General features: G+C 32.3%; 2 protein-coding genes and 1 long non-coding RNA gene across 5 annotated transcripts; 2 read left to right on the top strand and 1 right to left on the bottom strand.

The window, feature by feature from the left end:
* The first annotated feature begins 31,170 nt into the window (after positions 1 to 31,170).
* On the top strand, positions 31,171 to 34,398 carry LOC123192804 (protein SOSEKI 2-like). The gene is made up of 5 exons (XM_044605470.1): positions 31,171 to 31,659; positions 31,729 to 31,798; positions 31,869 to 31,981; positions 32,074 to 32,746; positions 34,111 to 34,398. Exons 1-5 carry the CDS (start codon positions 31,458 to 31,460, stop codon positions 34,256 to 34,258), a joined length of 1,206 nt encoding a protein of 401 aa, XP_044461405.1. The 5' UTR covers positions 31,171 to 31,457; the 3' UTR covers positions 34,259 to 34,398.
* Positions 34,399 to 47,082: 12,684 nt separating this feature from the next.
* Positions 47,083 to 51,344, top strand: LOC123192285 (protein ALTERED PHOSPHATE STARVATION RESPONSE 1-like). Its single transcript, XM_044604776.1, has 6 exons — positions 47,083 to 48,326; positions 48,480 to 48,760; positions 48,898 to 48,975; positions 49,543 to 49,757; positions 50,142 to 50,365; positions 50,503 to 51,344. The coding sequence occupies exons 1-6, from the start codon at positions 47,686 to 47,688 to the stop codon at positions 51,158 to 51,160; spliced, it is 2,097 nt and encodes a 698-aa protein (XP_044460711.1). The 5' UTR covers positions 47,083 to 47,685; the 3' UTR covers positions 51,161 to 51,344.
* Positions 51,345 to 56,036: 4,692 nt separating this feature from the next.
* LOC123194021 lies at positions 56,037 to 60,874 on the bottom strand. 3 transcript variants are annotated; one of them, XR_006497194.1, is made up of 4 exons: positions 60,813 to 60,874; positions 59,736 to 59,968; positions 59,471 to 59,663; positions 56,037 to 56,423 (listed from the first exon to the last, which is right to left on the bottom strand). It is a non-coding gene; the product is annotated as an uncharacterized LOC123194021 (long non-coding RNA). The 3 variants fall into 3 exon arrangements; XR_006497191.1 differs by having other exon boundaries at positions 56,041 to 56,423; positions 59,471 to 59,968; XR_006497195.1 differs by lacking the exon at positions 56,037 to 56,423 and having other exon boundaries at positions 59,414 to 59,968.
* Positions 60,875 to 72,089: the final 11,215 nt, after the last annotated feature.

Genomic DNA, 72,089 nt, shown 5'->3' with positions numbered 1-72,089 from the left:
CATCAATCATGAAATTACAACAACAATTGTATAACAACCAATTACAATTTAAGAAAAAACATTTGATACCAACAACTAAAAATATGCAATCGAATTAAATAAATTCATAGGCGTAATTTTGTAAATTAATTCATCAAAGTTGGCTCTGATACCACTATAGGAAATTTGTAGCCTTTAGACAACAAAATAGTGTTTAAAACATTTAATTAATAAACAAATATACCGCAAAAATCTCTTTTGGATCACCCTTATAGAATAATTAATTTATAAATATGTTATTAACACTCATAAAGTGTTTGTAGAATATATATGTGTAAAGATAATTTTTTTTATCTTTATTGATTAAAATAGATTATGAAGTTGTACCCAAAACCCAAAATAGGTTTGAACCTCAATATTCATACATAATATAAATTGAATTAAAGATTAAAATCATGCTTGAAGGCTGCTAGGGTTTGTGCATGATTTATTTAATTTTGATGAAAGTCAGGAAAATGCACTTTCATCTTAGGTGGTGGCTAGGAATTTTAATGCACATAATATGCGCCTAATTGTTTCTACAGTGATAAGGAAAAACATGGAAAGTGCACCAGCCCTTTTTCAACCATGGCGGGTAAGGCTTTTCTTAATGTATATTATTGTTCCCGTGAGAAAATCAGAATACACTGCATGGGCACATTTATTGAGGCCCTGCAGAATATATATAATATAATATATATTTTATTATTATTATTATTTTATATATATATATATATATATATATATATATATATATATATAAAATAGGCCCCACACAATATATATTATATAATAATATTTTTTTTATTATTATTATTAAAGTTTTATTTATTTCATTTAAATTTTTATTTAACCTTAACCTATATGAAATTATGTATTAGACTTAGATTTATTCAATTAGATAAATCGAATCTAACATTATACTTTCTCACAAACAACCATAATAACTTAGGATTATTTCATTTTCATCCTTGAGTATCATAAAATATAATTTAGGGTCTAAAAACGTTTTCAAGACACAAAACCCTTAATCCACAATCCATAATCCGGACAAGATCTGACTTAGATTCAACTAAAAAAATCTTACACCTCTAGAGTTCAATCAACTCCTTTTTGTGTGTGACCTATATGCTTTCCACTAAGTTAATAGTGATTAGATTCGTATTGGACTCCCAACTCAATATACATCTGGACAAAGACCAAGAGCGGCCTCTAGCAAGACATCAGGATCACCCGATTAGTGGGGTGTCAACATATGACTTCTTAACCTATTAATGATACTATTACTCGTACAATTCGATCCTTTCATTATATGATATATGTTCGAGGTTAAGGTATAAATTAGGGATGGCAATAGGGAGGGGCGGGAAGGGATATCAATCCCCGTCCCCGTCCCCGTAGGGGATATAAATCCCCATCCATGCCTTGTCCCCGTTACGGGGATAACAAAGAATCCCCGTCCCCTTCCCGCGAAGGAAAATCCCCTCCTCATCCCCTCTCGGTCCCCATGGGGAAAAATCCTCTCCCCATATCCGCAAATATAAATTTTAATTCCTTTATGTATTTCAATAAATAAAATAAATCATATTCTCCCAAAATATCACTTGCTACAAGAGCTACAAAATATTCATTATTATTTTAGTTCAAATACAAAGTTTTCATAAAATCTAACAATATGCAATAATCAATCTCTTCATTAGTAGCTCTTTATGTATGTGATTTAGGGTAATTTTATAATAACATTAAATTTAACACTTTTCATTCACTTCAATTGATTTTATCAAGTTTATAATTTATTTTTTTGTGTAAAACCTGGTGGATTGACTGACTAAGTTTTGAAGTTGAAATAAAATTAATTTGGTGCATTTACATTTTATGATAATGAGATTCTGAGGTTTTTTTAATATATTAGATTAATAGTTCAGAAATTAGTAAAAGCTGATAATTGATAATTCAAAAATTAGTAAAATTAAAGTTATAATTTTAATAAATTATAATGTAAAAATTTCTAGAATTTAATATTTAGAAATTATTATATTAATATATTAGATTTAGAGGGTGGGGTGGGGTGGGGAGGGGAGGGGCGGGGGCGGGAACATATGTATCCACATCCCTGACCCGTCCTCGATTACGGGGATTTTTTTCGTCCCTATCTCTGTCCCTTTCTTCGTTTTTATCGGAGAATCCTCTCCCCTTTAGGGTCAGGGAGGGTCGAAATCCTTAAAGTCGGATCCAAATTATCATCCCTAGTACAGATGAAGTGTCTCCTTCAAGGATCTTTGAGTTACATATACTAACTTCTGTCAACAATCCAAAAAAATATCGAATTAAGCATCAACTTAATCTCATTATAGTCATAGATTTAGTTAGTCATTACCATTCATAAAAAGGGCTCTAACTAAGATATCAACTCCTATGCTCGGTAGTGACAAATCTTCTGTTGATTCATCATATTGTTTGTATAGATCTTGATATGGTTAATCACAACCTTTCTGACAATCTTTTGATCAGACTACGTTGGGCTAGTGTCAACTCATATCAATATTTACATAAGACAGTTTGGTGATCTTAAGTCTAAGGATCACATGTACCTTTATTCACTAAGAGGATATATTTTATAAACACTAAAGCAACCATCCATATGAAATCCTCTTGATGGGTCAATCCGGTGAACATGTTAATAACATGCACCTATATGTTGCATCAAGTGTTAGTAAACAACTTTGACATGTGAGAACTGCCATCATTTTTCTATGAGGTTGTTCAACACTATAATAACTCTATCACTATTATCCTTGCCCTTGGTCATGATAATATCAGAGTTACAAACGTTTTAAAAATAGCCACCTAATTTGCATATAAAGTTCTCATAATCAAGTGTTAATGATCCCTTTGTCATGGTTCAACCATTCTTATAACATTTGTCTGAGCATATATTAATATGTTTTATAGACAAAGAATGTCATAGTAAATTACAAGTATGACCTTTATCAAGGAACTTGTAACATCATTATAACCTACAAAGATGAGTGGATTGAATATGAAATTCGACAAGTTTGAAGTAATGGCAATTTCAATTAATGATAGATATAAGTTTCAGAGATGTAACACAAAACAAAGCAAAACGTTAAAAGGAGTAAAGCCAACAAACATTGATAATAATGAATGGTAGAACATGAAAGTTATCACCTTTAGTATGATCCATATGTATTTAGTTAATCTTGATCTATGTACAGATGATTGATAGATTGTATATTCATTATGAATTCATTCACTATTAACATGACAAAGAGTTTATGCGTCACACACACAAGAGAGGTAGGTCACAATATATAGAGGTCTTGAGTTGTATGAAGTGAATCATGCTTGAAATCTAGGATGATAGTTTTGAGCTCTATAGAATAGTTGGACTTACGTATGACTTTATCTACTTAAAAGGCTAAAATGAAATAATCTAGAAATAAATGTGTTGGAATGGAATAATGAAGAGTTGACTTTATCAAATTTGGATAAAGTTTAAATATTAGATAAGTGTCAAGTCATATGAACCATTGTGCATGGCAAGTAAATAGGTGTTCATTATCTTGAGTTGACCTTATTCGATAATCTTATTGTAAATCTTGAAATTCAGAATATCATGTATATGAGGCGATATTACAATATGATATGATTTGTATAAATGGTCATACATGGCTAATTAACGTTGGTTTATTGCTTTCCATATGAAAGAATTAAATTTCAACCTTCTAAGTTTTTTGCTACTTTTTCTCATACGCTCTCTCATTTACTCCATCCTAAAGGGTACTAGTAGTCCTTGTGAGTTCTTCATTACTTCTTGTGGTTTGTGTATCTTGTATGGATACCTTGAAGTTGTTTTATATTGGATCAAAAAATGATATGCATACAGTTAAGTCAATTAAATGGGAATGAGGTATCAACAAGTGAGTTTTTCTAAACCATCTTCTGGTTGGTTTTACTATATATGATGCATAATATGCACTATAAGAGGATCTTGTAGCATTTTGGTTAAATAATCATGTATGCCAAATTTTAATATATTATTTTGCTGCATTTTTTATTGGACCTAAGACGCACAAGAATAAACATAAGGGTTCATGTATAAGAATTTTAACTCAAATATGGTGGCATAAACATGTGATTTAGCACAAAGAAGCCATACACTTAGAGCATGAAAAGGGAGACTGTTAGAATACTACCTAACTATAAAAAGATAGCAAAAATAGAGGCAGGGGAAGAAAATTTTCTAGCAATGACTGGGGCAACTTTGGCTAAATTAGAAAAGTGCCTAGCTTCTTGAAAGCTAGGCCATTTTGGAGATGTTTTTGACCTCTCAAAAATTGGAATGAATGGTGCTACAATAATTTTTTGGTTTTTGTATAAGAGTTTTCTGGATTTTTATGTTATTTTTTTGGTTTCTTATATTCGCAGTGTAGTGAATAGAGAGCTTGTTGTAAAAACTTTTTCAATTAATATTTTAGAATTATAATCAATTTAATCTCCTTCGCTATTTCATTTGAGTCATTGAATACATAAAGAGTACATAGAAATTGCAATGTTTTACAAATTTTTAACCATAATACAATTCTCTAGTAAACATTCCAGCCAGTGAGCCCTTAAGCAGTAACAAAAAGTTAAGTTACTGTGACTTCCAAAATTTTAGAAGATCAAATCTAGTTCTATCTCAAGGTTCTTATCATATGGTATCAAAACATTTTTTCTGGGATAAAAAGAGGAAGCATGAGGTATGAAAACAAAGACATTAACAAAAGTTAGATAAAGATGTTTTAAGACGCTTTTTGGATTGCCTAAAAATTGGGTCTCTCTTCTGTAAAATGAACTACATAAGCATTTTAGAAAGATTAGGTCACCCATGACAATCCAAAATGAGGAATCGGTATGCAAACAAAGAGGAAAAAAGATGATTCGATTGCGATTGAAGATTCTATTAGAGGAATATCAATATCTGACGACAACGAAGCAATTCCAATGAAGTTAAGATCAATTTGATGGAAACGGTACATTTCAACACATATTCGACTGGTTTTGATGTAATTTGGCCACTTGAATGAACTCGCCTACTCAACCATTATGTTTTTCGATTGAAAGAGATGACAAACAATGAAGTTGAAGAAAGAGGCATAAAAGAAGGGAAGGAATGAGACAAAAAATATTATAACCCTACCTGACACAGTAAACCATTTACCTAACCCAACAATCTATTTGTCTAACCAAAACCTATCTCATTAAACCCAAACTCATTGCAGCCCACTTCTCAAATATCCAATCCAGTCCAAATTTAATTAAACCCAATAATACCCATATTCAATCTCATTGGCCCATAAAATAGTAATGCAAGCCTAATGCTTGAACCAAAACACAATTGACTCATATTAACCTATATAACCTCATCCAAACTCATTTTAAACCATCCTTGTTATCATTAATCAGACCCAGCTCAGATTCACCAACCTAATCTCGTACAAATCAACTTAACCCAAAAATATAATTAACCCTAATCCACAAAACCGAAGTAACCCAATCCATATTCAATTAAACAAGACCTACTTGACCTAACTCACACATAAATTTACCCAAGTCCACTTCATAAGCAAATCTAACCTACTACATAACCTAACCTATGAACAAAGAAATCAAGCCTAACCCAACTTCAACACCCAAACCACCCCAAACGCCCTTTATTCCAATGTAAATCCAATCTATGTTTACAACCATAACTCATTCAAATGACAACTCTAAGCAGATAATAGAGAGACTAATTGATGTTGACATGATGGAATGATGATTTCCCTTTCAACGAATCTTTAACATGGCACTTTTAGCCAAAATCACTAAAGGCTTATGTTTCAGAGGTAATGAGAAGTCTTGGCCTAGCCATTAAAACAAAATGCAGTGGCTACAAGTTTTATTTTTTGGAACAAAAAAAAAAAGAAAAAGATGAGACAACCATATGGGCATCGGAAGTTAATACAACTAGAGGTTTTTTTGTTGACATTCTTCAAACTTCTGTATTACAAAGGCTTATTTAGTGGCTATTAAATGGGATAGTGTTTTGACGTGTCTTGCAACTACCAAAAATTTTATTTTTCTTGATGTGGATGATCAAAAATAGAGTTAACAATAACTCAGTTTTCGTCAGGTGGAATAGGAAATTATGAAACTGCTATTATAGGCTTTGAGACTTAACTTTTATGGGATTGATATAGATACAAGTGGGGCACCAATTAAGCCACTTTCAAATCTAAACTGGAAGATGCAGCTAAGGTCAAAGATCACATAGACATGAAAAATATTGATTTTTCCATGTTAAAGCTTATGGCTCTTGATAAGGTTGATGAAATGCCTGAGAAAATTGTTGTAGTGTGGGCAACATTAATCAATGACCTTGTAAGACATGGTTGTGGGAGAAAGTCATTGAGAGGAGTTGATGGAATCAAGGAATTAGGTTTGTAACTTGATGATATTACTTTTTGTGATGTTTTGGTGGCTTTTTCTCATGTTTGTTTAATTTTGGTTTGGATGATAAGTCATAGAGAGTCAACTATGCACCAAGCTAGAGAAACCGAGGTAATTAAGAAGTTGTTCCATCAGAGACTAGAAAGAATTACCTATGATAGGTCATATGCTTAGTTATTGATAGTGTATTTTCAATGAATCAGATTGATGTTACTCTAAAATGTTTAGGTAAGCTGATTGCACCATTTTCCATTATTAACAAGTGCAAGACAATGGATCAAAATAAGCCAACAAATGTTTTTTCTGGTCAAGTAAATGGTTAGGTAGAGTTATTGGCTTTATCAAGAGCCAAGGTTACATGTATAAATATAGTAGACAAAAAGGTGCAGTGTGATATAGAATTAGTGGAGATGGAACAACCAATTCTCAAGAATTTAGAGTATACACCACTGTTGATGAATTGCAAGAAGTTTTCATCGAATTACATAACCTACCTTATTTTGAAAACACTTGGAAAAGGTTTAAGGCATTTAATATGCGGTTTCCTCATCCTACCTTTGAGGACAAGGTGGTTCTCATTGGGTGGGGTATTGATAGGACTTAAGGTGCATAAGAACAAACATAAGGGTTCATGTAAAAGAATTCTAACTCAAATGAGGTGGCATAATTAGGTGATTCAGCGAAAATGAGCCATACACTTAGAGCATGAAAAGGAGACTGCTAGAATACTACCTAACTATAAAAAGAGAGTAAAGATAGAAGCACGGGAAGAAAATTTTCTAGCAAAGATTGGGCAACTTTGACTAAATTAGGAGAATCCCTAGCCTCTTGAAAGCTAGGCCATTTAGGAGAGATTTTTGACGTCTTAAAAGCCGGAAGGAGTGTTACTACAATAATTTATGGGTTCTTGTATAAGAGTTTTTTGGATTTTTATGTTATTTTTTTGTTTTCTTATATTAGTAGTGTAGTGAAAGAAAGCTTGCTGTAAAAACTCTTTCAATTAATATTTTAGAATTATAATCAATGCAATTTCTTCACTATTTCACTTGAGTTGTTGAATACATAAAAAGTACATACAAATTGTAGTGATTTACAAATTTCCAATCACAATACAATTTTCTAGTAAACATTTCGGCCAGTGAGCCTTTAAGCAATAGCGGGAAGTTAAGTTGTTGTGATTTCTAGAATATTAGAAGATCAAATCTAGCTCTATCTCCAGGTTCCTATCAGTTTTTTATTATTTTGTTGCCATAATGTGCTAACATGATATACCTAGAGAAATTGCCCATTTGATGCTTGGAATAAACTCGATTTCTATCATTTTTTCTTCTTTTAATCTGAAATATCTTGCAAGATTTTGGTGATATTGAAACTGCTACAAGTTTGTTTCCTTTGCCTTCATTTTCCAATTCAACACACAACTTATTTAACACTTTCAAGTTGAATAGTGTCCCATTGATTCTCCACAACTGCACAGTGCATTTAATAAGTAAAAGAATATTAACAATTAAGGAATTTATTAGAAGACGAATAAGAACTTTAGCTCATAGAAGTTTTTTCCATCTCCATTTTTTGTAGAGAGATGTTTGTTTTACTTGATGGACATGAACTCCACTTGTGTTCCATCCTTATAATAAACATCAAATCAAGAAGTCATATTCACAAGATTCACATATATCTTCATAATACAATTTTTGAAATGTTGAAATATCAATTTGCTACCTAAAGATTAAAATCAAAAAGTTAAGTTGGATTACCTCCTGAATCTTCCTTGTAGAAGAAATGATACACAAAAATGATGAACTTTTACTTGGTTCGATTATCTATATACTTAAATTTTAATGAAAAATTAATCAGAACTTTCTTTTGCAAATGATATAGGTGTTGAATAAGAGTGATACTTATGTAAAAATAATTTTATTAATTATAAATTTATAGAAATGCTATGACTATCAATAGAAGGCATGATGAATGGTAGAACTATCAATAAAAGGTATGATTGACACACCAGATTCTTGTCCCTTAGCCTTGGTTTAGGTCCTTTTTTGACTAAGGACATTTGGGGCATCCCTGATCAATCTCCTAGAACTTCTCATCTTGAAATCATAACAACCTTTAGACATATATTACTTTTAATCTGAAAACAGGTATATTACACTTATAACGGTAGGCATGCGAGGGTGGTCAACACTGCGCGAGGGGTTACTTTCTTACGTAACTCTATATGCATTTTTTAAACATATAAAACTTTTCACCTTTTTGGGTACCAATATCATACTCTGATACCATAAATGTAATACCCCTCTCTAGGCATATACCCTCGATAAAAATATACTAAAAAAGACATGCACAACTGGAATATTTAAAAATATTAATGTATAATCATAATTATAAAACATGCAAAAAGGTAATGTAATAAAAATAATTGTTTTATTAATCAAATTTATAAAATAAAAGCATTTGAAATCTTTGTCATAAAATGACATCCAAAGGACTATTTTCCACCCAAAGTATGCTGATTTCTCAAAATTTTCCCTGTTAACTTTGAAATTCCATTTACTCACCCACTAACAATTAAACTTAACAGTTTCAAAGACAAAATTGTCACTTTATTTGTAATATTAAAAGTAGAGTTAAATTTGATTTTATTTCCTGCTTAAACTTTAAAAACTAACAATTTGTTCTAACTCAAATTTTCAGAAATAACATTTCCCCCTTAGTGTTTCCAAACTTTAAGATTGAATTTTTCAACAACAACCGACGATTTCCAAGCAATATCTCTTCTTTTTCGACATATTTTCCTTCTGGTCCTGCTACGCCTTTTTCCCTTTGGCATCATCATCAATGAAGATGACTCATCTTCATCGAGATGAAGACTCTTTATCGTCGATGAAAAAGTCATTTTTGTCCCTAGATGAAGACGATTCATCTTTGTTAGAGATGAAGATAGTTCATCTTTGTCTCAACGAAGACGAGTTATCTTCATCAATAATAATATCGAGAAAGAGGAGACACCGCATGGTTGGAAGGATGAGACACCAGAGAGGAAGAGACATCTCCTAAAGATCATCAGTCGTTGCAAAAAAATTCAATCTGAAAGTTTGAAAACCCTAAGGGGAAAATGCTATTTATGAAAACTTGGGTTGGGGCCAAATTATTAGTTTTTAGGGTTTTGAGGGAAAAATGATATAACTAACAGACTTAGTTAATTTTAACCACTCATAAGTGGATAAATGAGATTTTCAAAGTTAACGGAGGAAAACTTGGCAAATCAACATACTTTAAGAGGAGAATAAGTCATTTGGCCTAAAATGACTATACAAATCGTGAGTAAACCAATGTGTCTGAAAGTAATAATGATAATAACAAAAATGCTAAATGTATGTCTGGTAAAACTGGAATGACATAAACACCCTGCTACTTACAGAGTTGCTTGTTGGACTATTGGATCCTTACATACCCCACTACTCACCTCTACCTATAAAACAAGTAAAAGAAAATATGTGAGTAAAACTCTATAAGTGATGACCTTTTGGCATCCCTGGATATTAAATTATCTAGTAGTAAACTCGCATTCCGTTTATAAGCTAAATATTCTCACACTACGACACCTCAGTGCCCTATCATAAATCATCTATGAAAACTATAGAGACCTAAATTGGAATCAATATATTTGATGCCCTAGTAAAAACTACGAAAGTGCCTCACACATATGCCAAATGACCTATTGGGCTATTTAACTAGGATACCTTGATCATATGGGAAAATCTTTGATAGTAACTTTTTCCCTTACTAGATAAGCTTATTAGAACTACTAACTAACCATCTGAAAGTAGCCCTATCTTAGTTACATATATGCTGCATCCTGCTAATCACTTGAGAAATACTTGAAAACCATATTCTTACCATGCACACCTAAACTAAATTGGGTGGCTATGCACCTTGGCATCGAGTGTATGATGCATCTTATCGATACCATCACTTGTGCACATAGTTGGTGACTATCTAGTTGTGTTACACTGGCTTTAATGTTACAGACTTTTCAACTTATATTTGACTTGATTTGAGTTTGTGCCATTGTCCACATAGTCAAACGCCTTCATCTATGTCTTTCTTAAATTCTTTATCCTCTATTAACTCATTATTCTTCTTATATGACTTTCTCTCTTATGCACATAGCTTAGGGGTATAATTATCTTTGACTTTATCTAGGGGTACATGGTCATATATTTCTCAACCCACGCTTGTGTGACTCTTGAACCATATACACAGGTGTGTGACATTTAACATACGACCATGTATAGAGCAGATGGACATAGGTAGTTAACATGGACACCCTCCTATGTACTTAGGTCTACATGTACGTGTCACGTGTCTTCTGACTCATATCATTTAATTTTGGAAAACCATACATGGATGTGTGTCCTATGCCACATGACTATGCATTTCTCCCTCTAGAATGAGTACAAGATCTTTTGAAGTTCAAATTTTTTGGAACGACACACGGGTGTGTATGGAACAACACATGACCATGTATCACTAGTTGGAAATTGCACCTTAGGATTTCTACACTGTTCTAATCGCGTATAAAGCCATTCAAACACATATTCAGGCTAATACAAAGTGTCTCTAAATCCTCTAAACAGTTTATTCATTGGAAAACATGTTTTATAATAAGTACATACATTATATCAACAACATTATTGAATTATCATCTCCAAAACACATAATATTCAAACTCAAGAAGCTAGGCATACTTATGGTTCATCATAATTGCATACAAAAACAAGTACATCATATGCCATTTCATGCTTAATTAACTTTGGATCATATATATAACAAACAAACTTTGAGGAATCCATAATCAAATAAGGGGTTTCATTTTACTTACTTGGATTTTGATGATAAAGCCTCCTTCACATAGTAATGGTGATTCCAATGATAGTTGGTGGTTTCACAGGTGATGAAAATATCTCTCCTCTCTCTCACACTCTCTTCTTTTTGTGGTTATGAAAGATAATCCAAGAGAATTAGGGTTATCATATTTTTTATTTTAATTTTTGGAAGTGATAAACGAGCTTGTATAGACCATACACAACCGTGTGTCTAGTTGCATAACTAAGGCAACTTCCTATTTTGCTGCAATCACAATCTGATCAACTTATTGACTTTCTGCTGACCATACACGAGCATATATATCTCCATACACAAGTGTGTACTACTAAAATCTAAAAAAATCATCAAATTTAAAATTAGAAAAAAAGACTTAAATACCCTTGAACTTACCTGAGGGTATTACAAAATATTTCATTTGGTAATGATACATTCTTTAGTTTTAATACATGTAATTTCTTACCCAAATAGGATTATTGTGTGTATTAAGAGTAATGGTAGTATAAGGTTAATTATATGAAATACATTGTTCATGATCATAAATAGATCCAATACACCCAAAGATGGTTGTATTTATTTAATCGACATGTGTTTTTTTTCAGAGAAGATGAACTTTTTTTTAAGAAATTTTCTCTGCCCAATGGGGATATTTATTTCAAAAATCAATTATTCATAAGATCCTCATATAGTTTTATAATTTTATGCTTTGAGATTCTAATTGCATGTCATTTTCTTTACCCAAATAATTTATAATATCACCACTCACTTGCATTGTTTACTTGTGAATTTAGTTGTTATTACAATAAATAATAAAAATGTTGCTATTGAACTCTTGATTGGTAGTAATTTTTAGAAATGGAGGTTTAATATTGAATTTGCACTAGGTATTGCTGATATTTATTTGACCTTGTGAGTTGTTGAACCTCCAAAACCCACTTATGAGAGTTCCATAGTTGAGAAGAAATATTATGTCAAATGAGAAAGATCTAAAAGGCTTAATATTATTGCTATGAAAAAGGGGACTTAACCCTTTCTTTTATTTAAAACTAAAGGGGTCAATTAGGCTTTTCCATCAAAACCCCAACAACCTTCATTTGCCCACACTTATAATCCAAATTAATAATTATAATATGAAGTGTATCGCCCATTCTCAAATGATCACATCAGACTTATAAAATAAATTCTTTTTAGACTATATATTCACTCAGTTTTATTAAACAATAAAAAAAATTAATTAATATATACCCACATTATTTTAACATTTTCTACTTACACTCTTAACTCACAGCACACACTATTTTCTTATTGCTCACTCACTGGTTGTTTCTATCTTGCACACTTAAATGGTTAGGCAGCATGTCTATTTATAGGAGTTAAAGTCGGTTAGATTAGACACCTTACATTCTTCTTCATTCTTCTTAGAAGTCGGTAGCAACTTGTAATGCAAACTATGGATACTCTAAAAAGTGGCAGCAACTTGCAACATGGGAGGCGGTTTGCATAAGTATTCTAGATTCTTGAGAGAGGTCGTGGATTATTTAACAATAAGATGTGACAAGCATGTGAAAAAAATGCTCTAATTTTAACAAGATTACACACAATGGACAGGATTTACTAACCAAAATATCCTTGTTGGGAATTCCATCAGAGAGAGAAAGTTTCATCCATCCCTTAATTAGTAACCAGTTCCCAATACTTGTAACTTTTAATGCCAATTCTTAGCAACACACACAAGAAAAAGAGATAACCCAAGAGAGGTATATTGAAAAGAGAACTATCTTGTAGTGAGCCATTTTCTTTTTGCAACGAGCATGACTAACTATATATATATTTCAACAATTAAATTGCCCAAGAATAGGCAAACAAATTAGTGAGTAGGTTCTTCCCCTCATATAAAATTTGAAAGATTTTCTGTCATATGATTATTAATAAATAATTTTGTTAAAATTTATTTAGTTTTTAATTTTGTTAGTAGGGTTCTTGAGTTTTGAGATATTTAAGGACAAAACTACTATTTTCTACCTTTTTTTTTCTGTCTAAATTTTATGTTCCCATCCTTAGACTCTAAAAATGAATTTTTTCTATCTTTCATCAAAATGGGTATAAAGGTAATTTTGATGTTTTTGTTTCTTGATTATCTCTATTTTCATTATTTTCCTTTCTTTTCTTTTCTTTTCTTCTTTTTTCCTAGGAGATAGTTACCTACCACATTGCATATGGTCTTGGAGTTTAGGGAGAAAGACTGGTGATATCCATTTGAAGTGAATACTCTATCATCTCTCCATTATCACTACCACCTTTACCATTATTGAATGACGTTGTGTCTCTAGTCAACGTGTTTCATTGGACAACCTTACATTACTTATACTTGATTCTTTTTACCTCTTCGCTCATCATTCCTCTTCTGGCAAAGACTGTGGTATTAATTTTTTTTTTTTAATTTTGAAACTCCTTCCTCTTTGTTGCAATGTGCTTAATGCTTTATGCATTGACACGTGGCTTCAGTCTGACAAAACTTGTCATCTATGTTAGTCGTTGGTCAACGACTTTGAATATGATTTTTTGAAAGTAACATAAACTTCTTCTACAACTTTTGAAAGATCGAATGACCTAAGAGGGGGCTGAATGAGGTAGTTTAAAATAATTTTTACCAAATTAAAGAATTAAACCAATTTGTGCAATTTAATTAATGTTGACTATATTTAATGCAATTTATAAGAATGTCAAGAGATATTTCAAATAATCAATACAATTAAAATATAAATTTGAGGGATGAGAAAATCAAACACGTAATGAATAGTGGTTCGATGCAACCTAGCCTATTTTCACTCCTCCTATTTTCACTCTTCTAAGCTATCTCTCTTGGAGTATTCCATTTATTCTTGATTGAAAAAACCCTAACCAAGCTTTTCCTCACAATACAAACAACTTTCAAAGTGGTATTAACCTTTACAAGAATTAGAGCTCAATTTCTCTGTTTAAAAAAATTGTCCAGCCTTAACAAGATTGAAACTCACTCTTTTACAGCACAAATTTCTAAGAATTCACAATATAATCTCCTCAACCAATGTATATGAAAGTTTTAGTTTAACACAACCCAATACAAATGAAATCAAGAGAGTATATAAGGGTTTTGATCAAAGAAAAAGATTTACAAGTGAATAGCTTAAGAATGTTTTGCTTACAAATGTATGAAAATTCTTAGTTGCAAAATTCATTCCCAAGTAGATTTGATTTGGTTTATATAGAGAAAAATGAGAGTTATATCGTTATGCACAAAACTAGCCATTTTAATTTTTCAAAAAATGCATAATTCAATCAACTTGATTTTTGAAAGCCAAAATATATAGTTTATGGATAATCCGACAACCACAATAAAAAATTTCAGTTGGTCAAATTTGGTCGATCAAATTTTATCATTGTTGCCCCTTAAAGTTTTGAAAATTATAATTTCCCCCTAAAACTTTAAAAAATGATAATTTAACCCATTTTAAAAAACTCTTTCAAAACCAACTTTAAGATATGAAAGTTTAGTCTACAAAACTTCATAATTTTAAATGAGTTAATGAAATTTGATAAAAATTTGCTTAACTCATGAAGTTTAGAAAATGAAATTTTAACCTAAAAATTGAAAGATATGAAAACAAATTTTTGAGTGAGCTTTCACATGCAATTGTGTGGGAGAAGAAATCAATGAACTATTTTTTTGGTTCTCAGGGTTATGAATGTAAATATGTGAAAGTTACATCCAATCTTCATATCACTTATATTATCACTTTAATCTCTTTATCATTAACCCTAAGACACTTTCTTCTTTTTTTCTTTCTTTATTTTTTTCAAATACCAACTTCTCAAATCTCTCCATCTTCTTCCAAAAATTAAAACCCTTATAATTGAACTCATTACCTTGATAATTGCTTTAAATTCTTTTGTTTTTCCCTTTCAAGTTCACGAAAATGTGGTGACCAGAGGCCACCCTTATGATGGTTGTGATTATTTCAATTAAATTTTTGAGGTTTTGAGCTTAGGTTACCATGTCACATCCTTCTTATCTCTATAGTCGATTTTTTTAAATCTCTTTCCATCATGCCTGGAGTGCTTGATCCGAGGCCATAAGTTTTGGATTAAGATAATATTGGTTTACATAATCGAGTCAGAAAGTGGCTTCAATGATACCATCAACATTGATTTAATTTTCTCGAGTTACAATGGAAACTTTCAATTTCACAATGGAAAATTATTGGGAGATTGAACGAAAGAGGAAGAAAATTATGCGACCAAGTGAATAAAAGCATTTTTCATTATTTTAGTGTTATCATATAAGGGTACAAAGATAATTTAACTTATCACATTAATATTAAAACTCCAAGTCAACTATTAAGGGTATTTTCATTTTTTTTTTCAGTTTTGATATCATAAAATTTGATGGATTTCACTTGCAGAACCTGATGAAAAGTAAAAAGTCTTGTCTTGAAATTTCAAAGGTGGTAAAAGTGTCTTTAAGACAAAAACAATGTGGGAAATAATTGCTTTAGCTTATTTAAGCAATGATTTTCATTTAATGTAAGAAATATAGTAAAATTAGGAAAATATATAGCCCAACAAATATCAAAAAACCAAGATATAAATATCGAACACGAAGTTGTATTGATTTTAGGTTGATATAAATAGTCTTTGAAATGGAGAGTGTACAAACACATAACACATAACATGAAGTTTTTCGATTGTTCAAAAATTATGTAAAATTAGAATAACATGTTTATTTTAATTTGTTTTCTAACATGTGTAAAAGTATTCTAGTATAGAAAAAAATTAATTTCATTACAAATTTTCTATTTTTAGGATGCGTTTGGTTTGGATAATTTGTTATTATAAAAAAAAAATTCCATAAAGATAGATAATCTAGAAGATTTTTTGGTATAAATTATTAATTTTTTTTTTGTATAATACCCTCAGGTAAGCCCAAAGGTATTTTAATCTTTTTTTGTTTTAAATTGAGTTAATTAATATTTTCCAAAGTGATGCATGCTCGTGTATAGGGGTATACATGGTCATGTATCGTTAGCAAATTTGAATTTATTAGATAAGAGTATAATCACAACAAAATCTATTGGGTAATTAATTAGGTAATGGGCTTGGGAAGTTTAGAAGTCTATTGGGTCATGGGTAGTTTAGGGTTAAGTTGGAATTGTATTATATAAACTCACATTTTTATGATAAATGGATCTTTGGCCGACTTTGCATAATTTTGCTTACTATTGAAACTATCAAACCTTTGAACTTATCAAGATTTGTCTTGTGACGTTCACCATAACAATTCCAAGGTTTATTCGATTCCATATCGGTTCGGGTCAAGGGTCATTCAGTGACAAAACCGATTCAGTCCTGGGGTAAATATTTTCTTGGGTGTTAGGTGTGTCAAATCGTCAAGGTTCGCATCAGCCTTAGTAACCTTGGTGGATGGCTAATATCAAGGAACGAAGGTGTCAAGTTATGACCACATATAGATTCACAAATAGAACAACTGGTTTACCAATTTATATGTATATTTAGGGTGTTAAGAGATCACTGACTTACTAAATGTTTTCAATTATGCATTCCTTTTTGTTGTTTCACAGGTAAAGGTGAGTAACGGAGCCAGCGATCTAGCACGCGAGGGGCAAAATTTTATTTTTATAAATTTTATTCCATTTATATATTTTACTATTTCAGTACATTTTATGAGTTATTATGCACATTGATTTCAAATAGTTTTTTTTATGCAATTCAATAATTAGGTAATTCAGTATCTATTCTTATTGAACTTATTTGAGTGCTTGAGTATTTATGATCATGTATTAAATGATATGGTTTTGAATTAAATAGCTCAGACATGCACATCTCTTCAAGTCATATTCTAAGTAGGGGTATGTACTTGAAGAGTACATTTATGGTATCATAACATGATCTTGGTACTAAAAAAGGCATTAAGTTAGTAAGTGTTGAAAAGTATATCATAGAGTTAAGTAAGGAATGTAGCCCCTTATGTAGTGTTGACTACCCTGCATGCGTACTATTGTAAGTATAATAAACCTGCCTTCAATTAAAGTATTATGTGTGCCTAAATCATGGTCTTTTTTTAAAATGAAGAGATCCAAAAGGTTAATTAGGGATGCCTTATAAGTCTCTAATCAAGAGAGGAGCTAAGTTGAGGCTTAGGTACAAGCATTTGATGTGTCAGTTGACCTATTAATAGATAGTGAAGCTATCCAATAAATAGTAAAAGATATTCTCAAGTAGAATAGAGAGGCATCTAAGAGTGTTAGACACTCAGTTCATGCCCCTCTAATACTTGAGTAGCCTCCAATTACTAAGGTTTTACCCCAATAGAATAAAATAGAGATAATGGGTGGTAGTAAAGGTTAGACTCACCTTATTTATAGTTTGATAAGCAGATACCAACCTTTTGATTTTAGAGACAATATAACTCTAAATGAATTACCAACCGAGGAGTGGTTAGAAGTAATAGAGGATACCATGAGCATTTACATAACGACAGATAAAATAAAATTTAGTATGTTAGTCTTCATCTGAAAGACAATGCCAAGGTATGGTGTTAAACACTATGTAAGACCTGTTGGGTATCAGAGATAACATAGGCTAACTTCAAATGGGCTTTTGAGAAAGGGTACTTGTTTGCTGATATTATGTGTGTGAAGGCCCAAAAGTTTCTTCGTTTGAGATATGATAGTTTGACAGTCAAGGAGTTCTCCACTAAGTTGAACTCCTTGGCCAAATTTGCTCCAAAAATAACCAGTTTCAACAAACACAAGTTAGAGGTTTTCTTTGGGGGACTCATATAAGATATCGCAAAAGATGTCACGATATGAGATAATCCTACCAAATCATTATTAGAGGCCATGAGGTAAAGGATAGCATGAGAGATAGGGATAATAAATTAGGTAGTGTTAGTAGTCCTATACTTAAGACAAGGCTAGATAGTGACAAGTGGCAATCAAAAGAGTGATAGCCAAGATGGGGGTAGCAAGGACCCTAGAGACAAGAGGTCCTTCTAGTCGAGAAATAATAAGAACTAAAGGGGTAAGAAATAGAGGAAAAATGATCAACCAAGGCGCGATGATTGCCTTATTTGCCATAAATGAGAATGGAAACATGTTGAAGAATGCCTTATTGATTAGAGATTATGTTACAAGTACAAGCAACCTAGCAATTTTTCTAGATAATGCACAACCCTAACAGTGAATTGTTATTAAAGAATCATCATACATGCCCTATTAGCACTGCACTATTCCCTGAAGTGAATGCAACTACTAGTAGTAATTATCATGGCACAGACGAGGTTCTAGATGAAATAAGTTTCGATCCAAAGGTGGTCATAATAGAAAATCTTTCACCTATAAATGGACTAGAGATGAAGCAAAATAGGACAAAGGAAAAATGATGCAAAGTAAACAACAAAATCAGGAAAGTAAATGCTATAGATACAGTTCTAAAGGCCATTGATCATGTACCTGTTGTATACTTAGACATCTAATAGATTTATACCAAACACCTATAAAAAATATAGACAAAAAGATCAAATCAAATTATATTGATAATCCAAATCCTGTCAATTTGGAAAACTTTGATATTTTAGAATTTCTCCAAGATTAAGAAATTATGTACATTATGGTGTATAATTAGTACTGTGTATTTCTTCCTTTCAAATTTTGTAATAACTAATGTAAATTTTAAAATAAAAGAAAATAAACTCTAAAATTGAAGCGTTAACTTCAAAGGCTAGTGATGAAAACACGTGTCTGGTGGATAGAGCAACAACACATACAATATCAAAAGAAAATAAATTTTTCTTAACCTTATCACCAATTAAGGCCAAGGTAAATATTATATCAGGATCAATAAATTTGATTGAAGGCTTTGGAAAAACCATAATTTTATTAAAAATAGGATCAAATTAAGCATAAATGATGTATTATATACAAATAGATTCAGAAAAAATCTACTTAGTTTTAAAGATATAGAAAATAATAGTTATCACATTGAAACCATGAGTGAAAATGGTACAAAATTTATCTGTATAACTGGTAATGCCTCCGAAAAAAGGCTTATACTAGAAAAATTATCTACTTTATCATCGAGATTGTATTATACAATCATAAACGAAATTGAAAGCTATGCAGTATCGACTAAGAAGTTCTTTAATTTAAAAGTCTTTATGCTTTGACATAACCATCTAAGTCATCCAGAATCTATAATGATGCGTAGAATTATTGAAAATTCATATGGACATGCATTAAAGAATCATAAAATTTTATTGTCCTGTGAAAAATTTTGTACTGCCTATTTTCAAGACAAATTAATAATAAGACTATCTCTTTCCAAAATTGGAGTTGAATCTCTATCATTTCAATAAAGGATTCAAAGGGATATATGTAGACCCATTCATCTATCAAGTGGGTCATTTTGTTATTTTATGATCTTAATTAATGCATCTACATGATGGTTTCATGTTTATTTATTGCCAACTCAAAATATTGCCTTCGCTAAATTATTAACACAAATTATCAAATTAAAGACACGTTTCGTAGATTATTTGATAAAGTAAATACAACTAGATAATGTTGATAAATTTACATCCAAGACATTTGATGATTATTGTATGTCTATAAGGATTGATGTTGAACATCTAGTCCTCCATATTTATACTCAAAATAGATTAGTTGAGTCACTTATCAAATGACTCTAAGTAATTGTACTTGTTTTATTACAAAGAATTCAATTACCAACTTCTATGTGGGGATATGTCATATTGTATGTTGTAGCATTAATTCGTTTGCAACTTTTTTCTTATCATCAGTATTCTCGCTTATAATTAGTTCTTGGTCACTAACCTGATATATCTCATTTCAGAATATTTGATTTTGTTGTATATATCCCTATTGCATCTTCTCAACGCACAAAAATAGGACCCCAACATCGTTTGGGAATTTATATTAGATATAATTCATCATCCATTATTAGGCATCTAGAACCATTAACAATTGATCTTTTTACTGTACGATTTACAGATTGTCATTTTAATGAGACAACATTCCTATCTTTAGGGGAAAAAAAAATGCCTCATGAAGTTAGACATGAACTTACTTGATATGTATCTACCATGTCTCATTTAGATCCTCGCACATCCCAAAGTGAAACTGAAGTGCAAAGGATAGTACGTTTACAAACTATTATCAACCAAATGTCTGATGTATTTATAGAAACAGCAAAAGTGATAAGATCACATGTTTCAAATGCCAACACATCGTATGAATTAATATGAATGTTGAATAGTCTATTCAAGCCGTAATTGATTAATTTACTGCATGCTAGAAGTGCGATCGACCTGTTAGATCTAAGGACATTGTTTCTTGAAAAAGAAAGGCAAATAATGAAACAAATATCGATCATGATGATTCTAAAATGAATGAAAAATTCATACTCTCTAATGTTCCTCTAGAAGAGGTTATAGTCTTTAAAGAGACTTAAGCCCCTGAAGTGGCAAAACCCCTAAACTGGTGTAAAATCCTGAAGAACAGAAAAATGAGAATATTGAAATATCTTTAAATTATGCTTATACACAAGAGATGTGAAACTGTGAAACGATCAACATTGATAATATATTCTCATTTGCAATAACTACTGAAATTATGAATGATGATGATTTTGAACCACATACTTTGATTAGGTGTAGACGAAGACATGATTGGTCTAAATGGGAAAAAGTCAATCAAGCAAAATTAGTTTTTCTAGCAAAATATCAAGTGTTTAGGCTTGTAGTTTAAACACCTAAGGATGTACAACCTATTGGATATAAATGGATATTTGTGAGAAAAAGCAATGAGACTACTAGATATAAAGCTAGGCTTGTAACCCAAGGCTTGGTATAAACTTAGATAAAACATATACACCCGTGATGGATATAATCATATTCAAATATCTAATTAGTTTAACAGTCTCTAAAGGACTATATATGCATCTAATGGATGTAGTTACTATTTATTTATATGAAAATTTGAATATTGAAATTTATATGAAACTCCCTAAATGATATAAATTGCCTGAAGCAAAAAGAGTTTATCCAAGAGGCATATACTCAATTAAATTACAAAAATCATTATATAGATTAAAACAATCTAGAAGAATGTGATACAATCACCTCAATGAATATTTGAAAAAAGAGGATTATGTGAATGACCTTATATGGCAATATGTCTTTATCAAAAGGTTAGAATGGGGATTTACTATTATAACAATTTATGTTGATAACATAAATTTAATTGGAACTCTTGAAGAGCTCTCAAAACTACTGAATATTTGAAAAAAAGAATTTCAGATGAAAGATTTGGGAAAAACAAAATATTATCTTAGCTTGCAAATCGAGCACAATTCAAATGAAATACTTATCTATTAATCAACGTATATTGAAAATTTATTAAAATGCTTTAATATGAATAAGGTTTATTCTTTGAGCACCCTAATGGTTGTTTGGTCTCTCAATTCAAAAAAAGACCCATTTCATCTTGAAGAAGAAGATGAAAAGATACTCAGTCTTGAAATATCATACCTTAATATCATTGGAGCCTTATTATATTTGGTTTAATGTACTAGACTAGACATATCCTTCGCAGTCAATTTATTGGGTCGATTTAGCTCTGCACCAACATGCCACCACTAGAATGAAATCAAATATATACTCCATTATCTATGTCGAACTAAAGATTTGAAATTATTCTATTCTATCAAATCCTCTAAAAATCCTAGTTTGGTTGGATATACAGATGTCAGTTATCTTTTTGACCCTTATAAGACCTGCTTGCAGACGATATGTTTTTACTTATAATGATACAATGATATCCTACTGCTCCACCAAACAGACTTTGGTTACAATGTCTTCAAATCACTCAAAGATTCAAGCTCTCTATGAAGCTAGTTGGGAATGCATATAGTTACGGTCTGTTATCCATCATATTTGAAATAGATGCAGTCTTTCTTCTACAATAGACATTCCTTTCATATTATATAAAAACAATGCAATATGTGTTGCCCAAATTAGAGATGGATACATTAAAGAAGACAAAACCAAACATATTTCATTGAAGTTCTTTCACACTTATGAGTTTCAACAGAGTTAAAAGATTGATGTCAAGCAAATAAGATATAATGAGAATTTTGCAGATTTGAAAAGTTAATGTATAACATTATTATATAGCGACTCAACAGACAACCAAATTAATCACACTACAAAGAGGGGGAGCATCTATCAGGGAGAGCATTTATCAAAGAAAGCAAATTTTTTAAATTTATCACATATGGATAAAAAATGCACTATACTCTTTTTTCCTTCGTCAGGTTTTCTCCTACTGAGTTTTTCTAATAAGGTTTTTAATGAGACAATTTAAGTATGTCTAATACCACTATATAGAACATTAAAAATCGCATTTATCTGTTTTGGTTTTTTATTCCATTGAGTTTTTCTTAGCAAAGTTAATACAATTATTGATAAGTGATGAAAATCCGAAGAGAAGTGTTACATATAAGATGGTTTTCCATCAAACGTGAAAGCAATAAAAGATAGGGAGCTTGTGATTAAATATGTTGATTTCTTATGCAAATTTATTTCATTAGAAACAAAATCAATCAATGTGTTGTGTGAACACATTTAAGGCAAAAGGAGTTGGTCAATTTTTTGGGCTATAAAGGTGGCGTAAAAGTGTTATATAAACCCCCTCCATGGCATATATTTTTTAAACAGTACAAACCACATTCTCTCCTTCAATTAAAGGATAATCACTCTTCAAATTATTCTTTACTTCTCCTTCATCTTTACTTCAATTCTTATCTCCTTAATCCTGCTCTTCTATTTGCAATTATCATTATTATTAACTATATTTATAACAACCTTTTAATTTTTTTCAAGTTTGAAGTCTTCTTGTGTGTCTTTACCTTTGGAATTCGTCACGTTGTTGTTCTTCTTAATATTAATTAATTTTCTATATTTCCTTGCTTTGATGCATGGATCCACTCTAAATGTATTTATATATCCATGTTTTGGTTAAGAATATTCAAAATTCTTCAAATAAACATTCTAGAATTTATGCATTGAATTTAGTGATTGATGAAACAAAAAAGCAAGGAAAATAAGAGAAAAATTCAGAAAAATAGTCATTGACTTGGTTGAGCCCTATAATTAGGATTACAAGATAAAATCTCAATAAAATTAATTAATCTGACTTAAATAATGTTTATCATTAGATCGAAGTATCAATTTATCAAAATTTTACTTTTAGTTAATTTTAAAAGATAAATAATTATAATAATTTAAGTATTAATAAAATATATTATAATATAATTAATGAATTTTAAATTAATATTAAAATAATATTTAATCACATGCTGGTATTCATTGTAAATATATAAATTAATACTCTATAAAGCATTACTCATTGTCATTTTCTCGTTCTCTTTATAATTCTCGCACTTATCGTGGGCTTATTTCCTTCCAATTATTGGGCTCTATCTCCACTTTGATCTTTCAAAATGGACTTTGGCACTGGCATTGGCCCATTTTATTTAGCCGAGTTACTTCGACAAAACCAACTCCTACATATTTTAAAGTGAATTTTTAGGCAATGATTTATTCCCACCCAAGATTTAGTATACCCATTAATAAACAATTAAAGTTAATAAAATTTATTAGTTTTAAAATAAAATTATTATTTAATCAATGATATTAAAAAATACAAAAATTTATATTATTTTCTTTCTTAGTTTAGAAAAATAACAATTTTCTTTCAAGATTAAGTTTTGAAAAGTTATATTTTCTCTACAGAGTTTTAATTTTCTAACAAAATGTCTCTCTCTGTGGCAACCAACACCCCCCAGTCCTTTCTCTCCTTTCTTTTGGACTTGTCCTCATCAGAAAAGATGAGTCTTTGTCCAAACAAATTGATAGAGACAAGAAAATCGTCTTTGTCGATTTTAGATGTGGTATTGATTTGGTTGCAATAACTCAATGAGAAAATAGGTCTCTCAAGCGTCTCCATTGCGTTCGTGGCTAAATCAAAGGGGCCAAGTCCATTGCACGACAAATTTGGAAGAAAGCATGATGATCCATCGTATGACGAATCTTCTACGAAACCACTTTAATTCATCATCGGCAGACGGGAGGTCAACCAAAGAACGGTTACCAAAGAAGAAAGGGGAAGGAATGAAACCTTATGGGGGAAACTATAACTTTTCAAACTTTTAAGTAGGAGAAATTGTTAGTTTTTCAAACTAAAAAGATAAATTTTTATTTTTTGATATTATTAGTTAAATGATATTTTTATGTTTTTAGTTAAATGATATTTTTACGTTTTTAATTAAATGATATTTTTACGTTTTTAGTTAAAGAAAAATTTTAACAAAAATTGAATAACAAATAAATGTTTGGATTTTTGAAATCTTACCATTGAAAATTTGGAAATAGACCAGGCCTTGGGTAAGAGTAAGTTTCTCTATAACTATTAATTATAGTAAATTTTTTAATTTCCAAATTAACTTTCCAAGCTCAGCCGCTCAGGTTTCTTCATGTCGCATTAACATCTAATATTTCCCTAATCGAAATATTTTTTTTTTTATTTTAGATAATGTTCTAATTAATTTTCCTTAATACCTATTTTCAGTTTAAAGTTCAATTGAATTTGTTTGATGGTATAATCCCACTTTGGGTCATATATTGTTGTGCTCTCAGCATTGCATTAAACATGGTCAAGAGGATGTGAGAAGGGCGGACCTGGCCTTCTATACCCTCATGGTCTTTATTATTATTATTATTATTTTTCAATCTTTAACTTTAATTCTTATCCACAAAAGTTAATTCTTACCTATAAAATTAACTTCAACATGTAAAAACAATAAAATTTTGTATACAAAGTTATGCTTAGAAATGTCAACAAATCAGATCGGACTAATGTTGATGCACCTAATTGTATTGGTGAGCCATGCTAGGCCAATGTCGATATGACCTGTCATGTTGGCAGGTCAAGTAATGCCTTATAGTGTGGCTTGAGTTGGTGCATTTAATTATATATTTTTGTCTTTTATTTTTTCAATATCCTTCGGAGTCCCCATATTAATTTTTTGGTTTTGTCCATAACATTAATGATAATTAATTAAAAAATTTAGATTCCTTATATTAACCTTCTATTTTTTTTAAACGAAAAATCTCATCTGAATTAGATTATTCTTTTGAAATTGATACAACTACACTAAATAGATAAACTTTTAAATTCAATAATTAATCTTATAATCATTAAACCAGATAAATTTAAAGTATTATCCTAATATATTGGTTGAGAGGTAATTCAAGGATTTTACTAATTCTCACTAATGTTACCATAATTTATCTTTCATAATATTCTAAATTACATATAGAATTGGCGACGATGAATCTCATCCATTACAAATTACCTAAAGGCTCACTAAAAGCGATAGCAGCTTCTTTAAATTTAGCTGAGCTGGCATTTGTTGTAGCCATTAATATTATTTATAATGGGTCAAATTAATTCACATAGTATTCTTATATTAATTAGGTTAACTGAAAATTTTCTCGAGCCAACAAAGCTTATATTTGAGATCTCTCATCTTTTACAGAATTGAACCTTCATAAAATCTACACACCTCGATTTTCAGATTTTTCATTTTTCTATATATATAGACTTTTTTTTTTAATTTAGATATTATGAGATAACCTCTTTAATTAACCTTGGTTTAAAAGTATATATTATAAAAATTAAGGAAAACTCCACGTTTGAGTTGAGACTGTTGATCCTTTCTTTTTAAGATTATCTCACTCACATTTTATTATATTTTTTCCCTTATAGAACTTAATTGAACTTAAACCTCTGAATCCAAGTGTAACATCACACTAATTAATACAAATAAAATTAAACATACCAAAGCAAAAGTATATTAGCTTTAGTAGTAAGATATTTCAAAGAATCACAATTTAATTAATACATATATTGCTTGATCAGTAGGCATCAAGAGATGATATAGCATCATTTCTCGGTAAACATATCAGGAAGCAACAAAACATAAGAAAACCAAACTTTATATATTCAGGTTAAGCGTATAAATTGTCAATAAACATTATTCGCACAGGGTTTGATTCATTTTCGATGAGCCCAAGCTTGGGCTTGGATTCGGGCTGACGAGCTTGTTTGCATTCGTATTCAAACTCATTTAAGACAAGTTTGATTCAAATTTATTTCAATAAAATTTATTTTAAATTTAAATAAACTCATTGTGAATTTAATTTCAATGTCAACAGCAAACTACAAATAATAAATCCTCACAGCTTACGAAAAAAATAATTAAATAAAACCTTGTGAGAAGCCCAGCAGACTTAGTTACCTTTGTTCTGTTACAGCAAGGTATGTGCTGTAACCAATACAAGTAAATAATAGCATCAATAATATTATTACTACTTCGGAATGATGTTATAATTATACAGTGAGGAGAATGGTGAAAATAAGCTTTTAAATTTGTGTAACGTTGGGACGCAAGGCTCAGGGAATTCCCTGTGCAGAGGGGGGATCTCTGGACCCTCACTGTAACCAGTAATCAATGCCTGGCACAACTGACCGATCGAATAATTCTAAACAATTAATAGCATAACGTATAAAGCTTTTGGTTCCATCGTTTCACCTCTGTAAAAACTCAAAAGTGACATATTGGCATTTAAGAGAAGATTCAGGAGATAAAAACATGTTGCCAGAAATTGAGAATACGCCGCACCATGTGCAACACGTGTAATAAATATTATGAACAAAAATTTTTACAATTTTTTGGACGTTATTAATTGTAAGGAAGAGCAAGGACCCGACAGCCTAGTGGTGTCTCCACCACATGAAACGGACAAAGCATGATCTACTTCTGTAACTCTAGAGCTCCATATTTGATGTCAACTGTCTCACTTATTCATTTCTTCTTCTTATTGCCTTTGTTTAATTAATTTCTTTTCATCTTTTATCATTCTCTCTTGCTCTATCATGCCTGTCTGTTTGGCATCGTTTGGCTGACAGCTTATTTGAGTCATTAATGTAGGTGAATACTTTTTTTCTTCTGTGGATTATCATAACTCATTGATATAAATACACAATATCTGTGGAGGTACTATCAGCTAGGATGATACCTGCCGCAGGTCGATTACTATCAGCTTATTTGATTCTTTTGAACTTATCTAAAAGTTGAAGCTAAGTCAGACTCCTTGTTCTCCGATAGCACTTATGTGGGATACCCAGTTTCCTTGTCCTAAGTATGCAACGAAAGTAACAAAGATAATGGTTGGAGCAAATGAGCGAGGGAAAAGAATTAAAAAGCACGCAGAAAATGAGCAGCAAAGTATTGGTTGGAGCAATGTGCTTAAAATGAGTTATCTATTGCTTGAGTGTGTTACATTCTTCCAAATGTTGCACACATAAGCCTAGAAATATCTGTCTTGAAACATTTACTACAAGCCCCTAAATATCCTAAAATACTGTATAAGATATTTGGATTGGAGGTTAATTCTTAAGATAACAACACCATATTCGTGTTTCCCTCATCCAGAATGCACATTTCGTCGACAAATGGGATTGACACTGCGTTGACCTTGTCCATGAACTCCATTCTAAGCATTACCGTGTAATCATCTAATGGTACGATTAAAAAATCCACCCTGCTCAACTTGTGCAATCTTGTAAATTGCCGGTAATTAGCCTTTTTTATCTCGAGAAATTGTGGGTAGCGCCCATGTCAACTAATGCCTGAACATTTTACTCACCCACTTTGGCTGACACGTAGAGATGCCCCTTCTTTTTAGACCCTGGCACAACTATTTTGGCTTCAATGGCACTAAAAATTTGGGGGAAACCGATCTTTACCTCTTGTTATCACTCATAATCATCCCACTCGTCAACTAACGCAGACAGTTTTTTTACATCAGACACTCCCTTGTCATGTGTAGACCATCATAGAGAAAGCACTTTAGATGTGATTTCTTGTTTCTCTTGTCTTTGTTGTCTCAGCTGTCCCTCCAGGTTGGATTGTCCTTGTTCCTGTAACTCTCCTAAGCGCTTTTATTAGCATGGCAGTTTTGGTCATCCCATCAAGTAAGACTTTCCTTGTGGCTATTGATTTCTTGAGCAGTCTCCTTGGCATGCCCCTTTATTCCTTGAAATGCTCACTCTTATCCGGCCTATTACATTCAACAATGGATTAAAAAATTGTCATGGATTTATTGAGGTCCTGAGTGCCCCTTCATTGGACCTCTAGCTTCACCCATCCATGAATGCAAATATTGCTTTCTTCTCAGGAAAGTCCTGATTTCTAATAAAATCTCTAAAAAATTCCCTCGTATAATCCCTTATGTTGCCCTTAATGAGGCATTGTAATTTGGCTTAGGACTTGACTCGACATTTGCCACGTAAAATTGTTGCTTGAGTTTCACCTTGAACTTGTTTTATGTCCCGATATTGCAACTGCCCCTCTCGATCTGACCATGTCACCTCTTCTACCAAGTCATAACGATGTTCTCTAAACAAAGGCTTGCATGGTTGATTCTGTGAGCATTGCCTTCAATGCCGGTAGCTTAACAGTATTGCTTCAAGCTCCACAGAAAGTTATGAATCTCTTTGGCATTCCTAACCCCTTTGTACGGCTTCAGCTTCAGGTCATCAACCTTTGAAAGGCTTGATGTTGAGGGCATGATAGTAACTCTACCCTGTGTAACTGTCATTTTGTAAAGTACCCAATCACTCCTAACCTCTCCCAATTTAGAAACTTCATCCTTCAAACCATGGCCTCTTGTCGAACAACATTAAATAAAGCAATTAGAGAGTCTTTTATCTCCTTACTTTGGCTAAGACATGCATGACTTGGCCATGACATTTTACTGTCCCTTGCAGCTCATTGTGCAACTCTTCCAAGTCGCTCTCAAGTTTCTAGGTGACCAACTCCCCGAACTAGTCAATTTTGTCGACCATTACAAGCTCCACCCTCATGAGGCTTGCATCCATATCCGTAATAAGAAAAACCAAAAAAATTCACGTGTGAAAATTTGATTTTTTAAAACTTTTGCCATTTTATCGAACCTAGGTGGGAAATAGCTATTTTGCCTCTATTTATTTGAATTTTTTATGGGTTGACTCTAAGTGAAACATAAACCCAAAATTTCCAAAGAACCATTTGTGCGTGTTGGCGTCTTCAGAATTAATCAAGATGAATTTATTTCTTAATAACCTCTTAGTGAAGTAAAATAAAATTAATGTTCAAAATTAAAAAAAATAATTTTATATTTTTATTGCTTATATTTGTATTCAAATTGAACAAAACTTTAAAATTTTATTAAAAAGATCTCATTTAAGTTGGAGATAAATCATTATAGAAAAATAACATTAATCCAACATAACATATAATATTAATAATAAATTTTAAAGTGTCATAATATCAATTTATGATACATTTTTTAATCATGCTCAATATTTTATTTCTTGTCAATTTTATTATATTTAAAAAAAAAATTGTTAAACGATTGAGACAAACTCTTTTACATAGATTCAAATGAAAAGAAAATGATTCATTATAAACGTTGTAATAGACATATTATAAACATTAATAAGGGTGAAGTTAGATTTAATTTTTTTTTTAATTATGGTAAGAGTCGTATTGGGTTGACTATAAGTCTGATTGTCAGGTCTGGGCTAAATTTCAAAAAGGGCTTGGACTTTGGATCGGCTCAGCCCCCTTTGTCCCCCCTAATTTGAATCATGGCCAAACTGTTCAAGCGAGAATTATCCCAGTAATTATGTAACGAACTATTGAATAATACATTCAATAATTCAAAATAAAAATTTTTTAAAATCTTCAAAATTTAGTCATCTTTCAGCCTATACTAGACGAGAGAGAGAGACAGAGAGAGAGAGAGCGCTAAGTTCCAATTGTTCACCATCGACCGGTCATGAATCATCAACAGTGTTTATGTGGGAATCGATGTTCATGGAAAGAGACCATTAATGAGTCTTATAAATAATGTAGAGCTTTTGTCAGAAGAAAACACAGCTTGGTTGCTGGCCAAGCTTCATCTAAGTATTGGGATCAGTGTGCCGTTCTAATATCCAAACTCTTTTTATTTCAACTAACAGAGGCAATCACCTAACACCATCAAGAACTCTCCGTCTTTTTAACACCCATAGATTTTTCAAAGTAACATATACACCCTTCAAATTGACTGGACTTAAGTCACTTGACATATATAGTCTTGTATAGACTTTCAGAAAAGTGAATCAAACAAAATGATGTACACAAATTCTGAATGAAAAAATAAAAATAAAAAAACAAATTAATCTTTCAAAGGACTTTTTATTTTATTTTACGTCTCATATTACTTAAATTTGAAAATTATTTAACAAAATGAAGGTTGGTTGACTCTATTATTAAGTGAAAAATCCTCATTTTATCAATTAATTATTTGATTTCCGTCATTTCATAGAATCTTATGAATAAAGTAAAGATTTTCATCGAATTTTTAAACAAGGGAAAGAAAGTGAGAAATCCTCTCTTCATTGTAATCTTTTATTCCAATCTTTTTTCTCTTGGAAATACTCTTTTCTACTTCTAGTTGTCCATTTAGAGGATAAAAGGTTTATTCTCGCAATCTAGGGTTTTAATAAACTTAAGGGCTGCCATTGAAAAAGCTCCCATCACCAACGTACTCACAATCACACACACAGTCTCTCTCTCTCAGTGATTACAATTCACAAATTCAAAAGGATCCAAACATTTCTCTCCAAAGCTTGCATTAACACTCTTAGTTTTATACCCGTCGATCCAGCTTGTAATTTACCTCTCCTTTTCACCATCTGAATGCCCTCTGATCCTTCTGTCTTGTTGCATAATCACCATGTATATATAAAAGGACATTGCTCGATCAATGTCACCTTCCCACTACTACTCTCAGTTTTCAACAACGTAAGAGAACTCTAATCATGGATGTTCAATCCCGAAAAGCTACTCAAACCAGCCCGGACAGGTCCAAGCTCTCCATGCAACACCACCGCCAACAGCCGCCTAGGCTTAAACCCCTCACAAAAGTTAAAGTCATTTATTATCTCACCAGAAATGGCCACCTCGAACACCCCCATTACTTGGAAGTTTCCCACTTGGCCACTCAGCCCCTTAGCCTAAAAGGTAAAACACTCCATTTTCTTCTTTAAAATTACTGAAGTGAATTAATCTTCATTCTTCACTGTCCTGCAGATGTAATGGAAAGACTGGTTGCTCTCAGAGGCAAGGGCATGCCTTCACTGTATTCTTGGTCATGCAAAAGGTATAATAAAAAATTTAATTCAACTTTATAAATCAAGATTTTGATCTTAATATAAATGTTTCAATTTCAGGAGCTACAAGAATGGCTATGTGTGGAATGATTTAGCAGAAAATGATATAATTTTTCCGGCTGAAGGAGCTGAATATGTGCTCAAAGGCTCTGAACTTCTTCAAGGCCGCTCTGGTAATTCTTTTTTTTTTTTTTGTATATATTCAAATTAATTAAAATTTATTATCACATTGAAAATATATTTTGTGATTTTCTCGACAATTTAGGGAAATTGCCGCAGTTGAATGTGAGTAGCAGGCAGCTGATTAGGCAAGAGCCCAAGGAACCATTCAAAACGACGCCATTTGAAGATCATGATTACGAAGACGAGTTTGAGGAAGACGAAGAGAAAACAAGCCACACAAGCTCAACAACTTCTCATTCTCGCTGTTCCAGAGGCGTCTCAACAGACGAACTGGACGAACCCGAACTGCAGAAATCCCATCCCATCGAGTCGGCAACCGCGTTGACTCACTCGCCGCCGTCACTATCTTCCATCTTGTCTCAAGAAAAACCAGCCAACAAAAGCAAGAACACATCTAGAAGGTTTGAAGATGGTGACCCAGTTTCTACCGAGTCAGCCCCGAGTCGTAACTCGGTCCTCCTCCAACTCATTTCCTGCGGAAACCTAGCCGTCCCCAAAGCGAAGAGCAACAATAACAATGTCGTCAGAAGGAGCAGCAGCGATTTACACCGGGGGGTACTTTTCAAGAGGGCAGTAAAAGTTACTGAAGAAGGAGATAAAGGCATCATAAGCTTAATGTCTGAGAATCCGAGGTTTGGGAATTTGCAGGCTGAAGAGAAGGAGTATTTTAGTGGGAGCATTGTTGAGTCAGTGAGTAAGGACCGAGTTGAGACTCAGCCTGTTCTTAAGAAATCAAATTCGTATAATGAAGAAAGGTCAGTACTCTCTCTCTCTTGGTTTTTAACTAAATCGGATGACTAGACTCGGGAACGGGTCAACTGAAACATTTACAAATTCCTTTCTAGGTTGACTTTTGCCAAAATCAAAAGTGTGTATTTTTAGTTTTATAATTTTATATTATAGCCATTTTCATATTGTTAAAAATCATATATCATATCAGAAGTAAATACATATATATTATATAGGGAAAAGAACTATTTCCCACCCAACTTTTCGCCCAATTTCAAACTCACACCTACGGGAGATGAACAACTCAAGCTCCCACTAATGACCAAACTACCTTCCAAATTTTCAGTTAGGAATAGGGGTAAAATCGTTATTTTATCTATAAACTTTAAAATTTTACCATTTTCCCCCTTCAAGTTTTAAAAACTAACACCTCAACCCATTTTTAAAGTTTGAAAAGTTTATATTTCACTCTTAGGGTTTGTTTCCTTCTTTGACCATCACCGACGACCGACACATTTCACCGATCTCCTATCTCCGACTACAAAGAATGACCCTTTGTCACCCAGATCTAGACAATAAAATATCGTCCAGATCTGAAAGAACAGACGAAGGATGACACGATAAGCGACGATGGATGACTCCTTCATCTTCTGGGTGGAGCGATAAAGAGAGACTTCTTCGTCGCATGGTGGCGTGACAAAGAGATCTCACCGTGCGACAATGAGATAAAGATCTCTTCATCGCACCACCGTAGTCGCACCAAGAGAAGAAGGAGGCTAGAGACGACGTCAGAAGATGAAGTTAAAGAATGAGGGTGAAACTACTATTTTTGAAAGTTATGGGGGACGACTGTGTTTTGAAAAATATAGAAACCCTAGGTTTGGGGGTGAAAATATTATTTTTCAAAGTTTAAAAACTTTAGATAAAAGTGAAATATTAGTTTCTAAAACTTAAAGGGGGTGAAAAGTAATAACTTTATAACTTTTAATATAAACAGTAAAATGACTATTTTTCCCTTCCTTTAACAGAAAAATTAATAGAAGTTTGTTTATAAGTGGGAATAGGAGTTTTTCATCTCCTGTAGATGTAGGTTTGAGAATGACCTGAAAGTTGGTTGGGAAATATTTCTTTTCCCTATTATATACTCTTATGAGGTGGATTAATATTAATATTAATATAAAGAGCATTAATAATTATTAGAAATTTCAGCATTAAAGCTCATATTCTTAGGAATAATGCTTAAAAAATGACGTTTAAGGTTCAAAATAATGTCTTGTACTTCCCCAAAAAAAATCAAAATTTAAACTTACCGGAAAAAGAATAATAATGTCTTGCATATCATTTGACGCATTATTGTGTACAATTATGCGATTTTGCATGTCTGATTCAGGAGCTCCAAGGGAGCAACAGTTGAGGAAGATGAAAAAGAGAGAAGAAACAGTTATGGGGTGAAAGGGAAGTACATTCCTTACAAGAAATCTTCACCATCAGAAGAAAATCGTCAGAAAATGAATTTTAATTACAAAATTTCTTCATAGTGTAGCTGTTGGTGCTCTCATAATTAGGGTTAAGCTACTGAATATGATTAATTAAAAACTTGATTAATTGCTGTTTTACAATCATGATTAAGGAGAACTGTTTGTGTGACGGATTGTTATAAAAGTATGTGGTTTATTCATGGATGTTGATTATGTTAAAAAATTTTCTAACGTGGATTTATATTAATTATAATTATAATTTAATAAAATTAGATAATTAAATAGTTTAATGTTAATTTACAAATAAATTTAAGTGATTAATTAAAAATAAATAAATATACTCTACAGGCTACAAATTTGGATAGATGGTTTAGTGTGAGCCTTTAAGTTATTAGATTCTTTATGGGAGGGTTCAAATAATCTCTTTTATAGATTGATTAGATTCATACTCTGAAATGTAATTGCTACATTTTTTCCCATTGAAAATTATCATAAGGAAAGTTTTTAGAGTGAAATATCAGTTATGACATATTTTTAATTTTTAGGTGATTTTTAAAACTTTGCAAAGTCAAATTGCATGAAATTCTAGGTATTCATATAACTTTAAAAAATTTAATTCAGTATTTTATAGTTTGTGCATAAATCTTGTTGATTTAGGGTTGTATGATTTTATCTAGTTTATACAAAATAAGTCTTACATGTGGTATTAGAGCAAAATGCATTAGGTTATAAAATTTGAAATTTTTCAGATGAAAAATATAATTTGTTAATTCTGAATTAGGGTATTAAAATCCAAGGTTAAAATCTCAAAACTAGGGTTTTTAGGTTTTGGTTAATTTTGAATTTAGGGTTCAAAATTGATCACTTTAACCTTGAAATTAGGGTTTTGAAAATTCCTAATTTTGATAATTTAAGGTTGAATTTCATCGTGAACTTAATTTTCAAATTTATGTTAGTTTTGTGGTCAAATTTTGACCTGAAACCGAATAGCATGTGACTACTATCTCTACCACAACTTTTGGTGAAATTGGAGTTGACTAAGCCATTTTCAATGTTAGTCATGTGCTTACTTTATTTGGTCAATCAACAAATCTTTTAGACTCTATTAAGCCTCAAAAAGTTGTTGATGACGACCTAAATAGTTACAACTTACTGCATTCTTTTACCATGAATTTTTGACTCAAATTCAGCTAACAAATCCACTTGGACGTCACCAATAAAAGTTGAAATTTCATTGCCCCATGGTCTAGAACCAAGCTCTTGAATGGACTTGAGCAAAATCGGTGTTGAGATGAAGAAATTCAGTGAATTAGGGTTAGGTCAATCGTGAGTTGAAACTAGATTAGGAAAACCTACTATTCGACCTGTTATAATAGATAGATAAAACTGATTAAACCAAAGTCAATTCGGGTATGCTTGACTTATTTACCAAGTTGACCCAAACCACCTTGATGTAGTCTTGACCTTGATTGCATGATTTGGACACAAAAAAATTATAGGATGGTGCGTGACATGCTTGTGCAATAGGAAAAAAAAAAAATGTGGTGTTAGTGTATGAAAGCATGTGACACTTATGGGAGGTGCATTAACTTAGGTGAGAGAGTCATTGTGTCATGTAAGAGCACGGAAATCATACTTGGGAGCATGTGAACTATTCTAATGGTGTGTAAAAGTGTGTCTAAACTGTCTTAGGGCATGTGCTAATGCGTGAAACATTTTCAAAGCACGTAATAATGTGTGGAAGGGTTAGTACTATGTTTCATGGTGCGTGGTAGTCTACAACATATTGGTTATGTTTTCACATTTGGTGGAAACATTGTAAGCTAGAAATGTAATCTACAACATATTGCAACACTTTCAACCAGTGAGGTAGAATATATTGCATTAACTAAAGTTGTTAAAGAGGCATTTCGGCTGAAAGGGGATTATAACCGAGTTAGGGTTGAGTTCTACACTAGCTATTTATAGTGACTCACAAAATATCATACATCTCTCCAAGAATAGTGCATTTCATGAGATGACTAAACACATTGATGTTAGACTCCATTTTGTTATAGATGTATTAGTTGTTGGTAAAGTTAGTGTAAAAAAAATTTTAACTGATATCAATCCAATTGACATCTTAACAAAATTTGTGTCTATGAGTAAATTTAGGGTTGCCTTAGACTTACTTAAAGCATGTTCTATTTAATATGTTATGAGTATGTAGGGAAGTTTTAAGTAGGAAGTTTAAGTGAAGGTGGAGTTTTGTGAATTCTGTTACTTAAACTATAAGGGCAATATTGTAATATGTGTATACATTGAGGAGTTTCTTGTCTTTTGTGTATAAAGGGTGTTTTAGTCATTCGACAGGCAAAATTTTTATAACCCTTAGTTTATAACCAAGGTTAGCTTGCGGTGATTAGAAAGCGCATAAGCATTGCATTTTGTTTCTTCTCTTTTCTCTTAAATATTGCTTTGTTAGGGTTTACTATAATTGCATAAATCGCTTGATTTTGTGTGATCTTGCAGTCTATTTCTTGAGTTTGTATATTGCTGATATTGTGGTGTTCAATCTTAGAGCAAGTTGTTATTTATACGATAAAATTATTCGATTTTGATTCTGTAAGCTTGTAACCTATTTTGATTATCAGTGGATTTGCTAAAAGATTCTTTTGCCTTAGATGTAGAGTTCCAATTTTGGGACTCGAAACAAGAATATTGTTCTTGATTGTTTCTTTTACTATTATGTTTTGTTGTTTAATTTTATTGGATAATCTTGATAAACTTTGTCTAATATTGTCAAATATTCAAACTTAGGCAATCCTAAAGTGCTAGAACGAATGTTTACGTTTTAAGACTCCTTGAAATTTGTATTTCTTCTAATGAAATGAAGGTTAAAAATTAAAAAAAACCAATGTTACATATTTCAAGAAAGACCCCAAATTTTTGGTCACTAAAATTATATATTTGGATTTTTTGCTTCATTTTTTAAGCAAAGTTTAATTATATATTCAAGCATCTTCTTGCTAATCCAATGTTAATTTTGTTATAATTTAAGCATATAAATATAAACAGCACTAGCAAGTTGAGCTATCTAGCCTACCATTGATAGAAATGATCTCATACAAACAGAGAATAAAATGCCGCAAGAAGAGCTATCTTTTGGTGCTATTCAAGTGCTCTTAACATAAATTATAAATCTACTGAGATCCAGCTATTTAACATCCCTGAGCGCCCTTAATATTTCACTCTACTTTGCTATTCAACTTTCATTCCCTCCACTTCATTCAGTTTCTTCTTGGCAGCCATGGGCGGATTGTTGATGCTTTTTATGGCAGTTCTGTTCCCGTTGCTCGTTACTAGACAGAAGGCTCCATTCATTGTCTGTTGTCGTGCCTACTGCAAAACTAGTCATTGTGGCTTTGAGATCTCTGCCTCTACTTACATTCATGGTAACACATACCCAGCCAATTGCTTATATAATTTAAGCGTACGAAATAGATTAAACATCATATTTAACATGCCTGATGATTGTTAGATGGGTAGCTTCCTTATGCTTCAAAGAACAAGTTATCTATACATCTATCAAACATATGTCTCATTCAGTAGAATCTGTTGTATTGAGCTTTGCGGAACAGCCCATAATAACTTTCTTTTGAGAAAACCCGAGCACTGGATCATATTGGGGTTACAGCATAACAAAAAAAAAAATTCTCAGGTTTTCTATATAAACCTTTGTTTGGAAACATATTTATTAAATATGTAATACTTGACTTTGATTTTAACATTTGGCAATATTTTATCCTTGTTTTAGACATTTGTTTTCCAGGTAAAACCCTCATTTGACCAAACTCACGAAATCTCAAAGCATTATATACCCCAAATTCGAAACATATTCAAACTGGAATGTTAATTAATTCTATAACATCACAATTAATAAATTTTTTGTTTTGGATCCCACATTGGAAAGTATGGGCAACTAATATGGGGTTTATATGGCCTTGGGCTCTCCCATCTCAATAGCTAGCTTTTGAGGTGTGGTTCTCCTAAGGTTCGTATCATTTGGTATCAGAGCCATCACCATGTCTCCCAGTTGCAATCGTGCGGCGCGGGTGGTGACGCCGGCATTGCAGTGTTCGCCCGGGGCTAGCAGGGAGCTAGCGCACAGCCAGCCGGCGTGGGCGCCGGGGCTACGGAGCGTGGTGGTATGTTACGATCCTAAATGCAAGGTATGAGACTTGGATCCCACATTGGAAAGTATGGGCAACTAATATGGGGTTTATATGGCCTTGGGCTCTCCCATCTCAATAGCTAGCTTTTGAGGTGTGGTTCTCCTAAGGTTCGTATCATATTCTAAATCCCTCATATCTAATAACCCAAAAATTAAACATTTTCAAAGTCTTATATATAACCATCCCCAACCATATAAATCTTGAATCATAAACTCTGGATATCAAGGTGCTTGACATCTCCATCCGCATTGTTTTTGTTTTATTTCATACCCTTTAGCTATTATAAAAAAAATTATTTTGCAAAATAGGAAAAATGAAAAGTGAGTCATCAGCTTAATAAGTAAAAACAAACATAATATATAACTTTTTAATAAAACATTATACCATAAATGTTTTTATTTTTTTTATTTTTTAACTTTCATGTTTTTTAATTGTAAAACATTAACATCTATCATGCCTATTAAAAAAATGAAATAAATGCATAAATGCTATTTTGTACGTACATACATACATACATACATATATAATTTTGTGTTTTGGTTGTGACCTAATATGTCATGGAAGATGGTGAAAAGTAAATAGAAATTACAGATAATGCTTGGGAATACAAATAGACTCATGTCATGCATGGGTCTTACTAAAACAGTCCAGACTTGAGTTATACAACTTGAATAGACCTAATTCTAGTGGGTGGACTTAAGACACAAGGCTACAACTTTTATGTTTTGTTTGTAACCCAATTCGTCCTGAAACATGGTTCAAAAATGACTGGAAACTGGAGGCAATGCATGAGAATACAAACTCATGTTGTGCACTACTCTTACTAAAATAGTCTTATCTTGAGTTATACAACTTGGATGGATCTAATTCCAATGGCGTCTTAAAACTAAGATATAAGACTACAACATTTTTTATTTTTATTTTATGTGAGCCAATCTGTCTTGGAAATTGATTATGAACTTGTTAGAAGATACAAGTAGTGCATTAAAGTCTCTAAATCCCTTTCAAACATCATCCAACACTTAACGATCGAACTAACCCCCTTTTAAATGATATAAATAAATCAAATGACACTACAAAGATCTACAGTAATAATTTATCACCAATACATCCATCCAATTACATCAATTTAAAATATAGTCATTCAAATAAACCAAATTATGGTGAAAACATATAAATCTTTTTCAAGACATCTCAGCCTTAATGTCATACTTTTAATTAAAGTTTTAGGAGGTTGTTTCCCTGCCTTTTTGAAGAAATTACCACTAGTCCTATTGCAAAGAACTTGCTCCAATTTGTCTCAATCCCTGTTACCTTATCACAGCCAAGATAAGGGCTTTTCAAGCATCCATTGCTACAAAAAGGGCTTAGATGACTTACCTTGAGTCTCTATCAACCAAGACGAGCCCAAAGTCTTTGAATCCTCCTCAATTATCCTATAACCCTAAATAACCAAATTAAGTTTTTCGAAAATGACATTAAACCTAAGTTATCTTGAATCTTAATTGATGAGAAATGATTAGACTTGGTAAAATTTGACACAATCTGTTAACTCGATACAACACAGAAAAAAAATCATATTAGAGATTTGATTTTTGTTATGAAAAGTAGTTTGGATCAGGTTCAAAACTACCATAAGAAGAATTTCTCGAGTAAATTTTAATGTGACAACCTATTTAACTAACATTAAGCAAGCCCACTTTGGCTGGTTATGGTAAAATATCATGATGACCAATATTGTTAAGTCTTTCAACGCTCTAACACGAACCACTCATGTTTTGCCTATCACTATATTGGTTGAGTTTATTAGGAGCACACTATAACATTGATTTTATAATAGACAAAACCTAGTACGTAAATCTCACTAAATGTTAATTATGTGCATACTAATGCTTTGATATGTCAAAGTGTGAAAACACTAATGTTATTATTATTTTTTTGAAACAGATGGGAGAACTCACCCATTAACACCATAGACTAAGGACAATATTACTAGATATGTATAAATCTACCAACATCGTGGTCAAACCAATCAACCTCCATAGATACAAAGTCTATGATACGTAATAGTAGGTATCCATCATTGATCTTGTGGAATGGACGTGTGAATACGGAAAATTTCAGCTTTCCTACATTCCATTTACATATGTTGCTACTATGGCATAATTCAATAACTTGTCAAACTGTTTCTGATAGGCAAACATATAGTACTCCATAGAATATTTGCGATAGGTCTACAAAGAAGATGTTAATCCACTAGGGGATTAATCAACTTGGGCACAACCAACCAATCTGCCAATGATTTATTCATCTGTGATGTAATAATAACTGTTAAGTCGTCCATCCATCCATACAAGAAGGTCATCGCGAGGAAAGGAAGTTGAGCAACGTCATTATAACTGATGCCATCAACCTAGACATACTAGACTTAATTGTCCAAGTCCAACTTCGATACCCATTGTTACCTTATTCTGCAAATTCGATAAAGGCAAAAAACAACCTCGTTGCGGCCAACACCTAGCTCAACACCTACGATCATAAGTTGAATGGTGCAAAATAAGTAACTATAAACTCATAAGATTAGTGCATACCAAGAAGCCCTTTAGCCACTGCCCCTTAGTAACCAATAAATTCTATAAGTCGATTTTGCGTATATGTCTTGAGGTACGATGGAGTCCTATAAGGAAGATATGTTTGTAATCATTATCTGATGCATTAAGGTGTCATTGATTGAATGTAATGTAAACCTGTGTCAATGTCATATTTAATACAACAGTTGGTGCATTTTCCCTCAAAGCGTTCAATACATCAATGAGCATCCAATATGCTATTTATTTTGAACCAAAGTTCTCTCACTACGTCCTTAAGGTTAATTAAATAAAGTAACACCAAATGTATAAGTATGACACTAAATTGGGTGTCCTCCAATCATTGGTTGTGTCAAAAACATGTTGTCTAGAACATCTCTTTGTGGGTTATTATTAGTTTATCGTTTATGTTGCTCATTATATCCTTCCTATGGAGCATCATTTGCACCTGAAATAGATAGGCCTTATGAAACATGTATCTGTCTTCCTAATAATTGATCCCAACTCCCTAACAAAACGATAAAACCATCAATTTCTTTGTATAAACCGCAAAAGTACACGTGTTTGTGAACAATACTTCTAGAGGAAGTCACTCGGCTATTTAATCTTGGCTAGGCGAGATTTTTACAAGTAGGCGAGGCTAAGTTTTCGCCTACTTGTTCATCTAGACTCCCTAGTATAACCGAGTGAAATCAACCAATTTTATCATATCACAACCAACAAATCAATCACATATTCGTAAATAATATTCTTTTGGACATAAATCATTCATTTCTAATTTTAAAAATAATATTTTTCCTAACACCAAACCCTAGATTTAACATCCAAGCCATTGACAACACTGGCAAAAAATTGAATTTTCTGGCGACAAAAAAACACTTTTAGCCTTTACTCGACAATGATTTTTAAACCATATATCTAAATAAACCAAACACAAACATCAACAACAAAAACAAGCACTAACTTCGCTTGCCATTTGTAACTTCGAATAATGTTGAATCTTCAATGAAGATTGATTGACTAGAGCAAATAACACTTAAGAGATTGACTGTGTATGGAGTGTGTGATTTTTAGATATAGACAGAGCGAAATAATTTGATTGATGTTAGATCATCTGGCACGGTAGACTTACACATGATTAGTTGCCTAGTACAGAAGTAAAAGAAATGCGAAGGGTTGGTCAAACATTGGGATATTTTAGAGAGTGTGCAATTTTTGTGTTATAAATGTTCAATGAATTAAAATGGTGGTATGTTTGTATAGGCGGGGTCTCTTGTGGTAAAATTTGCAATTTCCCATGATTATTTCCCATCCAAATTTGGATGAAACTATTCCCAATTTTTAATTTGAAAAGTTTATTTTTTGACCTATCCATTAGAGTGAGATGTTCGTTTAAATAATCAAACTACATTTTTGTCAATTTGTACAATATATAATATGATTAATATTAGTTGCACCTAGGGGTGCCCATGGGTTGGGCTTGATTGACTCTAGCTTGGCCCATCAAGCCCATAGATCAAGCCGAACCTGGCTTAGGCTTGTACAATGATGGGCCTTCAGGTTGGGCCAACCTATGGAATTTTTAAGGCCCAACCATATATATAGGGTCGGATTGGGCCTTAATCGGGTTAGCCCATTCAAAAAATTTTAAAAAATTAATTAAAAATTTAAATACAAGTTATTTTTCAATTATTAAAACTGAGAATAGTACTTCGAACATTTTATTTATAATCTCTCGCTTATGACAGAGGAATACTTGTGATTACATGATGAAAAATATTATAATATAGTATAAATTAATTAATTTATATACTATATAATTACAAACATAAATAGAATATATATACCATACTAATTTATCTACATAAATAATATTCAAATAGATTGAATTCATTTAACATTAAATCCACTTATATTATTTTGTAATGATAAAATTGAAATAAAAACGAAATCATAAACACAAAAAACGATTGTTTATAAATTTAGATATATTCTAAAAAAGAGTTGATGACAGAAAATGAGACTGAGAATATATGAAATAATTAAGATTGAAAAATTTATAAATAAAATTAGAAAATATAGAAGATTTAGATTATTTATATAAAAGGAAAAAAATTAGAAAAAAAAAAGAGATTTGGTTTGGCTTTTGCCACAAACAAAAGCCAACTGCCATAAAACAGATTTTTTTTTTTAATATATTCAACAATATTAAATTAAATTAAACCAACGAGCCCAATCCTTAGGCCTATAGTCCAATTCAGAAGGCCCATGGGTAAGATCTCGTATACTATATTGTCAAGTTAGATCTCTATTTGATCCGGTCTAATTAACATGTCTAGTTACACCCTTAATAATACAAGTGAATTACATTTTTTCTCCAACAACTTTACATTTTTTTTCTTTTTGTTTTCAAATTTATTGACCCTGTTTTTTCTAATTGTTCCATAAATGATGAACTATTGGATGACTGTAAACAAATTGTTCACAACTGAGATTTTGAATATCATTATTAGATTAACAAAACTCGATTCCAAACCAATTCCAACCCTTCAGTTTAAACCCAATTCAATTAATCGAATAAACCCACAATGACACATCACTTCCCATATTAAGGGCAGATATCAACCCAACCATCTCCTTGTCTAAAACCCGTGGCTATGATTTGCGACAAGAAGATGGTTGTGATTTGCGCAAGTTGTGACTGCAAATTATTTTTTTTTCTTATTAAATAGCAACCAAATTTCCAACCCTGGGTTATAACCCTTTAATCTTATTATAGTCACCTACCACAACAACAAATATTCAATTTAAGGATGAAAATTTTCCTTTTAAAAGATAAAAAATTTGTCGTAAAAAGTTATTTGAAAAAAAATCAAATCATCAAAAAAAATGTGTTAACAATTGGTAATGCCAACAAAAAAAATTGTTCTTAATAACTAGTTATTATAGACAAAATAATGTTTTGTCATAAACGGATACACATTTTGGAACAAAATATTTTATTCATAAATAAGTTAGATTTCATTCCAAAAAATTTATTTTGTCTAAAAAAAATCTTATTGAAGGACAATTTTTCATCCTTAATTATGTGGTAAATAAGAGACAAATTTTTTTGTTCTTAATTATATAGTGAATTAAAGATAAATTTTTTTTTCATCCTTGATCGTTTAATGAATTTAGGACAAATTTTTTCGTCATTAATTGTGTGGTAAATAAAGAACAAATTTTTTTTCTTCAATTGTATAGTGAATTAAAGACATTTTTTTTTTTTTTATCCTTGATCATTTAATAAATTTGAAATAATTTTTTTTCATCTTTAATTGTGCAATGAATAAAACACAAGATTTTTTGTCATTGATTATATAATGAATTAAGGATACAATTTTTCATCCTTTATTGTGTGATGAATTGAGAACAATTTTTTGTCTTTGATTAAGTAGTGAATTAGGAACAAAATATTTTATTCTTGTTTGTGTTGTAAATTTCTGATGAGAATTTCAATATTATATAAAAATTAATAGTTATATTGATCATCAAAGTCCAATATTTCATGAAAGGTAAAATGAATCTAGTTCAAGATTAGCAAAAAAATGATATTCTATAGTTTAAAAAGCTTGAAGGTATTACCAAATAGCACATTAATCAAACAAATGGGAGTAAAAAGCAGGCTCAATGTAAGACAGAATGGTTTATAACAATATGATATATCTTACTTTTCTCTTAGGGGGCGTTTGGTTTGGGTAATGTTTGATTACTAAAATAGAAAGGTTACTTTGAAGATATATTACTTAGAAGATTACTGGATATAAATGATTACTATGTTTGATAAAATTTGATAGGTATAAATAATTATTGTGTTTGGTTAAAGGTAATAAAAAATTATTAGTAAATTATTTTACTTAAATACCTTTGAATATAATTATTTTTATATATATTTTATATTATTTATCATATTAATTAAAAATAAATTTATTTTTATCTCAAAAAATTAATAAATAATAATATAATTATAATAAACTAAAGATTACCTCAGTAATCTTTAAATGTCTAAGGTGAAGGTGGTAATCAAATTACCACCTATGTTATCTGCCATGTCAGCATTTGTAATAGAAGATTACTGTAATCTTTTATTATTGACAAACCAAACAAGAGAATAAAAGATAGATTACCAAGGTAATCACAAAATCCCTCAACCAAACGCACCCTTAATGCTTAAAGCTTTCATTTCATAAGACATTTTTTGGTTTCAACACAGGCAACACTTACTAATGAAAGAAATTATAGCCAATTTTTTTTTTTTTTAAGAACATTATGAGGCCATTAATATAGAATTGATAGTCATACTATGTGAATCGGATTGGTAATTTTCCACTCAGCAAATCTTGCACAAATATATGTGTTCCTACTCACATAGAGACCTGCAATAAGAAAGCATATTAGTTTCCAGAAATACTGAACACAGGAGACTTTTACCATGTTTAACTAAATAAAGGTTAATTGGAGGGCACGACTTACAGTTTAATAACAAATAAACCAAGAAGATTTTACCATCAGTACGAAACCTTGGTCTTAAAAGCAACATTTTCTCCAATGAACCATCATATTTTGATTGCGATAACTTGTAGTTTTCTACCACTCCAGTGGGTTTCATAAAAGAGGTCCAGTTAAAACTTTGAATAATTTACATATCATAAATTAAGAGAATATTCATAAACACTAACAAGTTACCTTCCCATGTCATATGGACTCATCCATGCAAAGACCTGCAAATAAATATTTATTATTCCTCTTTATCGTCTTAAAATAATTGAAACACTTCACATATGTTGCTTAAACACATACATGAATATTAATTTATTAGAAACTATTAAGTATCACTACCTATTTGTCTGTATAATTGGAGCTGAATAAATGAATTCTTGCAATACAATATCTAAAAAAGGAGCTCATTAGACAAACAACAGTGTTATAAGTGCTAAATCAGCATAGGGTTTTCTACTTATGCTTTCAAAAGGCACAACTAATCTAACATTTATACCATAAACGTCCAAAACAGTAGAATCAGGAGCATAGCAAGATCCGCAAAGCAAATAAATAAAAAATAATTAAAACAAGAAAGAGAATAAAATCTAATTCAATCTCCTCAACCCTTCATTGTTTTTATTCTCTTCCTTTCTTAATGAATATAATAGATGGTTTGGAGAGTAAAATTATGTTTTTGAGTATTTACGATGATACTAATAATAGTGTTAATTGTGGTATCAATAACTAAAGATAATATCAAATGGTTAGACTTGTTATTATTAAAATTTTAAGTCAGAATATTGACTATTGAGACTTACCTTATCATTTGTTTTATCCTTAATTTTTACAGAAAAGAATATTCAATTTACTAATATATGTACAGTTGACCCGAAAACTGCAGTGGTGACCAAAATTTCTGCATAAAATGAAAGAAAAAGGTCATTATTTATCATTTCTTTTATTATAAAAAAAAAAAAATCCAATTCCCCAAAAACCGGATTTTAAGGAGCCGTTAGAGGTTTCCTCCTGGATGGCGCCATTCTCAATAATAAAAACAAAAAGCAAGCGCTCTCTCAGGCAAATTTTACTGTTTTAACCTTTTTTCTGGTCCATTCACCAATCAGAACCCTATAATTAGGACCTATCAAAAATCGAAAAACAAAAATACGAATATTTCTCTTATGTATTTTAAGATATGTTTAAAATTATTTAAAACCTTTTAAAAACTAAAAAATTCCTAAAAGCCTTTTAAAATATTTAAAAAAGTAAAAAATCAACTTTAAAAAACTCAAATAATATTATATTTAGTAGTTTTAAAATTCGCTTGAGTCCTTTTACAACAAAGTAAATTTTTTTCCGAGAGTAAACATAGTGAATATTTATTTATTGATTAAGTAAAATCTTAGGGGAGTTGAGGAATAAAAGCAATATTTTAGGACATTGGTACTGAATTCTAAACAATGGCGAGTTTTTGGTGAAAGACCAAACCTTAGGGAATTCCAGCATATTAATCCTCTGTTGCGGTTAAGATTTGGAATTACAACAAAAGGGAAGAAGATGTACTGTTTTACACACACAGAACGAGGCAGCTCCATCTCTGTTATCTGTGTCACCCAGATTACAAAACTTCTCCACACACCAACCTCTTCTTTTTTTCTTCAATTCTTCCAACTTCCATTTTCGTCCATTTTTGTTCTCACGCTCTCTCCCTCACATTTCTGCAAAATCTTGCCTTCATTTCAAACGACCACAAGACTCACCCTGCTCTCGTTGTTTTAGCACCCTCTACTTTTTACTGTCTTTTACTTTGTTTATAGCTTCCATTTTCCCCAATTAATGCCTTTAAATTTTTGACTCACCGAAATACTTTTTTCCTTTTTCATTGAAAAGCTACTACTCCTCTGTTTCACTCTGTTTTTTATTTTTTTTACTCCCCTGTCTTACTTGAAACTAGTGTTGATAAATCCACTGAAATTATGTTTCAATTCTCTTTAATAAGCTTTCTCCAAGTGGGATTTTTAGTTTTGTGAAGAAAGTTTTCTGGTTCTACGAGTTCTAAAGAGGTTTGCTCTGTTTCGAACCTGAACTCTATGTTTTTATTTTCTTAATTTATTTTATTTGGTTTTTAGGTTTTAGTGTTTGCAACTAAATTGACGTGAAAATGGGTCTATCAAGCTCTAAAACTGAGAGAAATGAAGCTTTGCGTTTGTGCAAAGCGAGGAGGAAATTTATCAAACAGGCAATTGATTCAAGGTATGCATTTGCAGCTGCTCATGTTTCTTATACTCAGTCTCTTAAAAATATTGGCATTGCTTTAAGGAGATATGCTGAGGCTGAGGTTTTGATTGAGTCTTCTCTATCAACAACCTCAGCCACTGAGCTTGATAAAACTCCGTCGCATTCATCATATCCATCACCATCATCTTCACATATTAATGAAGTATCTGATTCACCATTGCATAATGAGCAAACCCCCAGCCCTAAGCTCAGCCACATTTCACCGGCAGATGTAAGCTATATGAGAACTGCTAAGAGTGCTTTTGTGACCGTTGTGATGAATGCAAACAGCGGCGTTAGTAGTGTGGTGGAGGATGAGTCATTGGCAATGCCTATGCCACCACCACCACCTCCTTTTGAACCAGACTCTTGGGATTTTTTTGACCCCAGTGATGAGAGTGACAGCTTTAGGTTTGTGAGGCAAAATGGGGGGCTTGATTTGGACTATGAGGATTCGAGAGAGTGGGGACAGTTTAAGACTGAAGGCTTTGGTGCTGCTGATAATGTGGTTGAGAGAAAGGGGAAGTGGGAAAAGGTTGTCTGAGTTGGGAGTCGTGAATATTGTGAGGGAACTATCAGAGTAGAATTTGGGTGAAAAGTGTCCAAAATGACTGGTGAATCTTTGGAGTGTAATGTGGCTAGTGCTTGCCTGATGAGCTCAGGAGGAGTTGAAGCAAGGCAGGTCTGCTTGGAGCGAAATGCAAGTGGATCAGTGGAAACTTCAAGGGGAAATGATGCTCTTGAGCTATCGGGTTCAAAGTGGGAGAAAACTGCTGTGGATAAAGATTTGTGTGCTGAAAGAGAGGATCCTTCGGAGTTCATTACTCATAGAGCTAAGGATTTTCTCTCGAGCATAAAGGATATAGAGCACCGTTTCTTCAGAGCATCTGAGTCTGGTAAGGAAATGTCTGGGATGCTTGAGGCAACCAATATCAGGGTTAGAATCTCTGAGGCAAAAGGTAATAATTTTTTATTGATGTGATATTGTTGCTTCTACTATTTGATTCTTTAGCATTCTATTGCTATATAATTTTGATTTATTTTTGTTGGCTTAGTTTCTCTTTAATGAAATTTCATACCAAGGACTTTCTTGTAGGGAGTTCATCTGCCTCAGATGCTTTGGCAGCATTTCGTCTAGGTTGCTGCTGTAGAAAGAATGGACCGGCTTCTGGAGGTAAACTTAGCTTTTGTTTGTGTTAATGAAGATATAAATTTCACAATCCCATATAAATTACACAATTTATGCAATTAGTTGTCACATTTTAAGTAGTTTATCAATCCAGATTTATTTGCCTTCCGTTTTGCTTCTGTGATTTTGATCTCCAATAAAAATTGATGAACAAGTCTATCTGATTAGACAGAATATAACAGCATTCAACTGAAAGCTTTGTCACTTGAAGTCTACTGGGCAGAATCCTGTATGTTAGTACTTTTGAGGAGTGATACTTTTCTGATTGATGGAGCATAATATTTAATCATATGGCATTTCTTGTATGAACCACTTCATGTATCAATTGAACTCTGAGAATTTACTTTTATTTTGACCTCTTTAAAACATTATATTGATTGATTTGCGATATTTAAGGCTATTAATAGTATAACACAGGAGTGCTTGGTCTGTTTCTATTATTTGGCAATTTTATATGGTGGATTACATTTCTCATTTTCTCCTTTCCTGAATATTGGATAGAATCTTTTGTGTCTTTTCTGGCCTTAATGTTAGTTTTTAATGTTTGTGTAGAACCTGTAAAACAGGTTACAAAGGTCATTACTTGGAAGCGAACAACATCTTCAAGGTCATCTTCATCAAGGAATCCACTGAACACAGGAGCAAAAGATGATATGAGTGACAGTGGAAGTGATTTTTTTGAAGATTTCTGCATGATTGCTGGAAGTCATGCATCCTCCTTGGATAGACTCTATGCATGGGAAAAAAAACTATATGATGAAGTGAAGGTATTTTGTTTGTAAACATTTTTGTGTTAAAGAGCCAGTTTTCTTCGTAATTCAATGTTGCATGTTCTGTAGAAATGAGCTCCATCCATAATTCACATCAAGTGCATTCATGACGCATTTGAATGATGTTACATATTATGGCTTTTCTTTTGATAGGAAGCTATTTTTTAATTCCATTGGATTTTAATGGCTGTAGAAAGAGACATTAGCTTCTAATGGATTTTTAATAAACATAGGTATCATCTCATATAATATCAGTTGTAGATTTCTACCTTGAACATAATCGATTTCTTGCCATTTCTAGAGAAGCCTGTAAAGTTGTTAAATTTACCTCATAAATAATGTGCCAGTGTTCTTTAAAATGCTCGCATAATGGTTCTTTAGGCCAGTGAATCTATCAAGAAGCAGTATGATCGAAAGTGTGACCAGCTTAGGCACCAGTTTGCAAAGGATCATAGTATGCGCTCAATTGATAAAACCCGATCAGTGATAAAGGATCTATACTCTAGAATTGTAGTGGGACTTCAATCTGTTGATTCCATATCCAGGCGAATTGAGAAAATGAGAGATGAAGAATTGCATCCACAACTTGTAGAGCAAGTTCAGGGGTAAGACTTTGCAGCTTCGCCTACAGCCAATTGGCTATGCAATGTTTTTGGCAAGTGGGATTTATATCTGAGGAACTAAAATTATGCTTTAAAAGTGTCAGCGCAAATGGATTTTATAACTGTTGAACCTTATGCAGGTTGATCCGGATGTGGAAGTCCATGCTTGAATGTCACCATGCACAGTATATCACCATTTCATTGGCATATCATTCAAGGAGCCCAGCGGAAACTCCCCAGGGAGATACCTGCAAGCAGATTCTGGCTCAGCTCCTGGAGGAGATTGAATGCTTCGGCTTGAGCTTTGCTGACTGGATCAACAGCCTCACATCTTATGTGATAGCTCTTAACGGCTGGCTGCTCAATTGCATTATTCCACAACGAGAGCGTTCCAAAAGCAGGAAGCCTTTCTCCCCTCGTCGAGCTGTGGCCCCGGCTATATTTGTTCTATGTCGTGATTGGGTGGCTGGGCTTAGTGGTTTGCCATCTGAGGAACTTAGCAATGACGTCAAAATGTTTTTGTTGAATTTGCAAAAATTAATGCAGCAACAAGCAGAACAGCAACAACCGGAGGATCAGAAATTACTTGATGCAAACACTGGAGAATCAGATGGCAAAGATGAAGAGAAAAACGGTAATGTCTCCGCAAACTTGTGCAGTTTACATTCAAGTTTGGCAAAGGTTCTTGATCGACTGAACAAATTTTCTGAGGCGTCACTCAAAATGTATGAGGATATTAGACTAAAAAATGATCAAGCAGTAGAGTCATATGCTAGACTCAAGCCAGCCAGAGTTTAAATGCTATGTAATTATCCCTTGATATCTTTAAGTTTGCTGTTGAAAATAGATGTGTAAATTTGATGTTGCATATAGCTTTTGAGAAGCATTAAGTTAGAAGAGTTGAGAACTGAAACTCAAAGTACCAGCTGATTTATAGGTTTTCAAACTTTTGCTTTATAATATATCCGAGTGTTTGCAACAATTTTTTAGCCTGCATCTCAAACTCTTTTGTTTGAGCCTTCAATAGGGACCAAAAGGATAAAAGGTCCCAGTTTCCCCTTTTTCTTTTTTCATTCTTTTTCCTACTCACTTCACATAAGCCGAGGAACACTCATACTTCAACCAAGGAGTTATCTTTTTTCTACCATTTAATGTTTATCAACAAGATCCATTATCTCCTAAATATCAATGACAACTATAGAACTCTTTTCAATTTTCAGCATATAATTCTTCCTGCCTGCTATGCTGACATGGGTTTTGTCCCACAAATTCTATATCATATTGTAAGTGGAAAAAATGAAGAATTAAATATAAAAGTGCCACCTTTTTTTATATCTATTATTGTATCAACAGTTGATTCAAATGTATCCTTCACTGTTTCTCGCTTTCTCTTGGAGTTTACAATTCAAATACCGTGTACCGAGCATAACCTTCTGATTGCATGGCAATTGGGGCCCTTGTTACATGGGTTGGGAGATCAAATGCATTGGGGGCATTGTTCCTCACTTGGAAACTCTAGTATTCTGATAGCTTGTGAATGGCCCGCAGAACGGGAAGATCTAAATTATCAAAGAAAAGAGGTTTTTTTTTTTTTTTTTTTTAAAAACAAAACTAGGAATATTAAATTGAGTCAGACCACTCTTTTAGGGTTGAACCGATCACATCATACAGCCTATTGTTTCTGTTCATAGAGGCTACTGTATCGAATGAAAGGAGAAATTCTGCATTATTATTCAATGAAGAGGTTTGAATATTTATGTACAAAAAGGAGAATATAATTGATATGCCTAACAAGATTATCCTTATCTCTAATTTAAATTCTATTATTTAGTGTTTATCTCTAACTTTTCCCCTCAAACTGAATTGGGTTTTCTACTGTGAGTTTATGCTTGAACTTCAAAAAATTATTTGCTGACAAAGGCTTAGTTAAAGCATCTGCAACCAGTTCTGTAGTAGGTACATGATTAATACCAAGAATTTTATGTAACACTCTTTCTCGAACAAAATGCAAATCAAGCTCAAAGTGTTTAGACTTGGAATGAAAAACTGGATTAGCAAAAATAGCCACAAAGCTAAGATTGTCACACCATAGCAGTGGGGTTCGTGGAGGTTCGATTCTCAACTCTTGCAACAAGGACTCAAGCCATATGACTTCAGCAGTGGCATTTGCTAAACTCCTATACTCAGCCTTAATACTATAATGAGACATTGAGTGTTGCTTCTTAGATGACCATTACACTACATTTTATCCAAGAAAAATACAAAAACCTGTAGTACTTCGTCTGTCATTCGGATCACTTCCTTAGTCAGCATCTAACAAACCCACTAATTCCAAGCGATTTGACCTTTTAAGTTTCAAGCCATGACTTAGAGTACACATAAGGTATCTTAATATTCTCTTTACAACCTTAAGATGTGTGTCAAGAGGTTTTGCTTGAATTGATAGACTTTGTTGACACTAAAAGCTATATCCGGTCTGGTTACGGTGAGGTACTGCAATGCTCCTAGTATGCTACGATATTCTTGTGAATTTTCAATCAGTTCACTTTTGATAGTAAAAAGTTGAAGTCCACTTATTATGGGCATTGGTAGAGGATTTGCTTTCTCCATTTTACTCGCTAGAGCATATCCTGAATATATTTCTTTTGAGACAGAAGAATCTCATTTGGTTGTTGAGACACCTCTATACTAAGACAATAGTTTAAAATGCTCATATCTTTAAGTGAGAACTCTCTGGCTAATGTCTAGATTAGATTAGTCACTTCCACATTTGAGCTACCAGTTATAATGATATTGTCAACATAAATAAGTATGAAAGTAGTCATGGTTGGTGTGAATCACAGAAACAATGAGTTATTTGACTTAGAATAAACAATGCCTATGGAAGTCAAGAAAGTCTTCAGTCGATCATACCACGCTTTAGGTGCTTGCTTTAGGCCACAGAGAGATTTGTGGAGCTTGCAAACCATGTGGGAAGAACCATCCAGTTTTTGAAAACCTGGAGGTTGCTCCATATAAATGTCTTCTCCATTAAGAAAAACATTATTGATGTTAAGTTGTCGTAGACACAAAGCATGAGATAAGGCTATTGTGAGAACAAATCGAATGGTAGCTGACTTAACAACTAGACTAAAAGTGTCAAAATAGTCTAAGCCTAGTTGTTGATGAAATCCTTTAGCGACCAAACAAGCTTTGTACCTTGAAACCGAGCCATCAAGATCCTTTTTAAGTTTGAAAACCCACTTGCAACTTGCTACTTTCTTATTAGCAAGCAATGGCACAATAGTCCACGTCTTGTTTCAGAGTAAAGCATTGTACTCTTCATATACAGCTTCCTGCCATTTTTCATCAAGTAAAGCCTATTGAACATTGAGTGGTTCCTGCAAAGTCAAATCAGAAACAAATACCTTTGGCCTAGTAAAACCATTCTTGGCTCAGATTATCATAGAGTGATTGTTATGGACTAAGGGAGTGGGAGTTGGAAAAGGAAGAGGAATGAAGGCTAGAGAGACAGTTGTGAAAGGACTAGAATTAGAAACAATAATAGGATTGGGACTAGAGGAGTTGGAAGTAGAAAGGAGAGGAGCTGCAAGTGGTGGATTCAATTCAGCATTAGGGAATTTAGAAAGACAAATAGGTATGGATGAAGGTATTGATGGTAAAGATATAGATGAATTGGATTGATTAGAGGGATAAATATAAGGTTTAATAAAGGGAATTGTTTCTCATCAAACATAACATGACAAGATACAAAAATTTTTCTAGATTGATGGAGGCATTTATAGCTCTTATGTTGAGAGATATAACCTAAGAAGTTACATGAAGCTGATCTAAACTCAAATTTGTAAGAGTTAAAAGGACAAAAATGTGGATAACAAAGGCAACCAAACACTTTAAAGGACAAATAATTTGGTTTACGAGATAATAGTACCTCAAATGAAGACCTATGATGAAAGCCTATTGACAAGATGAATGCAATAGCAAATGCTTCTATCCAGTGCTCAAAAGGAAGCCCAAATTGCGCTAGCAAAGTGAGACCTATTTCAACAATATGACGATGTTCTCTTTTTGTAATATCATTCTGTTAATAGGTGTAGGAACAAGTATTTCGAAATATTATGCCATGTTGGTTGAAATGTGAAGTAGGGCTCTTATTCTCACCACCATAATCAGATTGAAAATCTTAATTTTGGAGTTAAGTTAGAGTTTAGCTTGTGCTTGAAAGTGAAGGAAACAGGAATGTAGATCAAATTTATGCTTTAAGAAATAGATCTAAGTAAACCTAGAGAAAGAGCCAAGGAAGGTAACATAAAACCTGTAGCCTTCATGAGATGTGAAAGGCGACGGTCCCCAAACATCAGAGACCACAAGTTCCAATGGTTTGGTATAAAAAGTTTGTGATGAATCAAATGATAATTTATGAGATTCCCGAGTTGGCATGAGTGACAAAGAAATGGTTGATTTTTATTAAGTGAAAAAGGTATATTACAATGGGAAAGGACTTTGGTAACAATTTTGAGAGATGGATGCCCAAATCTTTGGTGCTAAAGACTAATAATTGGATTAGGATCAGAATTGTTACAAAAGGAAAAATTATTACAATCAAAACAAGAAGAATTGAAACCAACTCCGAGGGTTGAACTTGAGTACTGAGCATTATTCTTTGTAGCTGCTGTTTTATTGTCAAGGCTGAAATGATAGAGCCCTCCATCAACAGTTCCTCTAAGAAGAATTTGTTTGGTTGTTCGATCCTTCACACAGCAAAAAACAGAGTAAAATTCAAAGAAGACATTATTATCTTTACATAATTGGGAAACAAAAAGTAAATTCTTTGTAATTAAAGGAACATGAAGAACATTTTTAAGGTGAAAAACTCATTGACTAGAGAAGAAGGAAGTATGACCAATATGTGAGATGGGAAGGCCTTGGCCATTGCCCATATGGATCTTACCGGTGCCACTGTAACCTAAGCCAATTGTGAGATTGCCAAGATCATATGTAACGTGATTCGTTACCCTAGAGTCAGGGAACGGACATGTCTCATCAACATATTCAGGTTGAGACGCAACCATTGTAGTCATGTTATTGTTATTTTCTTTGTGTCCAGCGTTGTTACCATTTTCATTCTGTTGTGGATTTATCCCAATAAAAGATACATCAAACCGATGGTAGCATTTTTGCACTATATGTCCAGCTTTGCTGCAAAGTTAACAAATGGGCTTATTGCAATTTTGTGAAAACTTGCCTTTTCGTCGTCCTCTATTTTGGCTATTAAAGCCATGACCATAACCATTTTGAATTTGTATTCATCAAAGGCTGTCTTGAATGCATTGCCATATTAGTAGACATGAAATTTTCTGAATTTGAGTTACGGAGTAGCCGACTTTCAGAAGTGAGAAGAAAAGACCATGTGGCTTGAATGCTTTTTGAAGATGGACTTAGAAAAAGAGCCGCAACTGTTGGTTCATATTCAAGACCCAAACTAGCAAAGACTGCTAAAACTTGATCTACTTCAGATATAGGCCGTCCACAATAAGCGAAATTGCCTCAAATTGTTTTCATTTTAAATAGATACTCTTTCATGGTAAGATTTTTTTTTTTTTTTTTTTTTGTGATTCAAGCTGAGACCACAAAATAGACACTTTCGTAGCTGATTGTGTGGCAAAGAATTGAGTGATTGCTTTCTAGAGTCCTTCTGTAGTTTCATTACCAACAAACTGAGACAATAAATTAGGACTTACATAGGAGAGAATCCGGGAAGTCAACAGTTGATCTTGACGTTGACGGGTAATAAAATTACGATTGAGTTGTTGTGTGCCAATGATGAACCTTGGAGGAGCAGAACTCCTAAAACTGAAGTTTTCAAGACCATACTCACGAATTGAAATCAAAATTTGTTGTTTCTAGACCAAGAAATTGTTATCGTTGAGCTTGACCGTCACCAATTGGTTGGACGAGTTAACGAGCTGAATTGACAATGATGTTATGGGGGAGAAAACTGAAGGAGGCACTCTGGTGACACCTTCTTGTTCATCGTCGCCAACTGAATGAGGTGACAACTCTAGCAAGGAGACAGGCAGCTTGATAAGCTGTTGGCTCTGATACCATCTTAGTAAAACAAAGAGAAATAAACTATGAATGTGAAGAGAAAATTTTGCATTATTATTCAATGAAGAACCTTGAATATTTATGTAGAAAAAAAAGAATATAACTAATATGCGTAACAAGACTATCCTTATCTATAATTTAAATTTGGGAAATTAAAATAATTACCCTTTTTTATGAGGTAATAAAAAATTTGTTCCTAGTTTTGGGTTTTAAACAAAAATACTCATACTTTAAAAGATTTAAACGAAAATGTCCTAAATATCTTATAAAATATCAAAGCTATTGTTCTTTTATTCCCTATTTTGAGAAATTAATTAAATTACCCTTTTTTAAGGGTAATAAACAAATTTACCCCTAATTTTAGAGTTTAAACAAAATACCTTTATTTCAAGGGATTTAAACAAAAATTATCAAAAAAATACCAAAGCTATCATTCCTTTATTTCTATATAAATCATATCTCTTTCATTATTTTTAACATATTTAAGAGAGATTTCTGGAAAGAGAAAAAAAAGTTTGTATTCGGGATTTTGAGCGAGAATAAAAAAGTTTGTAATATCGATGTATTTACACTTGCTATAACTTCAATCGTTATTATTTTATTAACATTGTAATTATATGTGATGATTTATATAAATATTATAGTTGTATGGGCTATTCTGTAAATATTATACTTGTATGGGGTGAAATAATATTTTACAATAAAGGGTGTTAAAGGATTAAATTAAATAATGTTTTAGGGTAAAATAATATTTTACAATAAAGGGTGTTTGAGATATGTTAGATAATATTTGGGGCAAAATGATATTTTATAATATAGAGATAAAGTGATATTTTTCCCAAAATAGTATCACAGTAATTAAAGTATATTAATAGTTACAATATATAATTGAATTATGAAATAGGTATAATTGTGCAATAGAAATTTGTAATAGTATTTTCAATCATATTATTTATGTTGATTATATAATTTATTATATAATTAATTTAAATGACAGGATATACTTCAATTACATATGGGAGGAAATAGATAGAAAGAGATGAAAATATAATAAAATATGTTAGAGGTAATAGAAAATTGATTAAAATTTTAGAACACACAACATTCAAGGAATTAATTCAAATGATGAGCGACAAATGTAATATAGATCGAAGGATATTTAGTATCCAGGTAAGCATGAAACCAAAACATCTTGACGATGGCATCTCAATTGAAATTTTGAATGATGAAGATGTTGAGGTTCTTAACAGTTTGTCTAACCTCTTCAAAGAATGTGTTCCAATTTTTGTAATAACTACAGTTACTGATGATAGTTATGAGACTGAACAAACAGATGAGGGTTTACAAGGTGGTGAGCCAAGTAGTTATCCAGAAAATCAAACTATTGGTTTAAAAGGAATTCAAAATATCAGGATCAATTCGAAACAAGAATTTTCAAAGGAAAATTTTGCATATATAAATGATGTTATTGATATTGATGCATTATATCATACAGAAGAATTTGTTCATGGAAAAGAAGAAAAATTTTTAAAGTGGAGTGAATTTGACAGAAAGGTTATGCATAATATTCCAATCGAGGAATCGGAGGTCGAAGAGAAGATACGTGTTAATAAAGATATTAGAGGTACAAGTAATTTTTCGGAAATAAATCTTGATTGTGGGAATGTTTATATTGATGCATTTCATTGGTTACCACCTTTCCTGACCAGCCATCTATATCCAGAAGCCTAAAAGTGCTAAACAATAGTGATTCTCCATAAATTGGTACATTATTTTCAAGTAAATATGTCATTGATGCGATAAGTTGAGATGCTCTTCAGAAGGGATATCAGTTTGCAATAGATAAGTCAAACACAGGCAGATGGGTGGTTAAATGTTATAACAAAGAATGTAAATAGCGTGCACAGATAATTAGGGTGGGAGAAAGTGATAGTTTTGAATTACATCGTTTGGATAAACATCACACATATTCTAGAGACCAGATATTACCTCATCATAGGCAAGTAGACGCTAGAGCTTTAGGACAAATTTTGAGGACTAAATTTATATTAGTTAATCGTGTTTATTGACCAAAAGAGATCATTATGGATTTTGCTGACAGATATAAAATTGATATATCATACACACAAGTATGGCGGGCGAGAAATTAGGCACTTTAATTATTGAGGGGCACACCAGAAGAGTCGTTTATGTTGCTGCTAGAGTATTGCTACAATTTAGTACGTTGTAATTCAGGAACTGTGACATATACATTAACAGATGAGTAGGAAAGATTTAAATACTTTTACATGGTATTGGGCTGCAGTATTCATGCATTCCAACAACATATTCGACTAGTCATTTGTATTGACATTGTGTTCTTAAAGGATAGATATCTCGATCAATTATTTATCATTGTTACATTGGATGTAATAATCAAATATACCCATTAACTTTTGGCATCAGTCCTAGGGAAGACCATGACATAAGGTGTTAGTTTTTAACAAAGCTGAAGGATTATTTTGGTGAGGTACTTCATTTAGCTATGATTTCAAATCGATATGCCAATATATTTTTTACAGTGGCTAAAGTATTCCCTGGTATGTACTATGATTATTGTTATCATCACCTCTATTATAACATGTGATCCAAGTACAAGAAGAATGAAAAAGTCGCATAGATGTATTGGAAAGTATCTAAGACGTATACGAAGTATAAATTCTAAGAGATAATGAAGTAATTGGCCCGTGTGCACCCTGATGCAGCAACATACCTATATGAGGTAGCTTTCGATCGATGGGCACGGACATATTTTCCAGGACATAGGTACAATATAATGACTATCAATATCACTAAGTCATTTAATGTACTTTTCAAACATGCTCAAGGTTTACCTATTACTATTCATTAGAGATACACTGCAGCGATGGTTTTATGAAAGAAAAAATCATGCAAGTAAGTACATATTCAATATTATAACATATTATAAATGTGTATATAAACTTATACTTAATTACTTACCATATCTGTTTATATTTATATGATTTGTAGATTCTTGCACCAACCCAATAACACCTTAGGTAGAGAAAAAGATTGTCAAACGTGTGCGAAAGTCTTCAAACTTGGAGGTACGTTTTATTACATCTGAACGATACTAGATTCTTGGTAATGGCCAATATGATGCTCTGGTTGACCTTACGGAGTATACATGTACCTGTAAAAAATTTTAACTACCACAGATTCCCTATATATATGTCATTGTTGTTGCTAGATATATGAAACTTACCATCTGCATTCAATGGGTGCATCCATATTATAACACTTCTTTTTATCGTACAATCTACACGAAGACTGTCAATCCATTAGGAGATCAATTAGAGTGGATCCATCTAGAGGAGGCAAGTGTTATCTACCTATCGTTCGTGCATCGTCGTCGTGTGAGACTTTCAGCAAATAAAAACAGATGTCCTTCACAAGGAGAGATTATTGAACAACTTATTTGTAGTCGATATCACAAACCTAGACATACAAGATAGAATTGCAAGAGTCTTATTCCAATACCTAATTATATACCACCAAGTTCAGGAAGCAAAAAGAAAGATGGAAAATAACTACACTTGTAATTGTACTTGTTAATTTTAATATAAATTTTGTTGTTGTACTTGTTACTTTAACTATAATGTTTGTGATTGTAATATATTTTGATATAAAAGTTGTGATTATAATTGTTACTTCATATATACAGTTTCTGATTGTAGTATATTATCTTTAAAATTTGTTATTGTACTTGTTAATGTATGTATAAAATTTCAATTAGTAATCGTTATATATGTCCATGTTGATTTCATATATCCATTTTTAGTCGTTTTTTGTTTATTATACTTATTGTTTATAGTAATTATATAAAAGATAAACGTATATAAATGAACCAATATATGGATATACTAACACATAAAACATATGAATGAATAAATATATATACATATACAAATGAGATATAATATAATGGTCAATCAATATCCTTAAAAAAGCGCCTAAATGCTTGCATAAGCATAATGTAACATCCCTCCCCAAAAGTGTTGTCTTCTGGAGAAAAAATGTTAAAAATTAATATCTAGAGCGTTTATTTTTAAAAAAAAATTAAAATGAACTCGTCATTAAAAGTGTTATGAAATTATTTTGAAAAAATGAAAATCTGGAAATAAACAAAAGATGTAGATGTCCCATACAAAAACTCATCTGAAAATATCTAAGATCATAGAGTAATCATATATATGCCCCTAGATACAATTGTACAACTATCTGAATATGTCCAAAAGTTAACAATATCATATACTTGTAACAAAAACCATAGATAACCTACCCTAGCTTAGATCTATCTTTGCTGACTTGACCCTGCCTCGCAACTATCTTGATCACTTGTACTTGCAATCATAAAAGAAAAGGAAGTGAGACGTAAGAACACTCAGTAAGGGAAAAGAATTAAGTAAACTATCTCATTTCCTGTTCTAAATCACCCTCGGGACTCAATCTCATATCATAATCTCTATAAAAAATTGTGAGGGTAATCTAGTTCATCCTTTACTATTTGGGTCAAATGTTGTCCCATATGGTATGTATTTGATACTTTTTGGAAGCTAACTACAGGGATTTGACATAATTCTAAGCTCAAGCTCTCTTCTTTTCTCTCACTACACTATTTTTGAATCTAAATTGTGTTATGCTATAAGTATGCTCTACTGCGAGCAAACCTTACTATGAGTTTATGTCCTACTATGAACATGTCCTACTACAGATGTGTCCTACTGTGGTTAGTGTAGTGTAAAGTGCCCTCTTATAGTTCATAGAATGCATGCATGTATTATCTCTTACTAATCTTGCTTCCATATAAAACTATTCATAATCTATCAAACCATACTCTTGGGATGACCTCTGGATTCTGAGCCCCAAATTCATTTTCTTGCTTTCCTTTCTTTTCTTTCCTTTCCTTTTTCTCCTCTTTTTCTTTCTTTTTAAAAACTGTAAATTATTGTTCATTTGATAGAGCAGTTTTTTTATTTATATAATTTAATAGTCCAAATGGTCTCTAATTTATACATGTTATATATCATTGAAAAGAGCATTCAAACAGCTTTCCAAAAGTTATAATAACACTCATGATTCATCAGATAAGATAGTCAAAACATGGGATGAATTTAGTGGCAAAAAACTGTATTTCCTGTTTATTTAGGTAAGACAGTCTTTTTGTTCATACAATATTTAATAGTCCAAATGGTGTCTAATTCATACAAACTATATATCATTGAAACGAGGATTCAAAAAGCTTTTTAAAAAGCTATAATAGCACTCATGATTCATTAGATAAGGTAGTCAAAATGCGGGATGATATTAGTGGCAAAAACTGTATTTACTGTTTATTTGGTAAGGTAGTCTTTTTGCTCATACATTTTAACAGTCTAGGAAGTCTCCAATTCATGCAAGCTATATATCATTAAAAAGAGGATTCAAACAGTTTTCCAACAAGCTATAATATCACTCATGATTCATCAGATAAGATAGCCAAACGGTAGGATGAAATCAATGGTAAAATTGTAAATATTATCCAACTTTCTATCATAAACAAAATCACATACATAGATACCCCAAATGGCACAAAAACATTTCTCAACCTCAAAATCATCATTTATAACATAGAGCCAAGGAACCAAAAGCATAAAATATGAAACATACCAATAATGATTCCACTTACCTTGTTTTAAGCCAATCTTTGCTAGGTTGGCTCCCTCCTCTTTGTTTTCCTTCTTTTATCACCAGAACCATCTTAAATCAAGACCAAAACACACTAACATATACATATAACATACATCCAATATATATAAACATAGGTAAAAGGACAAGGAAGAGATCTTTTGGTTAACAAAGCTTCCAAAGTGCTTCCTCTTCTGTTCTTTCCTTACTTGTCTTCTAAAACTCCTTCAAACCCTTCCTTTTTCTTCAAAAAACAAAGAAAAAAGCATGAAGAAGGCTAAACTTCTAGAAAGGATGGGAGAAGTGATGAAAATTCCTATCTATTGTCTTTTATCTTTTTATATATCCACATACATATTTGGTTTAGCCTTTGTCTTTTTTTGTAGTTTTTCTTTTCTTTTTCTTTTTTGTTTTTTTTTTGTTATATATATGTCTATCTATATATATCTAGATACATTTGGACATGTATATTTACACTTGAAAATATCCCAAAACAGGGCTAAAATACATAAATACGTTTGGAACATACCTGAAGGTATTATAATTCTTCCCCCCTCACAAGAATTCCATCCTCGAAATTTATAAAAACAGCTTTGGATATTTCTCCTTCATGGTCTGCTCCATTTCTCAAGTGGCCTCCTCTACCTTCTGGTTTCTCCATAAGACTTTTACTAGAGGAATCTGTCAGTTCCTTAGTTGTTTAATTCTCTTATCAAGTATCTGAATCGGTTTTTCTTCATAACTAAGGTCTTCTAATAACTGAATATCATCTGTATTCAACAAGGCATTTTCTCAAAGATGAGACATGAAATGCATCATAAATCCAATCCATACTCATTAGTAAGGTTAATTTGTAAGCCACTTTACCAACTCTTTTAATTATCTTATATAAACCAATAAGTCTGGGAGCTAATTTTCCTTTCTTTCCAAATCTCATTAAATGCTTGAATGGTGTAACCTTTACAAATACAAACTCACCTATATTGAATTCCAAGTCTCGACATCGATGGTCTATATAACTTTTTTATTGATCTTGGGTCTGTTTCATTCTCTACCTGATCATGTAGACATTATCAATCATTTTTGGGTTAACTCAAGCCCAAGGGATTGGGATAACACATCTCTTTCTCCTATCTCATCCCAATGGAGAGGAGAATGACACCTTTTACCATATAATGTCTCATAAGGTGCTAACTAAATAGTCACCCGGTAACTATTATTGTAAGCAAACTCTACCAAGGGCAATATTTCTACCCATGTAGCTTTATAATCGAGACAACAAGCTCTCAATATGTCCTCCAAAATCTGATTAACCCTTTTTGTTTGACTATTTGTTTGAGGATGATAGATTGTACTAAATGCCAAATTAATACCTAAGAATCTCTAGAGACTCTTCCAAAAAACTTATACAAATCTTGTATCATGATTAAATAATATGGTCCTAGGTAACTCATGTAATCTAATAATCTCTCTAACATATAATCTTTCCAATTGATCTGTGGTAGTAGTATCTTTGATGGACAGAAAATGAGTTGACTTGGTTAATCTATCAATAATCACCCAAATAGCATTGTATCCATTCTAAACTCTACGGAGCCCATTGATGAAGTCAGTGGAGATATGCTCCCATTTCCATTTTAGAATAGGTAGAGACTGAAGTAACCTTCAAGGACTTTAGTGTTCGACCCTAATTTGCTGAGAGGTGAGATATCTAGTAACAAACTCACCTATATCCCTTTTCATGCTTAACCACCAAAAATGTCTTTTGAAATCTTAATACATCTTTACACCCTCAGGGTGGGCAGTATAAAGAGAACTATGGGCCTCTACAAGAATCCTCTATCTCAGTTCAACTATTTAGGGAACATACACTCGATCTCTGAATCTGAGAACTTCATTTGATACCTAGAAATCTATCTCGAGACTCTTTTAGACTTTTTAAAATTTTTGTTGACACCACTCATCTTGTGTCTAAGCCTCTCGAATCTTATCTATGAGAATAGGTTGAATCTCTATTCTGGTAAAGGCTCCAATCATAAGCTCAATCTACTCTCGGTTCATATCTCTCTGAATTTCTCTTTGAACGTCAGTTGTGATATCATCACGTTTCTACTGAAGGCGTTTACAACTACATTAGCCTTGCTTGGATTGTATTTAATATCATAGTTATAGTCTTTTACTAACTCGAGCCATCGCCTGTGTCTCATATTACATCTTATCCCATACAAATAGTGTCTCTAGATTTTCAAAGTAAAAATCATTGTTACTAACTCCAAATCATAAGTAGGGTATTAGTTTTCAAATTTTTTCAACTATCTTGAGGCATATGTTATCACATTGCCTCGTTGTATTAGCACTACTCCTAAACCACCTTGTAAGGCATCGGTGTACAAATCGTACTCAAATCCCTCCTCTAGAAGTGCTAATATAGGAGCAGTAGTTAATCTTCTTTTCAATTCTTAGAAGCTTGCATCATAAGCATCTGACCACTAAAATGGAATTGCTTTCTTTGTGAGAGTTGTAAGAGATCTGGCTAATCTAGCAAATCCTTTCACAAAACTCTGGTAATACCTTGCCAAACCTAGGAAACTACGAACCTCTTTAACTGTCTTTGGTCTCTGCCATTCAACTATAGCCTCAATCTTACTAGGATCTATGGATATACCCTCTGTTGAAATCACATACCCCCAAAAAGTAACTCAATCCAGCCAAAATTCACATTTTGAGAATTTGGCATACAATTGTTTCTCTCTCAACTTCTAGAGGATAAACCTCAATTACTACTTATGCTCTTCTTGACTATGAGAATACACTAAGATATCATCAATGAATACTACAATAAATTTATCCAAATAGTCATGGAATACCTTGTTTATCAAATCTATAAATACCATAAAGGCATTTGTCAATCCGAATGGCATCACTACAAACTCAAAGTGGCCACTCTCACTTGGTGATAAATAGATCACAAATTTATCTTAGAGAAGACAATGAATCCCTTCAACTGATCAAATAAGTGATCAACCCTAGGTAACGGGTACTTGTTCTTAATTGTGACTTTATTTAGCTCTTTGTAATTAAGGCGCATCCTTATAGACCCATCTTTCTTTTTCATAAATAGGATGAGAGCTCCCGAAAGAGAATGGCTTAGTCTGATAAAACCATGATCTAGTAACTCTTGGAGTTATTTCTTCAGTTCTTCTAACTCGATAAGGGTTATTCAATAGGGTGCTTTCAAAATAAGTGTTATGCTCTGTACCAGCTCTATACTAAACTCAACCTCTTGCTCGAGAGCTAATCTTGGTAGCTTATTCGAAAACATATCTAGAAAATCTCATACCACTAGCGTTTCATTAATAGTTTAGTCTGACTCAATCTTACTCACTATATAAGCCAAATATCTAGTACACCTCTTTTTCAACATTTTATTGGCTTCCAATATACTATTCATCAACCTCCAGATATGACCCTCACCAAACTCGAACTGATCCCTAGATTCTAGGTTAAATCTCACTTTCTCATTTATAATCAATCTCAGCACTGTATCTCCTCAAAAAGGCCATCCTTAAAATCATGTCAAAATTTGGTATTAAAACATAATTAGGTCCACCAGTAATTGCCGACCTTGAATCACAATACTTTATCCTAGCAACATTATCTCATTAATGACTTAACCCCTATCAGGTAACTCGATCATAATCTTTTGGGCTATTCTAACAGGTTGTACCTTTAACCTCTCGAGCAAACTCTTGGCTATAAAACAACGAGTAGCCCTACAATCAATTAAAATATAAATAAAAGTATCAAGATAGAGAATCTTACCTATGACTGCTAATGGGTTAGCCTTTGTTGGGCCTTAGGTGATTGTATAAACTCTAGCTGTGGCCCATCTTACAAGCTGCTGCTACTACTCTACTCTTACTAGGGTAGTTGTACAAAAACAAGTGATATGTCCAAACTGATGACATCTAAAACAAACTACTTGGCCTGTCAAACACTCTTCTCTATGTTGCTTCCCACATTTTTGACAAGTTGGTATCTCAGGTCCTCTTTGTTTCTTCCCACTATTCTAGTTCTTTTTCATGCCTCTGAACTGGAGAGGTCGTTTACCTTTCTTATACCCGTTTGGAGGAGGTTCTCTTTGTGTTGAAACTAAACCATTGCTCATCAAAAGAGTTGGCATGGTAGTAGGGGATGTAACATTATGCCCTATGGTCTAACCGAACCTCCTCCTTACAAAAACTTCTGCCCTTAAAGCTCTATTGAAGGCCTCTACATAAGTCTTAGGTGATTGTGCCTCCGTTATAACATCTTAGGCTATCTCTAGATTAGCCTATACATGAACTTTTGCATATATCTTATCTCTGTACTAGCTATCTCTGCTGGGACAACTGATTAAACTTCATAGAATATTCCTTTACTAAATCTTTCTCTTGAACTAGATTAATAAACTCCTAGGCCTTAATGCAAGTAACATCGACACCTTTATACTTTGCCTCAAATTGGTGCCTGAACTTGGACCATGTCATCTCTAAGACATTGATCATCTCTCTAACTAAGTTTCACCATATTCTTGCCCCTAACTTGAAAAGATAGGTGACATATCTTACTCTCTCTTGGTCAGTCATGTCAAATAAAGTCATTACACTCTCTACTGATTTCAACCATTCTTTAGCTGCTATTTGGTACTTTGCACCATTAAATTTTTAAGGCTGGTGCATACTAGAGAGGTTAAAAATATGATGTAACTGAGTATTCACTGGGGTTGCTATAGATACTGAAGTAACCTTCATTGTATCATGTCCCTACGTAGGAGCACCTTTATGCTCTCTCATCATCTCTTTGAAAATCTCTTGCACATCATGTGCACTAAGTCCCTCTAGGGTACCTGAGAAGTTGCTCCTTCACTTTGGCTCCTTTGAGAGAGATCTACTAGTGTTCGACTCATAGGTCCTAAAAATAAACACATTAGTCCTACCAAACTTAGTAGGTATAAGCAAAAACTTAACATACAATGATCGGCTATAGGGGTGGTCAACATGGCTGGAGGGTATTCCATCTCTGTTTTACTTAGATTACTCCATTTTGTTTTAGAAAACATTTTTTGGGTTCTCAAAATCAGGCTCTGATACCAAATTGTAACACCTTCCCCAAAAATGTTGTCTTCCAGAGAAAAAATATTACGAATTAATATTTGGAGTGTTTATTTTAAAAGAAATTTTAAAAAGAGCTCATTTCTAAAAGCATTCTAAAATTATTCTGAAAAACTAAAAATCTAGAAGTAAACAAAAAATGTAGATATCCCATACGAAAACTCATCTAAAAATATCTAAGATCATGAAGTAATCATGTACATGCCCCTAGATACAACTGTATAACTATCTGAATAAGGTCAAATGTTAACAATATCATATACATGTAACAAAAACCATAGATACCTTGTCTTAGCCTAGATCTATCTTCGTTGCCCTAACTCTGCCTCGTAGCTACCTTGATCACTTGTACCTATAATCATGAAAGAAAAGGAAGTCACACTCAGTAAAAAAAAGAATTAAGTAAACTATTTCATTTCTTGTTCTAAATCACCCTCGAGACTCAATCTCATATCATAACCTCTTCAAGAAATCGAGGAGATAATCTACTTCATCTTTTCCTATCTGGGTCACACTTTATCCCATCTGGTACTTTTTGGAAGTTGACTGCAGGGATTAGGCACATTTCTAAGCTCGAGCTCTCTTCCTTTGTCTTACTACACCATTTATGAATCTAAATTATGCTCTACCACGAGTATGTTCTACTGTGAGCGAGCCCTATTATCGATCTATGTCGTACTACGAATGTATCCTACTGTAGATGTGCCCTACTACGGGTAGTGTAGTGTAAAGTGCCCTCTTATAGTTCATAGCATGTATTTGTGTATTATCTTTTACTAATCTTGTTTCCATCTAAAACTATCCAAAACCCATCAGACTATACTCTTGGGACGACCTATGGATCCTAAGGCCCAAATTCCTTTTCTTGTTTTCCTTTCTTTTCTTTTCCTTTTCTTTTTCTCTTCTTTCTTTCCTCTCATTTTTCTCCTCTTTTCTTTCTTTCTTTTTTTCCAAAAACTGTAAATTACTGTTTATTTGGTAAGACAATCTTTTTTTCATGCATTTTAATAGTCCAAACGGTCTTTAATTGATGCAAATTATAAATCATTGAAAAGAGCATTCAAAGAGCTTTCTAACAAACTATAATAGCACTCATGATTCATCAAATAAGAAAGTCAAAATGTGGGACAAAATCAGTTGCAAAATTGTAAATATTATCCAACTTTCTACTATAAACAAAATCACACACATAGATACCCCAAATGGCATAATAACATATCTCAACTTCAAAATCATCATTTACAAAATAGAGCTAAGGAATCAAAAGCATAAAACATGAAACATACCAATAATGATTTCACTTACCTTATTTTAACCCAATCTTTGCTTAGTTGGCTCCCTCATTTTTGTCTTCCTTCTCTTATCACTAAAACCACCTTAAATCAACACCAAAACATACTAACATATTCATATAAAATGCATCCAATATATATAAACATAGGTAAAGGGAAAAGAAAGAGATCTTTTGGTTACTAAGGCTTCCAAAGTGCTTTTTTTTTTTTTCTTTCCTTACTTATCTTCTAAAACTCCTTCAAATCCTTCCTTTTTCTTCAAAAAACAAAGAAAAAAGCATGGAGAAGGCTAAGATTCTGGAAAAGACGGGCAAAAAGATGAAAATGCCTAACTTTTATGTTTTATCCCTTTATCTATCTACATACATATCTGGTTTAGCCTTTTGTCTTTTTTTGTAGTATTTCTTGTCTTTTTCCTTTTTTTTTTTGTTATATATATATATCTATCTATATATATCCACATATATTTGGACATGTATATTTAAACTTGGAAATGTCTCAAAGCAAGGCTAAAAGACATAAATACGTCTAGAACATACTTGAAGGTATTACACATAACGAGTCCTCCTCCTCCCCCTCGAAAGAAAAAGACATAAGTACTCGATGTATTGTAACATGAATAATCCACAATCACCTTATAGAGGCGCCTACTACGGTATATCCACCACCCTATGCAATACAAATGGATCGTTCTGTGGGCTTCAACCTGTGTGAGACCAAACTGATGTCGCAACTAGCAAATGTGATATCATCGGCGTATACCCTAACATTTTTCACCTAAATAACTCTGGGTCAATAGTAAAACTCTATAACGAGTCGTAAACTATAATCTTCCACCCCTTTAAATCCACGACCCCTGTTACCCAATGTGTATTATCAAAGTTTTTCGGGATAAAAACATGCATACATTAATAAAACACATACATTTGAGATTCGATTACTGACCTCATCAATCACACCGTAGGGATGCATATGTAAATCAGGTGGATAATCCACATCCACCAATCGTGTGAAAAGTAGAGAAAACTGGTAGTTATAATGATCTTTTCATCCATATGACATACTTATGAAGGATGTGTCCAACAAAGCAAGTTAGAACTGTCATCCAGTTCTGATAAACATTCGCGGTATCATCATATTGTTGTCAATGTAATAATCCCAAAAATGAATCTACATGTTATAAAAACAGAAAATATAATGTTATCACGCACCTAAATGATCTTTTATACTAAAAACAAAATTAATTGACCAAGTAAACACACCTCATCAACAACCATCCGGATGTATCCATGAGTGTATCCCAGAAGGCAATTTTGGTCTTCTTCCTTATGTTATACATATGACATTTCTCAAAAAGATTTGGTTTTGTATACCATTTATTGAAAATCTTTTCATGTTCAGTACTTGATAATTGCACAATTGGTCTCGACCATTAGATTTGTGGTTTCAATGGATTTGTGTATGGGCTAAGAATAAGCAGCCCCTTCTTGATAATTCTACCATGAACTGTTCAGAAATACTACACTAAAACAAATAATGTGGCATTTAAAATTACATTAACTTGTGAGATTTTTATAAATTTTTTAATATCTTCTGAAGGCAAAAGTTATGGCCAGAGAATCTGCAAGTGAAGTTAGGTCGACTATATTAACTTTCGAGACCTGTTGTAGTTAAATACATGAATTCAATAAATGAATAATATATTCTTCAATCGTACTTATTAAATTTCTTGAAAATGCTTCAACCTGAATGATATCCCGTTGTATAGGGAGCTCAACCACATTGTTTGCGACCTCATTATCATGAGAGGTAATATTGATCACCTGTTTTCCCTTGCTTAGTGTGTTGAGATAGACCAAATGAAGATCCTATTGTAACAACAGATCAAGGGTAAATGACAATTAATATTAACAAAAGCAACAATTTATAGTGGTTAATTCAACAATTTACCTCAACCTCTATACAAGGTGATAATGAGGCATCCTCATGGGGTGATCCATCGTCGTCAGCAGTATCTTGTGACCATATTAACATTTCATATTAGTAAATCAAATTGTTTAACAAAAATTATAAAGTATACAGTTAACAATATACGTACCTCTAATGTTGAAACAGATGTCAAAATGGGATCCCCCCTCGATATAGAGATTTCATAATTTTATATATCATATTTATCTAACATGTCACTTATTAATTTCCTGCGTAAACACTAACAGAAAAATATTGTCTTACTTGATCTCTGCTTGATGAATTTATTCTCAATACTTCACTTGATCTTATTAGAAATATTCTCTACTAATTGAATAAGAATGAAATAGTTTCTAAGTGAAAAGTTTGTATACGAAAAAAAATGCCCAAACAGTGTTTAAAGTGATGCTTAAATATATTCATATCATAACCATTGGAACAATCGTTCACTCAAACTGAACGGTCATTTTAAAATAATCCTATATGGTACATTATTCATTTTAGTCATTTAACATGACATGAATAGACATGTACCCTTCATGCATGGTCGTTCGACAATGTAAAATTCATTATCTTTATTACTTAAGCATTTTCATCATATCCAACAATTAGTAATAATCAGATTTAATATAAAATGGCAGTGATGACCTTGCTACGTACGTGTGGGTGTTACAGACTAGGAACATCCCCTACATATGGATCAACCAAACATATGAGTAAAAGCCTTTCATCTGAAGCTAACAAAAAGAGTAAGACTTGGAAAATTCTTGTAATCTCTTTGGTGTGATAAACTTAATCTCTTTTATTTGCAAGAGCATTGCCTTACTTCAACTCATGTTTATTTAGGAAAGTACTTATATTCTATCCAAATCAAGATTATATAACTATCTTATTACCATACAAAACAAAATAGGTTTATAGTTTGAAATTAATGCACTTAATGTAATATATAGAAACGTAATATACTTAATGTAATATATAGAAACGTAATGTACTTAATGTAATATATAGAAATGTAACTCTACCTCTAATTCTTTAAATAAAAAATTGTATATAGGTAAAGAGAGACTCGAAACTCTTCTCAAGCAAATTATTTGAATTACTTAAGAATACTTTGTTAGAATTTGTCAAAGACAAAAATAACATAACTATAAATGTAGACTCTTGAATAGCAAGTTGAATCACATTAAAAACATCTTGATATCATTAATCACTCACACAAAGTTATTCACTCACCACCATCACTTTCACTAATCGTTGGATAGTGTAGACATGGAATCACCTTTGTTAATTTCAATCGTCATGATCACTTTCTTGCATAATGTTGGGAATAATCAAACATGTCAGGATCAAATTCTGTGAATTTAATAAAATTTTCTAAATAGAAATTTACATACCTGGATTCAATAATTGATGAAGTATCTTCGGATATGATGCAAGATGTTGACGTTAGTCTATTTTGCTCTGGCCTTTTTTTAT

Source organism: Mangifera indica, chromosome 1, assembly GCF_011075055.1.
Source record: "Mangifera indica cultivar Alphonso chromosome 1, CATAS_Mindica_2.1, whole genome shotgun sequence".
Lineage (NCBI taxonomy): Eukaryota > Viridiplantae > Streptophyta > Magnoliopsida > Sapindales > Anacardiaceae > Mangifera > Mangifera indica.
The sequence above is the reverse complement of the archived record's forward strand: the minus strand, read 5'-3'. Positions and strand labels throughout refer to the sequence as shown.

Bases quoted from the DNA above. Each gene is read 5' to 3' on its own strand.
- LOC123192804 (XM_044605470.1), top strand. From the start codon at position 31,458: ATGGATGTTCAATCCCGAAAAGCTACTCAAACCAGCCCGGACAGGTCC. The intron at 31,799-31,868 runs GTATAATAAAAA...TTTCAATTTCAG, and splicing joins TATTCTTGGTCATGCAAAAG to GAGCTACAAGAATGGCTATG. The intron at 31,982-32,073 runs GTAATTCTTTTT...TCGACAATTTAG, and splicing joins ACTTCTTCAAGGCCGCTCTG to GGAAATTGCCGCAGTTGAAT.
- LOC123192285 (XM_044604776.1), top strand. From the start codon at position 47,686: ATGGGTCTATCAAGCTCTAAAACTGAGAGAAATGAAGCTTTGCGTTTG. The intron at 48,327-48,479 runs GTGGGAAAAGGT...AGTTGAAGCAAG, and splicing joins GTGGTTGAGAGAAAGGGGAA to GCAGGTCTGCTTGGAGCGAA. The intron at 48,761-48,897 runs GTAATAATTTTT...ACTTTCTTGTAG, and splicing joins TAGAATCTCTGAGGCAAAAG to GGAGTTCATCTGCCTCAGAT.